A 72089-nucleotide genomic window follows, 5' to 3' on the forward strand; every position below is an offset into this window, starting at 1 on the left:
GGAAATATGTGAATATTTGTGCATAAAATAATCGAAGATGAACAGCAAAGGCAGTAAGGATAATAGAAAACTCTTGCTTATCGCATATCCGGTTATGGTTCTTTGGTCTTTTGTATCAGCGATTAATGAAAATGAAAGGCGAGTGGGCAAAGTAGTTCATTAGAAAGTTTAAATTGTAGTCTGTGGAGGTCGTATTCGCTGCTTAAAAGTTTGTGTTTATACAGACCACTAAAATGAATCCAACGAAGCCGCTGGGGGATCTCTCATCCGAAGCTGTAGATAATTTTTCATCGTTTTCGTCGTTTTTTTGCGTAGCGGGTCCCAAACCCAGCTCACTTCCTCACCTGCGTGAACTTATACACATGACATCATTCTCCGAGAGAAATGTTCTGCGGAAGACTTTGTGCATAGGTCACGGCGAATACCGCATTCGATGGAACGATGAGCTGTATGAGGTATACGACGACATTAAAATTGATCAGCGACTTAAAAGACAGAGGCTACGCTGGGTAGGCCATGTCGTCCGAATGGACGGAAACGCTCCAGCTCTGAAAGATTTCGACGCAGTACCCGCCGGGGGAAGCAAAGGAAGAGGAAGACCTCCACTCCGCTGGAAAAACCAGGTGGATAAGGACCTGGCTTCGCTTGGAATCTCCAATTGGCGCCAAACAGCGAAATAGAAGAACGACTAAGAAGAAGTATGAAGCCACTGAGCCTTCATGATATGCGACACCTCTTTTCTACTTATAGCGGTTATGAAGTCTTCTTTGTCCAAAGTTAAATTCAGTTCTAAATTCTATCCCGTTGATTGTTCTTGTATTGAGGATTCTGATGTCGAACTCAATGGTTGACTTCGTATTTAAAGAGTAATCCATCTGAAGATTCCCTACTTTTTTAAAGGAAAAACACAGAAACTTCACATTTAATGTAGAGATCATTAGAAAAAAACATTATTTGGCATTTATTTTTTGAAGATTATCCCTTTTAAATATTGGCCGCAGTTCCGTCTCAACTGGTCCATCCGCTAAGTCCAATTTTCGATTACTCGTTCGGGCATTTCGACTGGTAACTGGCGAATGACATGCATGATATTTTGCTTCAAGGCCTGAAGCGAAGCGGGATTGTCCACAAAGACTGTAGACTTTCCATATCCCCACAGGGAAAAGTTTAGCAGTGTGATATCACACGATCTAGGTACGTCCAGTCGTTCCATACGTCAGTCCAAGTTGCTGCGAACAGCACCAAATCAACTCTCCAGGATCTTCGTGTACACACTCAACTGCGGTTGCTATATTTTCTTCACCGCGTGCTGAATGTGATCTATTTGGTCGAATATTATCCTACAATGAAGGCTGGATATCAATATGGGTGATGGTGTTGCGATTAGTACGCTCAGTACGCTCAGTTTGCCATTACGTAGACCATTTTCGTTACCCATAGTCATACTCCAGCATAAAAATTCACATTTTCCGACTAGACGACGACAAAAACGGCTCATTAATTTGCTGTTATTTTTTGTAGATTGTGAGCTCGTGAAGTACTCACTTTTACTGAGCTTCCACATTCTCAAATATTTATAATCATCCGATGCCCAAGATGTTTCTTCGATATCCATCTTGATACCGCAGGGTCACACCTACCTTCATTACCCCAAAATGGAGTCATACAAAATTATTTCCTTGAATTTTTATGTTTCCTTCGGTAACAACCTCATCTAGACGTTCACTAGTTTCATCGTCTGGACGCGCACTTCCCTGGTATTAAGATCCAAGCTTAGGTGGTTAGAAAGAGTAGTAGAGAACTCGACGTTTCACTCCAAAATATTTTTACTAAATCATTTACCTTCATTTTGGAGGAAGAAATGTTCAGTACTTCCCAAGTTATACTCGTATTAAATGTCAGCGCAGATTCCGGCGACTGAGACTACGGCGGTCTCATTTGAACAATTATAACACTGGGTCTTTGTAGTACCACAAATCACTAGCTATTTATCAATAGAGTGTGATTTAAGTCTGTTGAATTTCGAAAGTACATTATTCAATATATTCTAATGTCAGTCGAGGAGAATGTATCGATATGTTTTCAACTGTCTTTTAACTTCAAACTGCTAAAACATGTATGACTTATAAGAAGCGTTATCTTAATATCTCAAAGAACAGTTTTTGCTGAAAACGGAATTAAATACGACCCTATTAGATATAGATAATATGATCTAAATTGCTATCGACGTTATCTTATCGCATCTTGATATTATTATGATCATATTATCTATTCTCTTTGTATTTTGTGTCGCAGTTTTCGCCCCATAAATTTGCTTCTTAACGCCTTTGCGCATCCTTGGCGCTAATAAAATACGACATAGTAGTAACAACGCTTCCATCGAGTGAAAGCACAGCCGACGTCGAGCAGCAGTTAGATGACAGCTTAATAGCTGTAGACACTAATAAAACTGTGCTTTGTAACTCTATTCGCTGGTTATTTATTGATTAAGAGTGTTATTTGTATTATATATTTTCTTGGTATAAAAATATATATAAATTAGTAAACAAATTAGTAAGATTTTCGGTAATCTTTCTACTCATGTCAAACACAAAATGTCTGCTATAAATGACTAGTCATTAATAAAGTAGCGAATTCGAGAATTTCTGAACTATAATAAAGCATACTCTTGTCACTTTTAAGCTCGAAATGTTTGTAACAAATACGTCGTTATAGTCTTCTTTAGATTTGCATTAACAGTCTTCAGCAATGTTTCATCTTCTCACGAGTTATGTCTCATTGATAGCCTGCTTAGCCACAATGATTAAAAATTAATTCTTATCAAATAGTCTTGTTCGGTTTCTTGACTTAGTCTTTCATTAATATGAACTTTAGATTCCTTGATGGTTTTTCTTCCATTACTCCAGCTGCCATTCATCATTTTCTTTTAACGTTTGAGCTTGATAGTTATCTTTTCTATCCTGTCTTTAACAGGAAGATATTGCCAAGGTTATTTGTCATATCAAGCCTTCTTTCAAAATTGATGTTGATGGGCTGCCGCCTGTACTTATAACTAATTTTCCTGTCTCTTGTCGTTTATTCTCTCAAGCTTCTCTTCAATAAATCTCTGCATTCTCATCATTTATTTTATTTTTATTTCAGACAGGAAACTGACATTCATTAGTAGTATTGTAGTCTCCAAGTACAGGCCTATTTCTAAGCTCTCTACCATTTCCAAAATTTCTGGGTGCTCTGTTAAAAATAAGTTAGTTTTTGCAGTTAAATCACCTATTAACGTCGATCAGCATGGGTTTGTCGCTGGTCACTCTACTGTGTCAAATTTAGCTGTTTGTAGTGATTACGGCATGTCCACCTTCTCCATGGGATTCAAGTAGGTTGTGTTCATGCAGATTTTTCGAAAGCCTTTTATAAAGTTTTCCACAATACGTATATTCTTATTAAAAAGTTTAGGTTTTTACTATGTATTCTTGCAGTGGATCAAGCCATATTCGTCATTGTGTTATTATTGTCGATGAGGTATCATCGGATTCTTTCATTGCATCATCGGAACTGCTAAAAGGAAGCGTTTTAGGTCCTCTTCTCTTTATGCTGCTTATCAGTGACATATCCTAGTGTCTCTCTTTCGATTTATTATATATTATTGACCCCTTATTTCTTTAAATTCCTCATCAATACGGTTATTTTCAAAAGTGATTGCTCTAGAATCGATTTGTGGATAACTGGAATAACCTCAGTTTGATATATCTTGCAGAATTTAATGAAATTTTTAGTTTTAGTTGCACTATTTTAACCTAATAGAAGTTAGAAATTTTTCTTGATTCTTGATTTTTGATTCAACAGTACAACTTTTAGCAAATATTGTTGAACGTGGACAAATTCGAATCTGTACTTGCGCCATATGCCCGACTATTGTGGAAGAAATCCATCAATGATTTTAGACCCTGCTTTCAATAATTTGTCAAATGGTTCCCTATCCTTCTAATGTGAATAGGATGTCAGCGAATGGATCTCATGAATTTATCGGATTATTTATAGTATCCTTAGCGGATTTTTCGCAAAAATTAGAAAATATTTTTCTATACCCTGCACAGGCCATATTATACAAAATTATACGTAATTAGCACGACAAGCTGAGCCAATATTATCCGCCTGTCTGTCCGCCTAGCCTCATAGCTTTTGACATATCGATCTGTAATTTTTTACACGGCCTCTTCTCTGCAAGTTAGGCTAGGTTAGATCGTTGATCCAGAAATAACCGTCCTTTGTGAAGCCATAGAAAAATTAAACTCCTGCTTTCGATCTTATAAGTTAGCAAAGCTAGTAGCACAAATTTGCACTGGCGTTTAATTTCTATTCCCACCAGTTCGGTGGAATGTATACGCTCCAATCGTTTAAGCCTTGGCCTCTCAAACGCGGGACAATCAAGAAGAAAGTGTTGAAATCTTTCCACCTTTTCCTTACAATTACGGCAGCTTGTGTCCGGTAAAACTGCCAACCTTATAGCTTGAACGCCGATAGGGCAATGATCTGTTAGAATCCCCACAACTATGCAGAGGATAGCCTTACTAAGAACAAAGTGCTCACTAGAGATCCATTCCTTTGATAGTGGTATCGAAGTAAGCGTAACGGGCCCGGATTTTTAGCCGGCCAAAGACTGTCAACTTTGTACCACGCCTCGAAATTACTTTAAGAATATTTTCTTCCGCTACAACAACAACAGTTTACTAGATCTATCTTGGGCCAAAAGGATCTTCCCACAGCGCATGAACGGGTGGTAACCTAGCGCTGTCCAAACTCAAGCCAACTATCTAGTGGAAGCACACACGAGGAAATTTTACCACCGACTCGTTCTCATTCTACTGACAACGGTGACTAGGGTACCTTTCCTTGCTAGCTCAACAGCTTTACAGTTACTTACGATTCCGTTGTGGACTGGCAACCATACTAGTCGTATCACAAAGTGACGCGATGCCATTTGTTACGAGGTTAGGCATTCCTTATCCAGCCGTGAAACCACGTTTAGTGAGTTCAAATCAAGTATCGCCGCTCTGCTCTCAGAGATTATAATCACTTCTGTAAGCTACACTTAGAGCAGTAAATCTACCGCTACCTCAAGGACAGTAACCTTGGCTTGAAAACCACTGCAATAATTAGGGACTCTGAAACATTTCTCCAAAATGCTGCTCATTTGTTAGAACCGTCGATATCGGACTATTGTAGCATATATTTTAGCTGCTATACAAACTGTCGGAAGAAAACAAAGTTCGCATATGGAATATTTTATATTTATGAGGGGTATTATAGCTTCTATGCAACCGAAGTTAACTTTTTTTCTTGTTATGTCATAATTCATATATTTTTTTTAATCTCTAACAATCAGCTCAGCACTAAGCCCAAACGATTCTGGCTACTCTGATGTGTCTATGTAAACTAACATGTAACCAGGCCTACCTTTGACTATAAATTTGTATATAAATGCATGTATGTATGTATGTTTTATATATGTGTAAACATTTGCTCCAAAATCCCAGTAAGTGGCACATATTTTAAAGCGATTGGATTATCACCGCCTATGTTATGTATGCAATGCTATATTATGTATCCTATGTGCGCATGTGTTTGCCTTTTGACTTGTTTTTGCGCGACTCGACTCAATCCAATTGTTGACATTATCCTTTTAGCGCGGTAAGCGCGATTAATAGAGCATACATTTATAGAGAATGCTTTTGAAGCCACAAAACACACACCCACACGAACAAACAGCTACGTCGGCCATAAATAACGAATATTATTTGCATGTGTATGTGTGTGTGAGTGTCAGCGAGTATTTATCAACACATATGTGTATTTGCACAGTGTGCACGAGTATTTATGTACCAATCAAACCTAAAAGTCATGTCATTATTGGTTTTGCGTATAGAATCCAAACACCTCACACCTCAACACCTTCACCGCAGCCGCACTAACACACACACACACACAAGAAAAACAGGCACTTTATACGCGCGCTGATCTGGCGCAGCCAACGTGGGTGTCGGGATTCGGTGGCTCACCACTAATACAAATGCAAATATTCGAGTTGTTTGTATGTATGTGCGTGTACATAAATAAAGACATGCCAAAAAAGGAGTATGTGTGCGAGCAACAAAATATTGCAAATATTGAATATTGCCTGCAAAAGCCACCATTCAGCCACCACAACAAATACAAACAGAATGAAGATAGGTGTGTATGTGCATACAACAATAATAGCAAAGCCAAGTGTAAATGGCACAGTTCGTTAGGCGCAATATATTTGCACACATCGCGCGCAAAAGTCAACGCAGTAAATCAAACGAGCTGTGCTTGTGCTTTTATTTGAAATGAAGAAACTGTGCTGAATATCCAGCTGAATGGCGCTGTAACGCGCTGAATTGCACCACCGAGAAGAACCATCAATTCTATTTATAGCATTTGAGATAAATATATACCTAAATAACTATCTCTGCCCGATTTTGCTTGCAAATGAGTGGCTTTTAGAAAGCGCTGATGCTCAAAATAACAAGAGTTATACTATTCATTGGGGGTGTTTTTTCTACGTGGCGGGTCCCAAGCCCAGCGCACAACCCTATGTAGGGGATAGCTATAATCGCATAAGCGGTGTCTACGCCAATTAAGAAAAACCATGTATACTTGTATGGAGAATGGACCCATATATAGAAGTTCACGCAAGTGAGGAAAGTTCTCTGAGCGCCATTCACTTGGGAGTAGCCAGAAACGATGCTTCTACATATGGCTCGAGTAGCTCATGACTTTCGGTCTTAGACCAAGTATCCTCGCTGTTGCCAAAAAACATTCGTTTCGAGGCGAACTAAAGTGAGAAGGCGAATCAGCCCTCCCTTGGGTTGTGCGCTGCGTTTTGGGACCTGCCACGTAAAAAACACCCCGAAAAAAAGGACACAACAGCCGCGGATGAGAGCCCCCTTCTGCTAACGACCACTGCATACGTATTAAGGATTACAATTTATTGGGATGCACCTGGAAAGTCCCGTACGTTAATTGGGAAGGTACCGCTACCCAGCTGGTTGATATCCTCGTAAGAGTAAAAGATACAATATTCTAAAAGAGAGTAAAATTGCTGGCGTACGCCGATGACATCGATATCATTGGCTTCAACAACCGCGCCGTTACTTCTGCTTTCTCCAGGTTGGTCAAAGAAGCAAAGCATATGGGATTGGTAGTGAAAGAGGGCAAGATGAAATATCTTCTGTCATCAAACAAACAATCGTCCAACTCGCGACTTGGGTCCCACATCACTGTTGACAGTCATAACTTCGAACTTGTAGACAATTTCGTCTATCTTGGAACCAGCATTAACAACAACAGTAATATCAGCCTCGAAATCCAACGCAGAGAAACTTTGCTGATTGAAAAGTAAAGTCCTCTCTTGACTAACAAGAACCAAATTCTACAAGTCACTCATCATCCTCGTCCTGCTATATGCGCAGAGGTATGAACGATGACAGAATCTGATGAGTCGGCATTACGAGTTTTTGCGAGAAAGGTTCTGCGAAAGATTTATGGTCATTTGTGCATTGGCAACGGTGAATACCGCAGTCGATGGAACGATGAGCTTTACGAGATATACGGCGACTGGCATAATTCAGCAAATTAAGAGACAGCGGCTACGCTCGGTGCTGGCCTGGTAATGTCGTCCGAATAAATGAAAACACTCCAGCTCTTCGGGTAGCAAAGGAAGAGGAATCTCCAATTGGCGGCAAACATTGAATAAAAAGGACGACTGGCGCGCCGTTTTAAAATCGCTATAACAGCGCAAGCGGTGTCTACGCCAGTAAAGAAGAAGAAGATTACAAGTTAAGGCTCTTGGTCTTGTTATGAATGATCAGGAGGCAACACACAGACTGAATAATTGTCTCCAAATCTATAATCTAAAGCTGGATATCAAAAGTAGAATAACTCTTGTCGCCAGATGTTACTTAAGGATCGGTAGACACACCAGATCCCTGTCTCGACGAATTAAAAGTACATTCTATAAGTCTCTTCTCACACGTCCTATTATACGAAGCAGAAACGTGGTCGATAACATACCGAGATGAGAAAGCACTTGGCGCATTCGAGAGAACTGTTCTTCATTTTTTTTTCACTCATTTTTGAACAGCTGCAACTTTTTTTCAACTTTCCGAATTTAATTTTTTTTTGGTTCAATCAAGCTTAAAATCTCACTATTCCAACACTATATGGTATGACACACCGTGATTGGTAGCACTGGAGATATACGACTGCAACGACATCTATGTATTGACAAAATACGAAAAGACTTTTTCGACTACCCAACATAAAAACTTTTTCCTAAGCATCTAACTTACGGTAAAATCGTTCAGTTGATATCTCTTGAAAGAATCGAAAACAAAAATTTCTCAAGAATGTACCAAAAGTTGAAGATCTTAAATTGATATCTGTTGATAAAAATATTAGTTATAAAACGAAAAGGCTAGGAACTGGTAGACAGTTTTTTTCCATTGAAAGCAAATAATTTGTTAAATTTCTATAAAAAATTATATTTATATTATATATGATTTATTGAATGAATTAGAAATATAAACAAAACATGCTTAAGTTGATTTAAGCGACTTACATCGGTGAATCACTGTACAAATACAAAATAAAAACTTTCCACTTCCTGCCATGAATTCAGCAGTTATTTAAAACTGAAAAGCGATTACATATAAAATTACTATTTGCACCCTCAACTACTGCAGAAGACTTCATAAAAATTCTTAACATCATCAAATCTAACATTTCTATTTACTTTTTTCCGCTTGTCATCACCCTCACCCTTCAAGTGGTATTTCCCCAAACTCATTTGTTTGCTTATCATTATTCAGGTCTGAGTCTTTGGATTTCCTTATTTGTTTTATGTATTTTTTTTTGTTGCTACGTTAGAGTTTATATGATGAATGGTAGATCAAGGGAAACATATTTACCATTAGACAAAACTAGATCCATCGTTTACTGCTGCTAAGCAACAAAATTATCGCCAAGTAACATAACCTAAAAGCGGCAAATGGAAGTATGTGCTATTGCGGGTTGTTGCAGAGCTATAAATTTATACATATATACATATGTACAATACAGATAAGGCGATATTTTTAGTTGTAATGTTTTAAGCTACCTAAATATAAGGCAAAAACTAAGACTACAAGGCTCAACTCAGTTCCACATTGCAATTAATTTCGTGAAGAGATTCTAGTTCATAGAATTCATATAAATTCATTGCTCTCAAATATATAAAAAAAATATATATATAAATATTTCTAGTATCCGATGGGTTAAAAGAGAAAAAATAAAATTATAAAGATATAAAAAATCTAAAAATTCCAAGCTGTCAAATAGTAAATGCTTTCCAAAATTCAATATATGTCAGGTTATCGCCACAGCTTTTATACAGTTATGTGGAAGAGTTGAAAGTCGTGTGTGTAGAGTTGAAAGTCCTTCATTATAATTTTACAGAATACACGACAAAATTCCAATAATGTTTTTCTTTACTCATCTTTATTTTGATATTTCTTTTCTATGATTTTTTCGGAGATTATAACCTTAAGCAGTAATCCATGTCAAGTTTCGTGAAGATATCACGTCAAATGCGAAAGTTTGCCATACAAGCCCTTGAATCCGGTCATTCGGTTTGTATGACAGATATATGCTATAGTAAGCCGATCTGAACAATTTCTTCTGAGATTACATTGTTGCCCTAGAAAATAACTTGTGCCAACTTTTGTCAACATTGTGAAATGTGAAAGTTTTCCATACAAGAACTTTATTCCGATCGTTCAGTTTGTAGCTGCCATACATGTTATAGTGGTCCGATATCGGCAGTTCCGACAAATGAGCAGCTTCTTGAAGAGAAAATGACGTTTTCAAAAACTTAGGGAATAATTCGTATATATACAGACGGACGAACAGACAGACGGACGGACAGACAGATGGACATGGCTAAATCGACTCAGCTTAACATAGTGATCATTTATATATGTACATATATACTTTATAGGGTCTCCGACGCTTCCTTCTGGGTGTTACAAACTTCGTGACAAACTTAATATACCCTGTTCAGGGTATAAAAAAACAAATGTGGGAAAAATGTTGTCTTCACTTAACCCTACTTTCCTGGAATACAAAAATTTGTTTAACCAATTCAAGTAACATTCTTTCCGTGTTTACATTAATGAAATATTTTTGTACTTGGTCCCTTTTTTCTTATTTCTCTTTTTACATTACTTTCCTCGATCGATGACATTGACATATTTCAGCGAATCAAGAGGTAGCGGCTGCGGTGGATGTGAGAGAACACTGCAGCTTTGAAGTTTTTCCAGTCAGTGCTCACCGGTGGAACCAAAGGAAAAGGTGGAACCACTCGGTGGAGAAGGACCTGACTGCATTTGGTATCTCGAATTGGCGCCAAATAGCGAAAAGAAGAAACGACTGGCGCGCTGTTTTTAACAGTAAAGAAGTAGAAGAAGTTCAGTAACGTTTGGCACTTCATCACGTCACGTATTGACTTCGGTACAACTTGAAAATTGTGCAAGATTATTACGGCAAGCTCATTTTCATCGAAAAATCACCTTTTCAGATGCGGCCTATTTCTGGCTTAACGGCTACGTCAACAGACAAAATTAACACTATGTCGGTGAGTCAAGTCCTCGTGCGATTCGAGAAACACAATTGCATACCCAAAAAATTACCGTTTGGTGAGGATTACAATGTGGCGGCATCGTCGGGTATTATTTCTTTCGGAATGAGATAGGAAATGACGTTACCATCAAAAGCGAGCGTTATAACACGATGTTGACCGACTCTTTGCCCCGGAATTTGATGAAATCGACAAGAAGATGATGCACGGTCTATATCTCACGCCTAAACATGGACACATTGCATGCAAAGTTTGTTGAAATGGACCACTCAAATGACCGTGCATATCTCTAGAATATTTTCCCTGGAGATATGTGAAAGCGAAGTTCTTCATCATATTGCTGGTTGGGTAAAGAAGCTATATGTATTTGGCACAACGGTTGGTAAATTCAGCCTTCATGATGAAACATCCGCAAATGGTTTGAGGCTGATCGACTTCGCTGGTGCCGGTAATATAGTTATATGTAATATTAGATTTCAGCATAGAAAAAATCATCAACCAACCTGGCTGTCTCCGGATCTAAAAAGATACCGAGAGCTTAAGAGGGAATTGTGAGTCGTTTGGAGACAAAAAAGGAGAGAGGCCGAAATGCTTAAGTACGAAGAGCTTGACAAGCTAGTCGACAGGAATAATGCTCGAAAATTCTACGAAAAGATGCGGCGACTTACAGAAGGTTTTAAGACCGCAGCATACTCTTGTAGAATCGCTAGAGGTGGTCTAGTGACTCATGGCCAGAGCATACCAAAATTATGGAGGGAACACTGCCTGCTAAATGGCAGTGGAAGCATAACACCAGGAGATGGTAAACCCGATTCGCCAGTTGATGACGATGGAGCGAACGCTCCATTGGATTAGTGTATATTTATAAAACCAGCTTAGAAGTCCTGTAAAATTATATAAAAAGGAACTTAAAAATGTTTATGAGAAACGTTCCGTTTAACGTGACGAATTACTGAACCAGTTCTAAACCGTTTCAAGTGAAAAGTTAGATATAAAAAATATACCTGCGTTGAGGCATGTCAAAAAGAAAGATGGTCTTGATGATGGTCCACTTTTGTGAATATAATTGTTCAGAAAACTTGTTCAAAATCTTTGTTTACGTAAGCTCCAAATCGATTATGGTTTCTTCAACGCTACAAACATATATTAACTGTATATGATTCGCCAAGCTTTCGAGAGTGGTAAATCGAATAAGTTGTTCAAATAAGCTCCCTAAGTTAGCAAGCAGAGAAATGGCGTATCGAAGACAGCTAAAATTCTTTGCCAGATAATGTAAAAATTAAAAAATATTTGTCAAAAATTTAAGCATATTGCAACTCACCGTTTTAAAAGTTCAGCCGCCAGCTATTCACCACATCTTCATCAATACTTCGCCGTTGTTTGACTAGTTGAAATTTTCGATTGTAATTTGTCGTATAGTCGGTCGACACTATTTCGATTATGTTTTTAACAATTTACGCTCTCTTTCTGCACACAACAATTATGGTTTATTCGTTACTTCCTTTTGTTATTGAACAGATATATTTTTAGTTTCAAACCAACACGCACAAACACATTGATAACATTAGGAAGGCACCAAATGCAAACGCGTGGACATTTACGTGTATTATAAAAATGTAACGGTATTCACGAATAAATCTGAATAAATCTCGGGGTTTCAGCTACGATCACTTGAAACGTTCGGTATTACAAATTTTTGCGACTTTTGGATTTTTACAATGTTTAAGCATTGATAAAGGTTAAAAGTGCATTCACTGACTTTTTGCTAATGTTGTTTTTATTTTAAATTTTGCTTTATTTTTTTTCTATTATTTAAATTTTTTATGCGTCATTTCGTTGTGGTTTAGTTTTAGAATTTTTAACATTGGTGATTCGTTCGGATACGCAGGGTTGCTTTTTATTGTTTTGTATATATTTTAACACTGTTTTATTTATGACCGGAATTGCTAAATAGTTTTAATTTGTTCTTTGTATTATTTATTTGTCGTATTTTTATTTTATATTTTCAAATTTGTATCTAATTTTTTATTGTTTTAGTGATCACTATAGTGTTTTCTAATTTTTTCAATGCTTCGGCATCTAAAATTATGCTACACTGTAAGAAAGAAAGCCCAAATGTGATTTAGTTAGATTTTGAGCTCGAGAAAATGTTTTGTAAAACACAACCGAAGTAGAGCGGAAGTTTTGATGACATCCCCAAAGTGGAACCATATTACTTAAGCATTTTGATCTAGAATTGTGTGAGATTATCATATAATAATGGTTCAATCACCGATCTTACAAGAAAACCAAGTCAAGATCAGCTGCATATTGGCACAAAATCCTGATATATTGTTATTAAGAGATACAAATCCTGTACAAATTTCTATGAAACCCTTAGAGGACGAACGTTCTGGGCCCTGTAGTGTAATCTAGACACAAGTAGATACATTTTCCGTACTTAATAGATTTTAGAATTAATTTCAATCACAAGTCGCATTGTATACCTCATTCATTTAGTATCCCACCGTCTAGAGCTCTTTTTTTACAGCAGGTGTTTGGTGGGGACCTGGATTTCCACTTAACCCAAATATTCAGTAGCCAAGAGTGCTTTAGAAGCTACCTTTACACATATATCGTCATGACTTAAGTCCATATTGTCCGACGTTTATAGATTAGGTTTAAAGTCCCGCACTCCGGCTTTCGATGCTTCCTCCTATTATATAAGGAATAATAGTACCATAATACTGCAGATGACATAAGGACATATGATCCAGACATTAAACTAATCATGCTAGACAACACTTGTCCGAACACTTGAACTGTGAAGAAGTTTTCACTCAGATTCCATTAGGGTTCCAGCCAATGATCTGACAGGAAACCGTAATATCAAACATTAAACGTTTTCATGGATCATTGGGCAGCATAGGTTTTATCATCGGCATCATCTAAAGATAGGTCAAACAAAAAGCAGATTCGAAAAGCACCATAACGAAGGCTGTGTTAGATGACTTGGTAAATAATATTCATAGAAAATATGTTGGGTGTGTTAGTGTCAAATCTAGGTTAGTGGAAGTTTACGCTGCTAATATATATAGTATCTAATACCCCGAGAATCACTCTGACCACTCGGGCAACTCTTGTTATAGTTTGAGCAAATTCGAACTCTCTGGTTTTCGGATTCTTCAAAGTTTGGCAATAGTCGCTATAAATTTTTTCCGCATTTGCATAAAGCAAAATTTATATTTTTATGATTTAAGACACAAAAAATCGTTTACTTGAGTTTCAGAACCAAATTTTTTTGTATTGGTTTGGGAGAATCTAAAACTTTTTCCTGAATTCAATTCTATTGGATGCCAATTTAGCTAAAAATGAGTTGGACAAAATACGAATGAAGGATATTTGACGGAGGACGAGTGCTCTATGCGAAAAAAAAGTTAGCATGCAAGCTTCTGGGTAAACTTTCTTTTAGAAATAATTACAATAATTATTATACTTAAGCATATTTCTTAGGATTGGAGACGCTACATAAACCAGTAATTGAATTATTGCACAAAATATCGATTTTGAAGACAAACATAGCTCAGTTGAGAATTACACATTATATGCGAATGAAATATGCATCCCAAAAGTAGGCAATGGAATGAGCTGGAGTCGAATTGCTAAACTCGTAGGCATGTTACGATTGTCACTGTATACAAAGTGTCTATGGTTTCAAAAAGTATTAATAGAGGTCTCTTTTAAAGCTTGAATACATACAAATAAGTAACTAGGTAATAGAGACCTCTTGTAAAGCTTAAAGATTTACATATAGTAAAAGTAATAATGTAAATTTTCTGACTGTAGTATGAAGTAAATCGGCTGAACTTAGCAAAATTGATACGACTTTAGGTAAAATTACCGTTTAACGGTTAAGTTAATTTAAATTTAGTTAATTTATAACGAGCTAATTAGTTAATTTACCAAATTTCAGTCAATTAATTCGAAATAAATACTAGGACTTCAAAAACTGCCGATTTTCGTACAAAAACAACTTCAATATCTTAATTTGTCAGAATTCCTCAATCACTAATTTCTGTGCCCTTAGCCAACTCGTCAAGAAATTGCTGGTAAATAACTGCAAAACGATATCCATGTAAGACTTGTTTGTTTTGTTGTTGTTTATAGTGAAAGGATTCTCCTATTTCATGTTTTCCTGTTGATGCCTCAGCGAGAAGAGGAGGTAGCGACCATTTAAAAAAGATCAAAAAAACAGCGAATATTTTACCTTAGCCAGGACATTTTTAAATGTCAAAGACACACGCACACACACATGCGCATAACAACAAAAACACATTAAACGTGCACTTTTAAACACAAAACAGCTCAACATATCCGAAGAAAAGAAAGCGAAAAAAACACATAAAAGTAATCAACTCGGCTGTGGTAGACAAATGCGATTTTCTGCGCTCGACGCTGACTATGGGGCGGACGAAGGCTATGCGAGGGGCGGACAAGCGGACGAACGCGCGCCGTGACGTGTGGTGAATGGGCAATTTCGCATTGAAAGCCATGAAAAGCTAAGTTGTACACGCCAAATTGCTGAGGAGCGCACCAGCGCGAAGAAGGACACGGCGAAGGCGAAGGAGCGACGAGTAACTGTTAAATGTAGCGCAGCAACGGCCATAGTAGCAGCAGCGCAGCAGTAGTGGCAGAGCAGAGGCCAAACGTCAAAAGCATGTTAGAGAGCAGACGAGGCAGCAAGCGTGGTGGGCAACAGGGGGGGAGGGTTGACGGTAATCTCAAATTGCACGAGACGAAGTTTACAACTCATTGAATTCACATTACATACAATGTAAGACGGCAAGCGAAATGGAATGGCAAGCTGGCAGACGCTTGTCCAGAAGTAGCGAGTAGACATACTTTGAGTTAGACGCGTGTGTTTGTGTGTGTATGAGTTTTGATTTTTTCCCCCATTTTTTTAGTAATGGCGAGATTTAGCGAAGGACACAATTCCGCTGCTCGCCAGCAAGCGCCAACCAAAGGCCACCTGACTGCCAATAACACGCTTACGACAATTTGTCTGCCAGGTTGGCTAACAAACAGGCAGGACGGGTCGGTGGGCTGGCAGACACACTAAACTCGCACACACGCACACACACAAGACACTCGCGGTACACACTTGCTGGCTGTCATTGTGACGCGTGTCCGGACACTGCACGATTGCTTTATTGACACACTGACTAAAAGATTGACTAATTGTGTAGAACGGGAGGACTAAATGGCTGACTGGTTGGCTGCTGGATTCGCACTCGAATTGAAATGTCATTTATAACTTTAGGATTTGTATGTATAAGGGCACTTTTTTGACAAATCCTTGCTCGTCGCTACTGTTTTTAATCGAAATATTTCCAAACCACCGCTGCACTGCCACAAAACCACGGAGCCGTGCTACAGTCTCCAGTTTTGCCACAAATTATAGCTGCTTTTTGAGATTTGCTTCGACAAATTTTCCAGCCGCAGCAAAACAGTGTCAGTGCAGGCACCTTGAATCCGTTTTATTGGCTTTTCGCACGCACCAACTTCCACGCCAGCCAGCCGATGTGCTTTGCCACGCCACTGCCGTTCAATGTTGGCTAACTTTGTAAATATTATTGCACGCAGCGCTAGAGCAAACACATTTTGCACGGAATTTGCACACGTTTTCGCACACTTTGCACTTTTTGTAAATTTTGCAAAAATTTTTTCCATTTTTTCATTGCTTACACATATTTTTTTTAGATTTTTTCTTTTTTGCACACTGCACTGCACACACTTTTCTTCAGCCTGCTGCCTGCGGAACCGCCCTAAACAGTCGGAGAAAAACTGAAAATGAAAATTTTGGTGAATTTTCCACGAGCGCACGAGCCTTTCGTTCCAACAAATGCAAAATAACGGTACAAAAATACGGTGAATGCCGAAGCGCACAGCCAGCGTCAAGGCGCACTACACACACTCACATACACAAGCCAACAATAACGGTAAAAACGAAAGCAGCACGAGGCAGTGCAACGATGATTACGCTGAGAGTTGACGGCCAAGCGGACACAAACAGTTAAAAGTCGGGCGAAAAAGACACAACGACAACGTCGCACGACACACAATTTATGCGCAGCGTACATACATACATATGTACAGCAACAATTCACCACAAACCCCACACAACACCGACAAACGTAATGGAGACTGTAGCGCTAACACTACAACACAACTGCCGTTAGTCAAAAGCAGCGCGCCCGACCACCCACAGCGAACTTCACCTCGAACAGCATTGACAGTAGCCGTGGCAGCTTCACGGCAAAATACCGTTATTTTCTTTTGCAAAAACAATGCCTGTGCATGCGCACGAACGAGAGCCGAGCCAGCGGTGAAACGTAGCGGGGGCTACAACACACAACGCCACAATGCTCGCACACGCTGAAACTATCACAATCAATAAGTCTACACAGCCGAGCAGCGTAACGGCGACGAAGACAAAGAAAGTGGCGAGAATGACGACTGCAAACACAGCAAGGATTCTGAGGCGGCGAAACGCGCAGAGTAAGCGTGTGAGTAGAAAAAGGAGAAGAAGAAGAGCGGTGGCGCAGGCACAATTGTAGCGCCAGCAGCCAATGTTGCAAGCTTCGCCGCCACCACTGTAGCAATATCGTTAGCGCCATACGCCCAAGTTGGCTGCTCCAGCTCCGGTCTGCTGACAGTATCCAATCCTTTGGGTATGACGGACGAGCTCGCAAGCTCGCCTCAAACGAGTAGCGAGCGTATGCGACGCATTCGCGACGAGTACTTACGCGCGCATCGCTGTGTTGTATTTGGTGGTGAAATGCTGTGGTGAGTTTTACCAAGTGTAATATTTATGCATGCGCTGCTTGCTGCCCGCAAGTCTGAACTTCAATGTCTCCCTTTGTTTTTGCTTTTCCTATTGCTGAATGAGTTTGTATGTATGTATGTATATATATATATATATATATATGCATGTGTGCTTGTTTTCTTTTATTGTTATTATCTGGCGCTGTTGTCAGCTATTTCACTACAAAATTACTGTCACAAGATGTCCAAATGCAGCACAATTTCAAAACACTTCTCACTCATTTAATCAAGCACTTCGATTTTGCAGCGGAATTTTGGCAATTTCTGCAATTGCGACCACGCCTCCAAATTTATTACCTTACACTCGATACACTTGTCATACAGCTGCCAGCGAGCCACAATCTAATTTTGTTCTTTTTTACATTGCTTTCTTGCCACACACTTTGTTCTTCGCTCGTTTTCTCGCGAGCTTCTCGTGTTGTTTTTGTTGCTTTTTCCTTTAATTTTTAACTTCGTTTTGAGTCCGTTATTTTACCTACACAAATCTTTTCGTCATTCGTATTTTTGGCTCGACTTCTGCTACTGCTTTACGTTTGCGTTTTTTTTTTCTTTTTCTGTTTCTGTTTCTTTTTACCCCCAAAGCGCTTTTCGTTCTACTTCAGCTTCTTGGTTCAGCTGCTACTTCGCACGGCTCCAACTCGGCACGGCACGTCTGGCTGCGTCGTCGTCACAACGGTTAATGTCAGGTGTTTGCGCTCGTTGCATAGCCCTGCCAATTGTCCAACTGTCAGCGCTTGTTGGGGCTGCTAATCGCACGAATGGCGCGTGGCATCCACTTTCACCACTCACGCTCTTCGCCAATCGCCATTTCTCTCGCTCACACTTTCTCTCTAACGCTCTGCTGTAACGTAGATTGTGCCGCTCGTTGTGTTACGCTATTCGGTGTAAGCAGCAATTTGCTTTGTAGACATTTGTCCGAAGTTACCGTTATTTTCGGAACAGTGCTACCAACTTCAGTAGGGTTAAAGGATATTTGTATTGTAGACTCGACATGCACAAATGTCATTCACGTTGACTTGTGGTGAAAACGGGAAAAAGTGTTGCTTCTTCGACGACATTTTGGTCGAGTGTTTAAAAAAGTCTTAAATTTCAGCCATACTATAAAATATTTCTAATAAAAATAACGCATAATTTAGGTATGGTATGGGCACAGGGAAGTAAAATCATTTTTCCAAGTTGTATCATATCTTTACCTATCTTCCGGAATTATTTAGAAGAGGAAATATTAAGGTATGAAAGCTATGAAATCATATAGTTTATTCTGTTCTAAATAACGATTTTTAGGGCAACAGTGCCCAGAGAATGATTATCTTAAGCACTTCGTATTACCTCTTCATCCATAAAAGGCAGTTTCGGCTAATATGAAACAATCAGGTCAATCACCAAACATTTATGCAATCCTGTCCATCAGACGCAGACGAATGAATTATTTCCAAATCACAACACATATCTTTACATCAAACTGGGGCAAGTCCTTGGAAAAATAATGCGAGAATGAAAATGATGATTCTAATACATCTAATATTTGTATATGACAAGAACCAAATTGGTCGCTTCTTGAAAAATTATCGCATGAAATCAGATAGTATACAATTGCGAATTAAATCTTCAAGAATGTCTTCTCAAGAACTCTGTGATCTGACTCTGCGTACCGAAATATATTCGAAAAAAATATCTCCAACCTAACCTCGCCTTTACCTATTCTTTCCTTCAAAACATTTTCACAGACAACTTTTTGTAGATGCGGCTTAGAGTTAAATATTATCCAATGTCGAACAAAGCTATCCTGTAGTCGTCGAAAAAGCACCTATAACCATCCTAACCCAGAAATAAATATGATATTCGAAACATGTTCATAATACCACGTTTTCCAATAGGGCTGATTTGATTTCTAAGTGTCGTTTTGGCACTTTTTAACATGCCAAGATCAGTAATTTTTTTCATTGTATTCAGTAGTTCCTACAATTTCCTTATGAAAAGTTATACGCAAGAATAACATTTACAAATTTTTCAATTTTATTATCAAAATAATCGTTCGGCAATGGCAACTTTTCGTGCTTTTGCCATTGTCGTAATAATCGTGCACCTGTGTTCGCTATTCGTCGAATTGTTGAAATTTTCGAGCGCACACTTTCTTTACATATGTAATGTTCAAGAGCCAAGAAGACAAAGAATCGCTCGCAGTTATGAAAATATTGCTGCTGTTCAGGCAAGTACTGCTGAAGATCGCAATTTGTCGATTCCAAGACGTTCTCAAGAAATGGGACTGTCTCAAACCACAACCTGGCAGATTTTGAAGAAGAATTTGGGCTTGCATTCGTATAAAATTGTTCTCACACAAGAACCGAAACCGTTGGAGTGGTGTAAACGTCGTGAATTTGCTGATTCTGCCTTAGAACAACTTGAAACGATAACGATTATCTTCTCCGATGAGGCCAACTTTCATCTTAATGATGCGCTAAATAAACAAAACTGTCGATTCTGGTGTGAAGAAAATCCCCAAATTATTCATTAACAACCATTGCATTCACCTAAATTCACAGTTTACTATGGTTTTTAGTCTGGTGGAATCATAGGTTCATACTTCTTTCGAAATGAAGCTGGCGACACCGTTACAGTCCATGGAGAGCGGTATAGATCGATGGAAACCAACTTTTAATGGTCGCAATTGGAAAAAGTTGATCTTGAAGCTGGTATCGTACTAGATGCAATTTAGTGACTCAAACTGACTCTGGTTGAAATGAAGGTTAGTTATTTGGCGTGGAAACAAGCCATCACATGCTACACATAGTTTGTTCAATTCATTACTCTCGTGGCAATTCGAAGACAGCTAATATTAGATATAATAAAACGACAATCATTATTGTTCCTAAAGATGGCTTCATTATTCTGAACAAGTGTGATCAGTTTACGCTTTATGATGATAGAAAAACAAGATTTCATACTAAAAAGCTTGACGCAATTTTGTTGGTCTCATTTCTTCTGAAGATAAGCTAATCTGAAGTGATGGTTACTGATGGAAGAAAGTAGGCTACTTATGAGAAAATCAAGGGGAAACGATAGAGTTCAAATTGTGGTGAGCCGACGCAAACAGTAGCCAAATCTGAATTAACTGTCTAGAAGGATTTGCTTTGAGTTTGCTGGAATTTGCAGGACATCTGAAGAAAGCAATTGCCCAAAATCGATCAGCTTGGCCAATAAGAAAATCAAGCCAAAACCAGCGCGCCTCGCCTGAAACTCCTTAAGCTTCATTGTGTGGTTCTTATTCATTCATCTTATAATCCAGACCTGTTTAGAGCGAATTATTTTGCTGATAACAAATTCACTTAAAGTAAAGCTTTTAAAAATCGATTGACTTTTATGAGAGTGGCACTATGAAATTACTTTCGAAATGGCAATATTTTATCGAACATAATTAATAACAATAACATAGTTGACCTAAATCGGATCAGTCTAACTTTGCTAAATAAAACATTTAATTAATTTTAAATAAAATCGACATCTTCTTACAAGACCTTATATGAAAGTGTGGGAAAGTATTGTATATTGAATTTCAAAGTGTCATGGCCTGTAAGATCACTGTTCTTATTAAGAAATATAAATTCATAATCAAGGTAATTTTAATTGAGTAAATACAAAAATCTTCCGGCTATGTCCAGCGTCAAGTAACACTATCATTACTCAAAACATAATCGGCGCGTTCAATCTTTCTCACAGCTCGGAAAAGAAACAAAATCGAACGAAATCTTTCCAGTCATCTTAACAAAGGTACCCAACATAATTTCATCCAAAAGAGTCGACAAAGAACTGAAAACAGCAGGGAAACAACAAGAGCGCAAAAAAGAACCGAAAAACGCAAACTAAGCGCGGATAATGTGGCGTATAATGTGTGAACAAAACACGCCTAACACTTAAGAACCCACAAGCGAGCACAGCAGAGTGTGCGATCACTCGCCGCAGGCGATAATTTAACATTACCCGCCCTAATTACGGTGCTACATGCGCCGTACAAACACATACACCGAGAAATTACAAGTAAATAGTAAGAAAAGCATCTTGAGTTGTTGCGTCAGAGCATTGTGGTGCACCTTTTGTGCAGCGCCTACTTGCAACACTTGAAATTGAGTCTTTAATGAACTTTCAATTGGCACTTAAATGTAACAATAGCAAGCAGCAAGAAAAGATTGATAAAGATTGTCGAAAGGAAAATTATGCGGCCACTTATCAGCGGCTTGCAGTGCAGGAACTCGGCGCCGCAATGCCGCACAGACGCGCAGATAAGCAAAGAAAGCGAGTAGCAAATGCGAGTACGTTAAATATTTAGCTAAGGAGGTTTGCTGCGGAAGTGGTGCCTAGGCAAATTAACCCCTTAAGCAGCGGGTTACACGCATCTTATGGCGTTGATTCGGTTTCGTTTTTGTTTGTGTGTCGTTTTTGGGCTTCGAGTGGGTTCTTTGCTTTATTTCAATACAAAAACGGAACAAAAAGCTTTTCTTTTCGATTCAAAGTTGGTTTGACACTTTGTTGCACAAATTATAGGTATTATGCATGCATTTACATAAAAGCACTTAAATATACATACATCTCGGCATAAGTACGGAGGCGCATAAGCATTCAACTGTCTAACTGTGCGCTTTAATAAGCTCATATGCAAAATTAGAGGGAATCGCTTTCATGCGTTTTACGGAATGACTTTGAGCGCAGAAGGAGAAGGAGGTTAATAATGTGGTGTACAGTTACGAGATTTAAAATATGGTATTTCTGATTTTTAATCTAGTGATTGTATTATATATAATAAAGGGTGATTCATTTCGAGAATCCCTACTTAAACGAAAAACACAAAACTTCAAACTAAATGCGGAATATTTATTATCATTTGAAAGGACATTCTTTGGCACTTTTTTTTGGAAAATTATCTCTTTCAAATGTTACTGCGGCTAGGTCTCAGGATGGTTTATCCCTTGAGTCCAACTTTTGACTCCAAGTTCGAGCATTTCGACTGGTAACAAGCGAATGACACGCGTGATGTTTTGCTCCAAGGTTTGAATCGAAGCGGGATTGTACGCCTAGACTTTAGACTTAACATAACTTCACAAGAAGTGTGTGGGAAATTGCGACGCCATTTAGAGACCAAATGTCGCCGAGATCACGAGCTTCAATTTCAGTCATCAAATAGTCGGTTAACATGACGAGGTAACGATCGCCATTTTTGAAGATATATAGACCAATGATTCCACCGGCCTACAAACCACACCAAACCCTTGCTTTTCTGGATGAAATGGCAGCTCTTGGATCTTTTCTCCATTGAGCCAGAAATGGGCCTCATCGCTGAACAAAATTTGACGCGGAAACCTCGAATCTTCTTGAAACTTCTCAAGAGCTCATAGAGCGAAGCGATGTCGCTTAAGAAGGTCGAGTAGCTTCAGTTCTTGTACAAACTGTATTTTTTACGCTTTCAATTTAAGATCTCGACGTACATAAAATGCGTCAAGTCGTTCCATACATACGTCATTCCGAGTTGCTGCGAAAGGCGTCGAATCGACTCTCCACGGTCTTCGTGTACACCCTCAGTTACGGGTGCTGTATTTTCCTCACTGCGTGCTGGACGTGTGTTCCATGATGGGAATGCATCCATCGAATATTATCGAGCATTGAATATTGGATCTCAAAATGGGTGATAGTGTTCCGAATAGTACGCTCAGTAAGCAGATTATGTTGACCATAAGTTAAGCGAAGCGCACGAAACACATTCTTTACAGGAGGTGAATTTTCGTAATAAAGTTGAACGATTTGTAGACCTTGTTCAACCGTAAGTCTTTCCATTATGAAATGTCAAACAATACTGAACAAAAACGCGTGATCTGCCAAAAAAGGGCTATTGAAAAAAATACCTCTGTTTGGATCACCCGAAGCATGTCAGTTTCAGACTCGCACCAAAAGAATTGAATACGCCGTCATATTCCGGCATGATTGTGACAGACTTTTTGGCCAAAAACGAGACGACAGACATCCCGTAGCCACCGCATTGACTTCGGAAAAACGTCATGAATTCATTGAATCAATATGTAAAAGTCGCCAGACAAACTGTTCACGCCGTAAGCAAACAGCTACCAAGTACCCACCAATTGACTTATGGAGATTAATCCTCTTGCGTTCTGACACTAGATGTATGGACCTCGAGCGAGTTTAGCGAGCGTTGGTCGACAATCAGCACATTTGCAAAACATAGGAGGAGATACAGCTATTTAGCAAAAATCGTCTCATCGGAATGATAGGTTGTCCCGACTGTCGATTAGCACTCACGCGCTTAGCCGCAATATTTTGGAGGACACAACTTGTCAAAGTTGCTTGGAGGAAGATGAAGTGGAAAGTCATTTTCTAGATACTTTCTCCTCCACTGTCCTGTTTTTGCCAGACTAAGGTTAAAAGTTCTTGGTTATCACACATTCTTCAATAAAAGTATGGCTGACTCAAGATACTTTGTCGATATGTGTCATTCTTTTTCATCCATATTTTTCAGTTCTGGGCATCACAACGGACAAGAGTCTTCAGCTGTTCAATTCTTGAGGCATTCTTGAGGCAACCTAATCCATAGTCACTTCTATTAAACTACCACTTGACCTCAGTGTTCCTAGATTTTATATCCGGGTCCATAAGATTATACAACAACTGTTTTTCATGGACAATAACTGTAAATAGCTACACCATGTTCAAACAGAATTTTAATTTAACATTTAAGGTAATTTCATTAAACTAAATTTTACTTGTTTTAGAATAACTAGACTTAACTCCCTTTGATTTTTTCAATAATTCGGAACATGTTTTCACGGAATATGTTTCTACTTTCATTGAAAATTGTCGTCAGTTGCTTGGAGAGTTTCAATGTCTTATTCATAAAACCACGTCAACTAGTATTTTGATACGAGCTTAACATTGGCATGTTTCATACCGAAAACATCTACAAAAATGGTTGATTCGACCATATGAGATATTGAGATGCTCTGCAATCTCTCTGATGCCAACACGAAAACTTTGAAGCACTGTTTCCTTAACTTTTTCGATGTTATCGTCAGTAACAGCAGAGGATGAACTTCACGACCTTCACTAAATGATTTTATGCCGCTCAAATACCTGTGTTTGAGATAATCTATATTCTCTAAAACTCTTCTTTAAACAATTTCAATGAGTCCGTAGTCGTGATTCCGTTGTAAGCGAAAAATTATAAGAGAATTCGTTGTTCAATTTTTAGACTAACTTTTCGCGTCGAAAACAAACGACTACTAAATTCACATATTAACTGACACATGGAGTTCAAACTTCACAACAACACAAAAAAGACTTAGTCTACCTAGGAAATATTTTTGATCGATTTGATCGCTTAGCTTAAATGCACCAATCCTGGTTAAATTTGATCATATGATGTGATCTTGAAAATCATCCAAATGTCCAAACTGAGTGAATTTACATGCAGCTTTCTCCTCAAATTAGCTTTCCTAGCAAGTTTGAATGTTCATTCGCTTCTTGAAGCGAGCCTGACCAGGACGTTGAATGGAGGGCCTTATAGATTGGTTTCATAAAAGTCTGTGGGCCGTTGTCTTAATGTCTAATTAGCGGCCATTTACAACAAAAATAAAGGTATTGTGTAAGAGATTAACATTAGAGGGGCAATTTTTTGTCACGTTATTAAAGTAAGGGCGCTTATTCAAGAGAGTCCTTCTATGTCAGTTAAGTTCTGGTTAAAAAAATATTCTCTACCAAAAAAATTAGCCTTATTTAAGTTAACCAGCACTTAAAAAGTTTCTTTACCGAGAGAAGGAGTCTTGGTTAAGCTAACCACAACTTAACAGATAAATGGCTGCTAACCAGATATTGAAAAAAATGGTCCTAATTGTCAGAACTATAGTGTTCATTTCTATATCCTCTATAATTTCGGAACAAAATTTCTGCCATCGGGTTCCACACCCTTTACGAATCTATAAAACCTCCAAATTTTCCACAAACATTCTTTAAAAAAATGTATTAGACTGTGCTATTAAGGCATAGACGGAAGATCAGTTGAGAATTTTTACGTGATGATGCAGCTGAAACTTGTAAAAACTGGCGCTCATATATTTTTCTCCAACAAACATGCAATAATTTTGTGCGGAACCATTTTTCGCCATATAGGGTAGGAACTTTTTCCGAATTTCTAGTTTTTTTGGCTTCCACTGTGCAAATTGCGACACCAAAATTGGCACTTCAGGCAGCCACTTGAGCGTTTACTCAAGCGTATGCGCCGATTTGAGCACAAAACTGCTTTGCCTGCAAGCAGCACAAAGGGAACTTTGACTGCTGCACTGTTGCGCACACACACTTATACACATATGAATAGTGTTAACTATTTGCTTACATACAGACACATATCGATGATGCCCGCACAGTTGGCGATAAAGGTTGCTTATTTCGAACCTTTTTTGTGGCAGACGCGTAGCCAGTTGTCGTCCCTTTTGGGTTGGCATTTTTCGATGCGCATGCGCACTGCACATTTGATGCTTCCAGCGACCGGCTGCAATGCAATCGCCGCACATACTCGCACACTCGGATGCGGGTGCCGTTTTGAGGCGTGTGCGTTTACACACTAACGGAATGCACTGACAGGCATGCATTATCATTTTTGTATATGTGTATGTGTATGGATGGATGTAGGAACGCAGGTTAAAGGTGCAAATGTCTGCATTATCTCAACTCGACCGCTGCGCCTTCGCATATGCTTAACCTTTATGCGTAATGCTATGCCCCGCATGTACTATGTGTGTGTGTGCGCCGACCCCACGGTGTGGCATTGGCGACAAAAAGCCGTTGATGGAGTAGGGCCGCATAAAAAGAATAAAAAGAAGCGGCATTCAAATGCACATCTTTCGCTATCAAATTTCGCCTTTCTAATTTGCCTTTTAGCTTCTTCCACTTTTAATTGTGCTGCATTTCTTTTTATAGCAAAAAAAAGAGTATAGAAGAAGAAGAGAAGGCGGTTAAAAATTTCGTTCTTTGGCTTCTCGGTTGGTTATTTGCCTGATTCGATTGGTAATTTAATAGCGCAGATGCATACAATAGAATCACACATGCATGTGTGTGTGTGTGTGTGTATTGGTTGTTGCATAACATAAGAGCATGCCATCAGCCGGCTCAATCGCGCCCGCACCCTCGGTGACATCAACAAAATGATGCTCCCCAGCACCATTGCGCGACGTCAGTGTCCATATCAATTTCTGATAACGCCTTTCAACAGTCACAACAACAACAACAGCAATAATAATCATAATAACGGCAAACAGGGAATAGCTACATAGCAAAAATAGCAATAAAAGCAAATACAATGGAAATAACAAAAAGGAAAAAACAACAACAACAACAACAACTGAAACAACAAAAATACCAGAATGACAACAAAAAATAATAATATGTAATCAACAGCAAAATTTTACAACAACAATAGCAACAACAAAACCAACAACCAGAATAACAACAACAAAACCAGCAAATATATAATTAACAGCAAAGTTTGCAACAAAACCAGCAACAAATATAACAACAACAACAACAAGCAATATCAATGACAGCAAAAGAGAAAGCAATACAAACAACAAAGACAAAAGCAACAACAATAAGAACTACAGTACTAGAGGCAACAAATAATATTCAAAACAACAACAACAGCAACAATCAAGAAGACGAAACAGCAACAACAAAAACAATAGCAACAACAACACAAGAATCTTTCTGGCTTTGCGGTTGATGTGTCTCAATACAAATATTTCAAACAAAAACAATAGCAAAAGCAAAAACAAAATTCAACTACAATAATGCATGCTCTATTTGCCAATATATACACACACACATACCTACATATGTATGTATGTCTAACTGTATTGTCATAAAAGTACGCCAGTTGCACATTACGATGCTGCCACAGACAGATTTATGCAGCGAAGGGATTCACCAACATTCAGCCATTGAACGGTGAATCTGCTTGCGCGCGTTTGTGTATGTGTGTCTGCTCACTGCTCATATGTTCGTATTTTTGCCTGCATTGTATTTGTGCATATTTACGATTTCATTTGGTTTGGGGGTGGCTTTTGCCCAAGCCATTGTGCGGCTGCAGGCAGCATTGCTGTGCGTCAGCTAGCCATCACTGATGGTCGCTGCTGCTGCTGCTTCAGCTGATGTTGACGTTTACATTCTCAGACACACTGTTGCTGGCATCAACAATATCTTTGTCATTTGTTTGAGTCGTTGGTGACATATGTGCCGTCGTCGCCGCTGCTGTCCGCCCGTCTGTCCAGATATGTCACTCCTTCGATATCCGTTTGTGGCACTTTCACTCTCACCCTTCGCAGCTTGCCCATTTACACCCTTCAACGGAGTGCATAACTTTCATTTCGGTGTTAGTTTTTCCACTTTTTTGAACTTGCACGGAAATCCTGCGATTCATGCTGACACACAATTATACCTTATGCATGTGTGCACTGCCTATAAGCAGTTGTATGGTAGTATTACCACGCCTAAGAAATAAAAAGCTGTTTGCGACAGTTTTTCGTTTCGACAGACTCACGAAGAAATCGAATAAATGTGGTTTAATTGCACCGATTTGAAAAAAAAATGCAGAGAAAGTGGTAAAAGGGGGTAATAGAATCCACTTACATACGGGTTGGTTTCCAGTCGACGCCAGTATCTAACAATTTCTTACCTTCGAAGGTATTTCGATGTCATTCGAAGGTGGGTTAAAGCTGGTATAACCATTCGTATGTACTTATGTCAGGAAATATGCAAACTCCAAACATGTATAATATCACAATATGTGAGAGATTTTTCTGGTGGCATTATGCCATACTCTCTTTCATACAGTTGCAAAGAAACTGTAAAGTGATTAATATCTTATAGACTAGAGTTTTCAATCAGCATTTAATAAGAAAGATAGAGAATAGATTCCGACAGTCTAGCAGATTATGCGATGAAACAAAACAGATTAGTAATCTTTTTTACATTTCTGTAAGGTATTACTCACACTTTTTGTGGTACTAGAGCAGAATTCTCAAAAAAAAGCCAACAAGTTTTATCAAAGTCTCTCTCAACCGCACAGGTAAAAATTAACTAACAGAACTATACATATGCTCCTCTCCGAATGTCTCTAAGTTAGGATTCTCTTCAAAGGTTAACACGTTCGCTGCCAGAGTATCACCAGTAATCACGACAAAATACTACACCAGGTGCCAATGTAACACCGTTAATACACGCCTAGCCCAGAGCGCAGCATGTAGTTTTTTGCTTGGTTTTTTTGGATCACCGATGATACACTGGCAGTCAACATGTTAAAAAAAAAGCTCGGCAAAGTGTAAAAAGAGGTTCATTGACCTCAAACGTAAACAAAGTTGCTGACTTGCATGAACGTAGACAAAAGTTTTGGGATTGGTTCAATGTAAAGAGAAGAGTCATTGATCTGGGCAAAATTTAAATAAATGCGTTACTAATCTCATAAACCAAATAAAGTGGTAAATGATCCTCTAAAATGTTACCAAAATTCTTATTTGAATTTTGAATTGGGTAGATATAATTAAATATTTTGGTCAATGGTGATCCTCAATATAAATTTCTGACATTACAAAGCTACATACTACTAAAACATTTCAAAAGTTTTGCTCCTCCATTTGACTTATTATATTATAAATAGCTCAATTATAATAAGATACTATGGAAAAAGATAATTAGTTCATCCATTCGGTTCTAATATGAGTTATGATCCAAAAAATTGAAACTATTGTTGGTGATATTAAAAAAATTAGACACCATCCAGTTGAGATTGGATTTCGACAGTAGATTGAGAGTTATACTAGTCAGCATCAGAAGCATGCACTTTTGAACCAATCCAAGCATACCAATGCTTAAACCAATTTTCCTTAAACTTGTTATAAACTTGGACAGAGCTGGCCTTCAGCGAATGGCTTCAATGGACTCATGGCGTGTTCCCCTAACCAAATTTTTCAGTTTCGAAAACAATTGCAAAGAGCCAAACCTGACAAATACAGTGGCTAAGCGATAACTAGTTTCCTGTTTGGTCAAAAAGTCTGTCACAATCATGCTAAGATGAGACGGAGCCTTCTTTTTCTTCCTTATTGGCGTCGCCCTGCGGGTACTGCGTCGAATACTACTAGAACTGGAGTGTTTTCATCCATTCGGATGATATGACTTAGCCAGGGTAGCCGCTGTCTCTTAATTCGCTTAACTATGTCAATGTTCCGCCGACTCATCAGATCTTGGCATCGTCCATAAATTTAGTGTTTGCTCGTTTGCTCTCAATTGCCTACTCAGTCCAAAGTAACACCTGCTGACAAGTGTTATTCTGCGCTGGATTTCGAGGGTGACATTGTTGTTGGGATAGAAGAAGTAATCTGTGACTTCGAAGTTATAACTGTCAACAGTGATGTGGGAGCCATGTCGCGACTGCGACGACTGTTTGTTTGATGACAGAAGATATTTCGCCTTGTCTAATCTTGACAAAGCGGATGTTGAGGCCAATGATACCAATATCATCGGCGTACGCCAGCAGCTGTACACTCATATAGAAGATTGTATCTGCTCGATTAAGTTCTGCAGCTCGAATTAGCTGAAAAAGCTGATACATGCTTCTTACTAGTTCTTCGCCTTCTTATTAGAAAAGCTTGGCCGGCAATCCATCAGTCTCCGTCGCTTTGTTGTTCTTCAGACGGGTAATTGTTATACGAGATTCTTCACGTTCCGCTCCATCGTCATCGATTGGGGAGTCCATAGAAATATTATTGGAATATCATTGGACTTTCGTAGCACTTTGTATCCACATCCTCAGGAATAGCACGAATCACACTGACAAGTCAGTAATCAGGATACAAACAATTAACTAAATATTGCTTATTGTTCAATATGGACCATATTAGGGAGTAATTCCAGCCGCTGTACCCAATTTTCGACGGTTTTCAAGCATAAATCGGACGACACTGCTGTAATTTCACGTGTGATATTCGTACGAAGTTCATCAATCGTCGCTGGCTGGTTGGCATAGATCATAGTCTAAAGGCGTCAAATCCCACGACCGAGGCGGCCAATTGACTGGGCCATTTCGTGTGATAACACCTTCACCAAACTTGGTTTTCAAGAAATCGATTGTGACATTCGCTGTGTGGCTTGTGGCGCCGTCCTGTTGGAACCACATATTGTCCAAGTCCATGTCATCCAATTCGAGCCAAAAATATTCGGTTTTCACTGAGTGGTAGCGATTCCATTCCACAGTAAGGTGTTGATCTTGATCTTCTCGGAAAAAGTACGGTCCAATGACGCCGCCAGCCCATAAACCGAACCCAACCGTAATTTTTTCGGAATGCAATGGTGACTCATGGAGTACGTGTGGATTGCTACCTGACCAAGATCGCTTATTTTACTTATTCACGAAGACATTCAGCCAGAAATGAGCCTCATCGCAGAAGATGACTTATCGATGAAAATTCGGATCATTTTCAAATTGTTGCTCAGCCCAATTCACGAACATACGACGATTCTGTTGGACAAACGGCTTCAGTTTTTACGTCAATTAAATCTTGTAAGAATGTAGGCCAAGATCATTTCGCAAAATTCACCACAACAACGTCACAGAGATGCCCAGCGGTTTGGAACGACTTGTGACAAAAGGACTTGGGTTTTCCTCAAGTGATGCGCTAGTGGCAGCAATATTGGGAACATTTTGTGCTGTGGCTGTAGATTCAAATTTTTCCACCAGACGCTCAATTGTTGATCTAACAGGACGATTTCGACGACCATAAGTTGGACGTTGTGCTCTTAAAGTTGAGGCCACAAACTCCGAATTTCGGTAGAAAATTTTTACATATTCGACTCGCTATTGGATAAGATATCTTTCCAAAACAAAATGGCAGACCTTACAGAAGAGAAATGTTAGAGGAGCGGGAAAAAAACTTTGGCTTCATTTATCGATCTACTTTTACAGCGTTCCTTTTGGAAACCCCGTTATATGCCTCTTTAGAAACCTCTTTCGAAGCTCTAAGATGATGTCGCCCGTCGCATTATTAGCCTCAACATACGAATTACATTAGGCTAGTCAACCAACCAAGAGTTCAGCAAACTTTCAATAGCAAGCCGCATAACTTTCTGAGCACTTCTACGCTACAACTACACCACTGTGCAGCCTCTCGTTTCAAGGACATTAGCGCTGCGCGACTGTCTGTTACGATTACCAGTGCTGATGCTTCGTCCCTGGCGGCAGTTGCGACGATTGCAACTGATTCACACTCCTGTACGCGCTTTTGTTGCCATATTTGTTTGGTTGGTTTTTGTTTTTTTTTTTTAAGTCTTTTCTGGTTATTGCCGCCGCTATTATTGTTGCGCTGTGTCTGTCCATGGCAATGTGAACGTATACGATACAGCATTTTTTATGGGTTTCCGTTTTAATTTTCGTGCTGCTGCATTAAGTTTCCACAACCACCCGTTCGGTATGGCATGCCGTGCAACATTCGCCCCACACCCCTTGCCACGCTGCATGTTTAGCCGGCATCAGCATTTGTGCGGCAGACAGCATGAGTTGGTCCACTACCACCACCACCAACATCAATAGCACTACCCCTGATTATGGCCAAGCAGTGCCGCAGCGCTTAGTTATTCGTAGATTCGTTGCGCGCACGCATTCCAGCCGACAGGATCATAATAGCGGCAGTTGTTCATTTGCGGCAAGCACTCATCAGACGTACCTTACACTGGTGCGTCCCCGCGCACGTGTGGGTGCGTGTATGCTGCAAGTGTGTGTTTATGCGTTCAGCATTCAGCTGCATCTGTCCACTTCCGCTTAACCGCTTTGCCGAAAGCAAACGCATACCTTAGCTCTTTGCCGCGCGGCGAGGGTGTCCCACTCCCTTCGGCCAACCAGCCACCGCACTATCATCGATCCGCGTCAGTCAATGTCCTTTGCGCGGCGGCGCTTTTACGCTGTGCGTTGCTGGACTCACACGCGCTCACATATTTGTATTTTCATTTTTTAATTGCGCTCGCAGCTCGACATCGCCACGGCAACAGCGTGAAAAGTGAAAAGCGTTGCGGATGGTTGGAAAAAATTGGAAAACTGTGAAAATTATACACGGAAAATGCCGCTCATTAAGTGCAATTTAAGACAGCCGAAAATAAAAAAAAAACAACACTTTCGTGTTGAGCGCTCGCATCGGCTAACACTCGCCCGCACACACATACACACAACCACACACATGCGCGCGTTTACAAGCCCATTTGCAGCTATCTCTAAGTATCTTCGCATGCAGCATTTGAAGTACTGACATATTGTTTCTTTGTCAATATACATACAGATGTATATATGTACATACATATATAAAAGACATGTCCATCAATCGCTTGTATGCTTCATTTCATCCCCGCAACCTTGGCGCTAACTCCTTACGCGCTCGAGGAACTCAGTTGTTCCGGCCTTTTAAGTGCGCATTTGATGCAATTAAAAGACGATTATTTACACAACAACATGCGTTTTTACGACCATCGACATCGCGCACATATGTGTGTTTGTGTACAACTGTCTGCGGTTTGGCATTTTACAATTCATTTATGTTTACCCACTTTTAAGAAATTAGACACCACGTTGATGTATTGCCGCCGCACCGCGATGCGTAAGAACGTAAATATTTTGGCTATTAGTTAAGTGTGCATTACTGGTTAAGTACTCTATCAACGGACCATAACGCTGCCACACACACGAAAGGTACGCGTTTATGTACCGTTAGCCTTCATGCTCATAGCCTTGTCATAATTTCATGTGTGGGCGGCGGTATTAAGCTCTAATAACGGTGCTGTAACAGATGTCTTTATGAACAGAGGATGTCGGCATTTGTACTATATGAATATCCTTAGCCCATTTTGTAATTTCTTTATTTTGGAGTTACATAAAGATATTTAATAAATTGTTAAATAAATTTACTTAAACTTCCCATATCTTCCACAAATTCTTTGAACTCATTAATACGTAGCTTGCCTTTTACATATATTTCGGGACTTGCAACCTAGCAACTCCCAACTTTATAGCAAGGATTGGCATTTTTGATATTATATCTTCTTCTTTACTGGCGTAGACACGTCTTACGCGGTTATAGTCAAGTTAACAACAGCGCGCCAGTCGTTTCCTCTTCTTGCGATGTGGCGCCAACTCGAGATACCAAGTGCAGCCAGGTTCGTCTCCACCTTATCTCTCTAACAGAGTGGAGGTCTTTCTTTCTCTGCTTCCAGCGGCGGGTATTGCATCGAATACTCTCAGAGCTGAAGTGTTTTCAACCATTCGGACGACATGACCAAGCCAGCGTAGCCGCTGACTCTGGATTCACTGAACTATGTCAATGTCGTCGCAAAGGACCATAAATCTCTCGGAGAACCTTTCTCTCGAAAACTCGTAACATCGACTCATTAGACGTCGTCGAGTTTGGTCTTCGTTCGTCGAGAGAGGGCTTTACTTCTCAATTACCTATTCAGTCCGAAGTAGCACCTGTTGACAAGAGTTATTCTGCATTGGATTTTGAGTCTGGCATTGTTGGTGGTGTTAATACTGGTTCCTAGATAGAAGAAATTATCTACTACTTCGAAGTTGTGACTGTCAACAGTGACGTAACCTCCTGATGGACTCCCTACTGGGACAGCTGGAGCCACTCTGGAGCATATGCGGACAATTGGGGCATTGGTGTGGGTGTGGACATATCAATGGATAAAACGATGGCAATGCTGAAAAGCAAACTGTCCACCAATCGTCCGGGTAAATAGGGTCAGCATCAGGTATGTGACGAAGGTCAAATAGCTGGGGCTGACCAAGAGTGAGAGATTGAGTTTCACTTCACATTTGGCAATTGTGAAGGAGCGACTGCAGGCAACCGTTGGCAAAATACGACGCATTTTGAGGAGTGATTGGGGTCTCGGACGTCGTGCTGTTCGTACCATATATCGTAGCTTATTTGTGGCCTGCCACGGGGAAACAGCCACGACAGTCTTGGGGCGTCAAAAGCTCCTCTCAAAACAGCGTTTTATTGTGCTTGCTTGCGTGCCTGTATGTCGCACCGTCTCAACGGATGCTATGCAGGTGCTGTTAGGAGCTCTCCGCTTAATCTAATTTTCATACAGCGAGCTATTGCGTTCAGGTTAAGGAGGGGTTTGAGTGTGTCATTGTTCCAGATTGATTGGATTTCTGACAATGATACAGAAGACAGGAAGCAAGAGGCTTCTAGATGAAATGGCACATCCAGGATGTCAGGTTAGTGGATGAAAACCCCGACTTCAGATTCTGTCTGAGCTCGGGCTTCCTACATACAGGGCATAGCCCTTTGAATGCTTTCTTACATAGGAGGAATCTATCAGAAACACCCGAATGCGTGTGTGGAGCATGAGGATTGGGTACATGTCATTGCAGAATGCCCAATGTATTCAGATATCAGGAGCTTTAAGGGAATGGGGATCAGTTATATAAATGGACGGTTAGGTGTTACCGGTGTGATCTTCCCTAGCTGGAATTCCGAGCTGTTAGGGACGTTTGAAAGGTTTGCGTGATTGTGTGGTTGTAGTGGGCATCTGCCTGACTCCATGAATATCAGCATTTCTGCAGTGCCAAGGAGCATTTACAAAGATCCTTAGCACCTTGTTTTGGAAACGTTATATAATATTAATATTGCCGATTGCATTTTGCAGGTTTTGCGCAGCTTTTGCAGCTGATTTTTCGACGCTTAGTATTGCGGTATCATCAAAAAAAGTGGCAGTCATACTGTATATATATGTAATATATAAAAGTGGACCTAAGTACTTCCCTGAAGAACTACTGCTTCAATTTCTTTTAGTTTGGAGAATTCATTTCCTTGTTTTGCACAGTAAAATCTCACGGTAATATACGATTCTAGAAGAGCACAATACTCAATCAGAAGACATGATTTTAGTTTTTACATAATGTCTTTGTGCCACACCTTCTCGAACGCGTGCACAACGTCAGGGAATACAGCTGAGCATACGTTTTCTTACTTCAGAGATTTTTCTACTTCGGATATTATTCTATGAATTTATTCTATTGTTAAATGCTTGTTTCTGAAGCCGAACTGATGCGATGGGATTAACTGCTTTTCGTCGATTATAGATTTTAATATTTGATAAATTAATTTTTCAAAAAGTTTTGAAATTTGTGAAAGTAGTGGTTTATATGACGAGACAATATGAGGATCCTTTCTTGGCTTAGGAACCATAACAATTTCAGCAACTTTTCAAAGGCTTCGAAAATGTGTCAGACGGATTGCTGTATAGGTGAGCTTCACTAAACATTTGTATGGTAACTGCTTTAACACTTCAGCTGCAATTAGATCGAATCCAGCTGCTTTCATAATTTCACTTTTAAGTTCACAGATGTGATTGCTGGGATTGTTGATTACTACTGAGGAACGCGATTGCACTAATCTCATTTGGACGAAAGACTTCAGCTAGGTGTTTTGCAAATACATACATTAGCTTTATCATTATCTCTTCTACCCCATGTCCGTCCGTCCGTCTGTCTGTCTGTCTGTATATATACGAATTAGTCCCTCAGTTTTTAAGATATCGTTTTGAAATTTTGCAAACGTCATTTTCTCTTCAAGAAGCTGCTCATTTTTTGGAACTGTCCATATCGGACCACTATAACAAATAGCTGCCATACAAACTGAACGATCGGAATCAAGTTCTTGTATGGAAAGCTTTCACATTTAATAATTTATCGTCACAAAACTGGACACAGATTATTTTCTAGGGCAACAATGTAATCTCCGAAGAAATTGTTCGGATCAGTTTACTATAGCATATAGCTGCCATACAAACTGAACGATCGGAATCAAGTTCTTGTATGGAAAACTTTCACATTTGACAAGATATATTCACGAAATGCAAAAAATCGCCCGCCTTAATAAATTTGTGTGGGTGCATATTGAAAAGTTCTTTATATTCATCAAAGAGGGTTTTGTATCCTCGTGCTATCGACGTTATCGGCGTAGAAGAATGTACCTGCTCTATTCAGCTCTGCAGCTCGAAATGTTTTCTCCAGCAGTAGGTTGAAGAAGTCACACAATAAGGAAACGCGTTATCTGATACTTCGTTTGGTATCGAACGGCTCGGAGAGGTCCTTCCTGATCTTGACGGAGCTTTTGGTATTGCTCAACGTAAAACTACACAGCCATATTAGTTTTGCGAGAATAGCAAATTCAAACAATTAGGCATAAAGGCATTTCCTTTTCGCGCTGTCAAAAACAGCTTTAAAATCGACGAAGAGATGTGTCTGTAAAAAGGATTTGCAATAATCTTATGAACCAATAGTTGCCAACTACCGAAAACTCGCAAGAATGGGGGATATCTATAACCACTGAAATTTAACCTATAACAGATCCAGCAGATAATCTGCTAGAAAATTGTTGATAGCACTTATTCTAGTATTGAAGATTATTTGCATTTTACTCGCCCTGTTCTCTAACTTAGGTTAAGAATGCTGTCATGCTATATGTTCGATACGGGATGTACAGGGCTTATTTATGTTCAGAATATTACCTTCAAGGGATATTCGTAGTTTGTAACGATTTCAAAAACATGATATTAAGTTGGAGGCAGTGTACCTCAAACTATCTACAACTACACCTATAACAACGGTGCAACGGAGAAGTTTCAGTAGCAAAAATCGCTATTCGTCCAGTGTTTCTTAATAAAAAATACATTTCTTTCGATTTTTATAAACTTTATTTTCATTTAATACTTATCGTACACATTTCATGTCGGTTTGAGCAAGTTTCATATTAATTACAAGAAAATGTGTAGAAAAATACTTAACTAGTTACACTTTGCGCAATTTCGTATAAAAATAAATATCTTATGTTTTCCCAAATACTCTTCGGCTATTACAGCTAATATTTAATATCACAATCTTATTAGAAAAACTTAACTATTATGTAGAGATTTAAAATTCTATGTTATACAACTTATTATTATGTAGGTATAAAAATATTTTTCTCTTGGTGTTTGTGTTTCTTTTAAAAAAGTTGTTTTCTAAAATTTGTTTAGAAAAGTTTTTTATAAACTTTTTTGTTTTTGTTTAGTTGAGAGTCATTTAATGTTGATATAGTTTGTTTTAGCAACTTAGAAGTTTTTTTGAATTCAAAACTATTTAATAATTTTGTTTTAGATATGAATTTTGAAATTTCCGCCCTAAGTCTTGTTTTAGTTATTATCATTATTGCTTTCTTATATTAATTGTAAATATTTCAGTATAAATATATTTAGTTTGCTTCCGTTACTTTTTCGTTATTTAATATTTTTTTTTAATATGTTTTCTTCGCTTATTTTCCATTTTATAACATTTTGTTGAATATCTTTTTTATTTTTTTTCGTTTTTAATTGTTAGCATTCCTTTTGTTTTAATGTCATTCTTTGCTTTGAGTTTTCGTTGCATTGTACTCTTGTTAGACACATACAACCATGTTGCTATTGTTAATATATTTCAGAAATATATTTATAAAAAATTTAAATTAATTTTTGAACAAAAATTTTTTTAGAATTTAGAATTTTTTATACATTTTGTTTATAAAAATATTTTTTTTTTGACAAAAATTATTGTATTTTTTTATAAAAATAATTTTTTATGAAAATTTACTTTTTTTTATTTATGTGCTTTTATAAAAGCAATTTTAAATATTTTTTTATCAAAACACATTTTTTATACAAATTATTTTCTTATGAAAATATTTTTTTTTTACTTATTTATTTTTATAAAAACAATTATTTTTAATAATATTTTATTTTTTTACTTATATGCTTTTATAAAAGCAAATTTTAAAAATTTTTTTATCAAAAACATTTTTTAATACAAATTATTTTTTTATGAAAATATTATTTTTTAATTATTATTTTAGAAAAACATTTTTAATAATATTTTTATTAAAAATTTTTTATTTTTATTAAAATATTTTTTATATTTTTTACATTTATTTTTTATATAAAAATTATTTTTATGAAAATTTTATTTTTTACTTATTTGTTTTTATAAAACAAATTTTTATAATATTTTATTAAAAAAATATATTTTTTTTTATTATTTTTTATGGAAATGTTATTTTTTTTATATATTTGCTTTTATGAAACAAATTTTATATGTAAAAACATAACTTTTTTATAATAACCTAAATTTGTTTACCAAAATTATTATTTTAATGAAAAATATTAATTTTTAAATTCTTAAAAAAATACTTTTTTATATAAAAATTATGTTTTCTGTGAATTTTTTTCTTAAATTATTTGCTTTACTGAAGAAAACAAATTTTAACCATAAGATTTTTTTTCATAAAATTATTATTTTTATATAAAAAATACTTTTTTCCGGCCATTATTAATTTTTTAAATTATTTGCTTTTATAAAAATAAAGTTTAATAAAACTGTATTTTTAATTTAATTATTTTTATATTTACAACTAACTTTTTATAGTTGAATCTAATTCTTTGTCTTAAAGTTCGGTTTTAAGGAACAATAACGTTGTGATATTTCGTTATTTGTTTGAATTTCGTTACTTTTACAATTTTCAAATTTTTCATAAATAATTTTAAGTATACAACCGCTTAGTTTTATATAATATACATTTAGAAATTAGTTAGTATTGTACTTCGTAGTTTGTATTTAGTTTTGGTAGTGATTTGCTGGTCTTCATAGTTTACAACAACACAAAAAGTTAATTGTTGTTGCTTTTTGTATAACTAAATCCCTAAAAATTATATGAAAAGTAACCTAACCTAACCTAAAAGTCCTACAAAAGAACTAAACCTTCACTTACGTATTAAGTTGACTAGAGTTCACACTCATTTCTTTGGTACTCCTCGGAGAGAGAGAGAGACATTTTTTTAACTTCAAACTAAACTAATTTTTTACTGCACTATTTCGCCTGACTTTCCACGAACTGGTGTTAAATTATAAACTAAGCAGCAAATTAGATTATGAGATCTGTATGGAGCTGACTCTACAAAATCCTGAGAGATATTTGTAAAAAATGTTTTAACTAAACTAACTAGCTCTTTGCGTTTCCATGACTAGAATTGCTCGTCGCATTTGCGCCTACTACAAAAATTAACCTAAAAACTAAGCTAAGCATAAGGTAAGCCTAACCGAAGAAGCCTAACCGAAGAAGCCTAATGATTGAGAAAACATAAAATGGCGTTTGGCGAATTTCGTTTGCGATGCGCGAAAATGCCAAGCCAACGCTTTAAAACTAATCTTTGGTATACTTAGCTGCAGAGCCAAACGAAGCAAAACAAAACAAAACAAGAAAACAAAACACGAAAAAAATCCTAAGCATTTAAGCATTTTGAAACGAATGGCGTAGAACTTAAACATAACTTTCATAAATGAAAACATACAAATCAACCCTTAATGGCTGCCCTAAAAGTATTTACAAACCGCCACCCAAACACCCCAACCCCAGCCCACTCACGTACACACTGCTAACACTCGTCGTTGCATGTTCGGCCACCCTCGCCATCGTCGGCTCATTACCAAGAAACAACACCGCACTACACTATTTGCGCTAGAGCCACCTTACACACGCACACTTGCACTACACACTATGCGCACGAACAGGGACACTAATCAACCAAAAGACCGACCGACTGAGCGATGAACGGCGGGCAACGACCCCTCGATCTAGCAATCAGCGTAACCCGGCAATCAGTGCGCTAGTGTGGTGTGCTGAATCACCGAGGCACAGTTCCGTAAGTTTGTCAACGCGGCAGCTGCTATATTCTCTTCCTCCGTCAAGCCGGTCTCGACAATTTGCAGGCGGCCATAACCCGCCGTCGAGCTAGAGCTGCTTGTGGTGGACCGCACGTCCTCTTCATCGTCCACATATTCGATGTAGCTACCATTGGTTGTGGCATAACTGATCACCTCTTCTTCGACGATAGCGCCATTATATGAATGCAAGCTCGAAGCTGACGAAGATGCCGTCGAGCCGGCATAAGATGGATAGGAACTGCCCATAACTGCAGTGGATGCAGTGGAGAGACCACCATCGGCTACGAGCGCTGGTGTCTCCTGCAACTGGCCACCGACACTTGTCGTGCTCGTCGTGCGTTTCTTATTGTGTGTCTGTTGGTGTTTACGTAGATAGGCGGCACGCTTGAAACGCTTACCACAGATATCGCAGGGATAAGGCAAGTCCGCGGATTGTTCGTTGAGTGCCGCTGTGCTGCTGATTTGTGAGGCGTTATTTGTAGTGTTACGGTTCTCTTTACGCGAAACACCGCCATTATTTGTATCGGTTTTCTTCGGTTTATGCCAACGACGATGCGAAGCCAAGTTTGCGGGACAGTTAAACTGTTTGCCACACTCCGGGCAACGATACTCGAGCAGCACAATGCAGGCGCAACGATGACGTGCCAAACCGAATGCGTCATCGAACTTGATGCGACACAACTTGCAGATGTAATCGCCAATTACATTTTTAATGGCCGCCAATTCGGCTTTGGTCTCCTCGGTGATCTCAACTATATTGTATTTGGGATCAATATCGCCATTGCTGTACTGCACTGTGCCATCGGTGATGTCCTCTAGTGGACGTATAATGGTGCCCGATACAGGCGAACTCGTCTCTTCGTCGAACTTTAGTTTACGCGTCGCTTTATTTTTGGTGCTTTTAGTCGCAGGCGGTTGAGCTTTAACGGTCTTCGGTGCTGTATCGGTGGCTTTAATGGGTTTCGTGGGCGTGCAGTCGCGCTTGGTAGTCGGATGTGTGACAGTTTTTGCCAGTTTAGCGAGATTCTCGCGTGCCTGCAAGGTTTTTTGCGGCTCCAACACTGTAAACACTTGCTCCGTAGCCTCCTCGTCAAGCATAACTGCGTGCTTGCGTTTGGTGGGCGTTAGCGGTGGTGTTATGGGTTTGGCGATTTGTGTTATGGTGACAACAGCCTCCTCCGTTTGTGGTGCGCTATCTTGCACGATATAAACTTCATTAGTAATGGGTACTAATGAGACCTCGCTGCTTTCACTAAACACCTGCGATGCCACCGCCTCCTCACTGGGCTCCGTGTAGACCTCGGTGAATGTGGCGGCCATAGGTACATCGTTAGCTAACTCTGCGCTGTTGTTATTGTTAGTAGGTACAGGTGAGTTCGGTTTCACCGAGAGATCTAACGGTGTTTCACACTTAGCTTTAAGATTCAGGTAACGACTGCGATACTTTGGCGGCAACGAGGCGACCGTCGTGAGCAGACCCAGCCCGTGCGGCATCTGTCGGCTGGCCATTTGTACGATGCTGTGTTGTGCGCCAGCCGTGGTCGTAGTCGTAAACGTAGCCATTGCACTTGTTGGTATATATATATATTGAAGTAGTTTTTGTTTTTCTTTTTTTCTTTTTGCACTTGAATGTCTTCTTAACTTAACTATGTTTTAACACAACAACAATAAATAGTAATAAAAGCGATTTAACAACCATTTAAGCAATGTTGAACGATGTGTGGGTGAGTATGAGTTATCGATGCGTTGCAAACAATCAAAGAAATTATATATTGTAGTTATGTATGTAGTCAAAAACAAATTAAACCGAACAAAACAAACAGAATTTAACTGAACTGAGTGTATCTGTTGCGATGTTGCTGTGCGCCTTTTGTTTCCTCCTGTCTGGGCCGACGTCTATACTGCGAATGACTAACAACACATCCTGGCGCGGCTATTTATGCAACGTCACCGGCAACAGCGCTGTCGCCGCAGCAGTCAACGCGCGCGTTTGCTAGCATTAACGCTAACGCCGCCCCAGTCAAAAGGATATCGCACCGTAACGCAGCGCCACTGAAAGCGAAATTGAAATCGTACTCGAGCGCATTGTTGTCAATCTGCTATTGTTGTTGGGTTGTGCCATGTCGTGGCTATATACTTCGCGCGTATTGGAAATTTCATCCCCCGAAGTCGTTGTCCTTTTAGCCCCTTGCTTGCGTGCACACACAACACACCGATGTGCGCGCGGCAGCGTCAGCCAACCAACGACACGTTGGCAGCGAACGTCGGCAGCCTTAGCGGCAGCGTGGCGCGACGCTTCACAGGAAAGCCGGAATCTTTTGTTAGCAATCACACACATTAGTTACCCTTTTTTCCGCAACACACACGCGCACACACACTAATGCGGAGGCATCAACCCTAGCGCATAGCGCCACTACTGCACCGGCATGGCCACATTGCTGACGAAGCTTAACGCCGTTGATTGTGCTTTGCAGCAGCTCCTCAGCGCTAGCGCCGGCATCAGTGAAAGTCCTTTGCTTGGCAGGCCACTTGGTTATGTTGCATTTTCGTTGTTTAGCTTCTAAGCGCTGCCGCGCCCTGGCTGGCGTTGCAGCTTTTTCTTGGTGGGGTAGGTAAGCGCTGTCTCTAATGCAACGCTGTGTTTGTGTGTGGGCACAAAAAATGTGCCACATAGGCGCTGCCAGTGCTTGGTGGCTACTAATAGAGCCGACGCGGTTTGATGCACCACCACCACCACTGCCAGCGCGTTGTTGCCTCGTCTACAAAAGCTAGCGCTTGCATGGTTTGTCTTTTGGGCAAACAAATTCTACGGATTTATGTGTTATTACAAGTATTTTCGATTTCTTTTGTCTTCACTTTGCTTGCATTGTGCGCGCTTAGTATGCGCTGTTACTGCTTTGCATTGTTTGGTGGCACAGTGCATTACGGTTGGCACGTGCATGCGTAGCAACGGTCGCCGGTAACGTCGTCAAGTTGCCACCCTATTCGCTGATTTTCGGTTGTTTTCCCACAAGCGCGACCTGTAGTGCAACGCATAGAAAGCGAATGCTCAGCATAATGTCAGCCCATGTGCGACTTTAAGCTGTCTTCTGTGTGCGCTTCCCACGAACGAATTCCCTACAGAACAGTCCTATGTGTACGATGCGTCTTTGCGCGGCTACACCGGTAGCATACGCGTATACGGAAGCTCGCCGAGCGTGCGTAGTCAAGTGGGGGTTGCTACGCTACGTCTTCGCAACGCTACATCGGTAGATGCCTGCCAACCGACAGCCGCAACCACCTCCAACACCAACGCACACATGCAAATCTTCATACACACTTAAGTGTTTGCTGTTGCGCTTACCACCACACTGCACCCACCCACCGCGCGCGCCTCCATTGTGGGTATATCAGTGTGCTGTGCTTTAGCCTTTTAATACGTCGTAGATAATTCCAGCAAATTCCAAATACCTACTCGCCGCTTTCAATAAACAAACAGCATATTCGCAACAATTTCCAACCCTGCCGCGCTATGGCAAGCGCCCACACTTTGGCATTAATAAATACATGCTCTCGCGCATGCAACATGCTGCCCTCCCACCCAAGCCTTTCACGTGTCCTTCGCGCTGTCTTCGTTCGCCATTCGGGTTCTGTTTAATGCGTTGTAATTTACTTAGAGCATCCCATTGCCACAAGTTTGTGTGTGAATTCCGCCCAAAGATATTCTTAACATAAATTGCACGCCTCTCTGCCTTTTGCGTCGCCGGCGACTTCGGTATGTCACGCCGTTACGACAGTCGCCTTGTGGCTACAACCTGGTGCTTATCGCCGAATATGGCACTTGTGCTAACCCCTAAGTGCATCCTTTTATGGTAATCTCGAGTGCCGCTGCCATCTCCTCGAACCGCGCGCCCTGCCTTCCTATGCGCTTGCTTGCATGCCTTGCTTAGCCCACCGACGCGCAGTTGTCGCCGTTTGTCCTTCACCATGCGCCACTTGGCTTTCACCTACTCGCTTTGTGTCGGCGTCTGTGTCGGTGTCTGTGTCTGCGCGCACAAGTGCAGGCGCAAGTGCATCATGTGTTTGTTTGCGCGCGTGTGGACTTTGAGCATCAACGACAAAAAATAATTAACGTTCGAAATGTTGCATTACGCACCGTTTATGTGACATAATGCATTTCCATGTCTCAAAATGCTTTTAACAAGTCTTCCTTTCCTCCCAACCGGCATTGCTTTGCAACCCCTAGACGCCTCCGACGCCTTTAGCGCGCAACCCATTTCCTAGCGCGCGCGACACACATAAAGATATTAGGCGTTAAACACACCCTCAGGATGCAACACAATTAAATTCTTCACTTGTACGCCCTGAAGCTTTTTGAAAATGAAAGTCGCTCAATTTTGCTCGCATTTATTTCGAAATACCAGCTTTTATTGTATTTATTTGCATTAATTACATTTAATTTCACAGTTTTGCTCGTTATGTTAAAAAAATTCGCCAAATTTCAAGGTAACAGCAATTGAGACTCGAGTCTGCCCTTCAGACTTTTATGAGATGGCCTACCCAACGTTGGATTGAGTGTCTGTGAAATAAAAACGGAATATTAATTAATGACAATTTCAATAATGGATTTAATACTTATGCAGAATATTAAGATTTAATATATTAATGGGTTGAAAGAGTACGAGGGTTGACAGACGCCGACCTGCTTCAAATTTCAGATATTTATAAACTCTCCTCATAACTTCAAGACATAAGAAACAATTTTCGTCGACGAGTACATAAGTAATCCATCTGAGTAATTGATATATAAACATTGCTTGCTTTTGCTAGACACTAATAAAAAAATGTAGTTTAAAAAAGATTCTATTCAGTTCCCAGTCGATCAATCTGAGATTCTACGAAGTTGTGACGCAGACTTTCTAATCTAAACTCCATCACTGCGACAGAAGAGAAGGTAGTAGGAACTCTAACTATTTGGAGTAAATGCTGAATGAAGGAGTAATTATTTCACTTTTGTCTTTTGTATATCACTGTGAATGGAATATACACCATATCCCTTATAGCATTGATAGATAGATAGAATTGAAGTTTGCACCGCAATCTAAAACCTATTGTGTTCCACTCTGTCACAACTACTCATATAGGCCTAGTACATTGATGAATTCCAGTATAGTAGTCCTGCGACTATTAAGGAGATGTGATCCCTATTCGGATACATGGATTCAAGGTCTTTGGTACTGCATCTGCAGACTGGTGTGTAGTCTAGCCTTAGATGCTCGAGAGCTTCCACATCCATGTTGTTAAGCCAGTAGTTCGTACAAGAGGCTAGACCTATATTAAATAAGTGCTTCTAGAACTTGCAGTGACCAGTGTAAAATGCGGCAGTAGCCAGAACTGGTCCCTCCCTCCCGATGATTATACTCTGAAGAAGGTTGTAAACACCCATTAACAACTTTTCCACATGCCAATGCCTTTCTATATGCAGTCTTAACTCCTTGCCGAAAGCTCCTTTATGGTAGAGGAAGAGAGTGTCAGCTGCAGAGCAGGTTAGCTCGGCAATACTCCTGTGACCTAGCAGCCAAGTAAGGTACACTTGAGTGCAACCTGATGCGCTATTCAGAGGCTCTATTAACCACTGCGCCAATAGCGATTTGTTTCGTAAGGTGAGATCACCCTAAGCGCCGCTTGCCTATCGCTGAGTTTGGCAATACTTTTACTGCGATAGTTGCGTCGGACATTTATCTCTACACTCTGACTTATAATAAAGACTTCTGCTTGGAAAATGTTCGAAAAGCGTCCCATAGGCATCGACAGTTTGGTGAGTGATCCTGCACCGACTCATTCCGAATTTTTCGAGGCGTCAGTGTGCAATTTAATAGTGTTACCCCTTAGCAGTAGGTCAAGCGCGGAGTTATTCCATTCAGCCTAACTGACGACAGTAACTTTTCACTAGTTTGTGAGTTTAAACCTTTTGGTAATGGTGTCATGGGGCAGAATAGCCAGTTCTGTTTCATCACTTAAGGATTCATTTCTTGTAATGAGATTATCTACGCTTTAGTAAACCCTTCTTCTGTCATTAAAAGCAGTGTATGTTTAGCTGTTTGATTGATTGCAAGGTGGAAGTACGGCCTGAATTTCAATTGCACACCGTGAGTGTTTTTGTATACTTTGACCATTCCACCGTAGAATGGAAACCAAAGAAGCTCCTAAAGTGGCAGGGAACTTCTTTCAATAAACCTCAGGTAACATGATCTAAAATATTCGGACGTTTCGAACATAGATTATTGAAGATCGGGAAAAAGATCTGATGCCATATTCACTCGTCGCACCTTTTAGGTAGATTAGCAATTGTTTAAAAAAAACTATCGATTAGTTTGGATATTGCGTTCAACAGTTATAGACGTGTAAACATGAAGTTCACTAACGCCGAAATTCGTGCTATTTTAAAGTTTTCCTTCTTTAAAGGCAAATCCGCTAAAGAAATGTTCCGTGAGATTAATGGTGTTTTGGGGCATGGTACCATATCACTTCGAATTTCGGAGGAATGGTTTCGACGATTCAGAGCGGGTGAAAACGACACCATGGATAAGCCAGCCGGCGGAAGACCTGTGACGACGAATACCGATCAAATCAAGCAAAATATCGAGTTAGAGGGGCATTTGGCATCTCGTGACATCGCCCAGAAAAAGGAAGTTACCACCAAACCATTTTAAATCATCTGCAGAAGGCTGGATACACAAAAAAGCTTGATGTTTGGGTGCCGCATGATTTGACGCAAAAAAACCTTTTGGACCGAATCAACGCCTACGATATGCTGCTGAAACGGAACGAACTCAACCCACTTTTGAAGCGGATGGTGACTGCCGACGAAAAATGGATCCCATACGATAATATCAAGCGAAAACGGTTGTGGTCGAAGGCCGGTGAATCGTCCCAAATAGTGGCCAAGCCGGTATTGACGGCCAGGAAGGTTTTGCTGTGTGCTTGGTGGGATTGGAAGGGAATCATCCACTATGAGCTGCTCCCATGTGGCCAAACGCTTAATTTTACCATCTACTGCGAACAATTGGACCGCTTGAAGCAGGTGATCGACCAGAAGCGTCTAGAATTGGCCAACAGGAAGGGTGTAGTGTTCCACCAGGACAACGCCAGACCACACACTTAGTTGGGAGGTTTTATCGCATCACCATATACCCCGGACATAGCACCAAGTGATTACCACCTATTGCCCTTGTTGGTGTAAAGTTGAACTCAAAAGAGGCTTGTAAAAAGTGGCTGTCCGAGTTCTTCGAAAATAAGGAAGGAGGCTTCAACGAGGGGGGTATTATGAAGTTGAAGTCTAGATGAAAACAGATTATCGAACGAAATGGCGCATGAACTAAATCCGATAACAGTAACACTTTTTATAAAGCATTGAATAAAGAGCAAAAAAGATATTTGTCAACCTAATATATTATACTTAGATTCGTTTATACAAATAGACACACAAACATGGGAAGTACCTATTGAACCTTCTAACAAAAATAGGTTCATACCTTAAGACTGACTGAAGATCATACTGGTCTTCACTGACCAAGAACTTTAAAGCCTCACAATCAATAGTGTCGAGCTACTTCATAAGACTGAAGAACTTGCAAGGCGGAGCTCTACCATCCTCTAGCGATTCACTACCGGATGGTTGAACTTCACGTAAGCCCAGAACAACTGCTACCAGATGAAAAATAGTTATAGGGTTTTTAATCGGTTATTGACAATATTAAAGATTTTATCTGATACCAATGGTAGAAGTTGGTTTTAATATGGTGAAGCGGAATTCTCTCAATACTTTTGCAAGATGTAGTTTAATGAGTGTCATCCGGGTTCTTTGTTTGTCGTATCAATTAAGGTAGAAAACTGTTGGATATATCGTTCATGGATATTTGGGTATGAAGAGTATCTGAATAGGGAAATTCAAATGTCATCGCCATTCCCGGGAAATAAATCCATTTTGAAGCAAAATAGCACAAGCTCAAAAGTTAAAGGAAAATTTGAAGATAACTAAGAATATAATCGGAAGGGTAAGCGAGAACACATTATTTTTTCATAAAATTGGAGGTTTTATCTAGCATAGATAGAATGATCCGTTTTAGGTCCAATATGCACCGTTTTGCTCGATAAGTTATTGCTATTTTGAAGGCAATTTAATAAAGCCACTCTCATAGAAACCATCGTCGGTATTGGCAAACAATGGATTTTTATAAACTTTTCTAGAGGCGAATTTTTAACCACTAAAAACGTGCGCCAAGGACAGTAAGCGGTAGTAACCACTTGGTACAAGGTCCAGAATATAAGGTGGATGCATGAGAATGCAATGAAACTCCTTGAGCTTTTGGCGAGTTTCTGTGCAACGCTTAGCTTTTCGGTTACATGACTGTTGGACTGGACGATTTGCGTATTTAACAACTGGCCCTCCAGAGCGTGTATAATTATCGGAATGAAATCGACGAAACCGAAACGAAACAGTATCAGGATCGCGATGTTTGTCTCCAAGGCCTGAATCGAAGCGAGATTGTCCGCATAGACTTTAGACTTTACATAACCTCACAGGAAAAAGTCTAACGGTGTGATATTACACGATCTTGGTGACCAATCGACATGAAATTATCTGCTCACCGCAGTGTTCTCTCAATAAATCCATTGATTTATGCGATTTGTGGGAAGTGGCGCCGTCTTGTTGAAACCAAATGTAGCCAAGATCACGAGCTTCAATCTCAGGCATCAAATAGTCAATTATCGAGCGTGATTACAATCGCCATTGAAATATTTTCGAAGAAATATGGACCAATGAATCCACCGACCCACAAACCACACCAAACCGTTGTTTTTTCTGAATAGAACGGCAGCTCTTGAAGCTCTTCAGGTTGTTATTTGTCATGCGGCAATTTTGCTTGCTTACATACCCATTGAGCCAAAAGTGGGCCTGATCGTTGAACAAAACTGCTTTTGGAACTTTTCAAGAACCCATAGAGCGAAGCGATGTCGCTTAGGATGATAGAGTGGTTTCAGTTCTTGCAAAAACTGTATTTTTTACGCTTTCAACTTAAGATCTCGACGTAAAATCCGTCAAGTCGTTCCATTTGTTAGTCTGACGGCGAGTATACACTGTCTTCGTTTACACTTTCAGCTACGGCTGCTATATTTTCTCAATTACCTGCTGGACGTTGTCTATGCGATCGAATATTATCCCATAAAGTATGCTGGTTCAAAATGGATGATGGAGTTGCGAATAGTACGCTCTGTATGCTAATTACAGGGTCCGGCACTCACCTGTTTATAAATTAGCTGAATGACAGTTCGGAGTATTGTTCACAAGTGTACAAAAGCGTTTTGCCAAAAGTGAAAGCAGCGATGGAATTCAAACGTAATTGTGTGATTGCTTTATATTTAGCTGGAAAATCACAGCCAGCAATTGTTCGTGAGCTTAAACACCTTAAATTGAATAAAATTTTTGTTTATCGCACCATCACTCGTTACAATGATACTGGTAGCATCGCAAAACGCCATGGAAGTGGTCATCAAAAGACTGCAACTTCACGTGAGATGGTTCGGACAGTGAAGAAGCGACTTGAGCGAAATCCACGACGAAGTGCCAATCAAAAGGCTAAAGAACTGGAAATATCCGACCGGAGTATCCGACACATATTGAAAAATGAGCTCAAGGTCAAGCCTTACAAATTCCAAAAGGCCCATGATCTCATACCGAAGCAGCAACAAGTAAGACCTGAGAAAGCGAAGCAGTTGCTTCGCTTGACCGAAAGCGGTCAAAATCCGAACATTGCGTTTTCTGACGAAAAAATTTTTCCAATTGAGCAATTTGTAAACTCTCAAAACGATAGGGTTTACTTGACCGACCGTTCATACGAAAATCTAAGTCATAGGTTGGCCACCAGGAGGCAGAACCCGCCACAAATAATGGTTTGGGCCGCTGTCACCGCAGATGGGCGCTCTCCAATTGTTTTCATCGAGCCTGGCGTCAAAGTAAATGCGACATATTATCGGGAAAGTGTTCTGGAGGCTGCTTTGAAGCCGTCGGCAAACAAACATTTCGGTCGCAAACCATGGACGTTTCAACAAGACTCAGCACCGTCTCACAAAGCGCAAGTGAACCAAGAAAAGCTGAAAAACAACGTTCATTACGACCACACAACGGTTCTCGAATTCACCAGATGCGAATCCAATGGATTATTTTCTCTGGGTCATATTGGAGAGTAAGGTCCGAAGAAAATAATACACCAGTCTCGAGATGCTGAAGAAAGCCATTGTCCGTGTGTGGGCCAAAATACCGGCAAGTCACATTCGGACAGCTTGCGATTCGTTTTTTGACCGTCTCAAGACCATAGTTAAGGCAAAAGGTGGTCATATCGAGCAAAAGTAAATTGGTCCTGAATTTATGATTATTTTCACACATTTTGTACTTTAAAATAAACAAAAATAATTTTCCAAACCGAATTTATGGCTTTTTTAATTGTTTGCACTTTGAGTGCGGATCCTGTACTTTTATGTTGACCATATCTGTAAGTTGAGCGAAGCGTGGGGGACACATTCCTTACAGAACATGAATTTTCGTCATAAAGTTGAACGATTTATAAACGTTGTTCAAGCGTAAGTCTTTCCCTGACGAAATGTCAATGAATATAAATAACATGACGGCTTGACAAGACTAACGTGTGATCTATCAAACTAGGGCTATTGAAAAAAGTACCTCTACTTCGATCGCACGATTTGCAAATGTTGTTCCGGAGTAAGTCTATTCATTGTGACATACAGGTACCAAACCAAGCTGGGTACAAATCACGTGACAGTTGTTAAAAATAGGAACTCTGAAAAAGTATTGACTTTCGAAAACCATATGTCTACATAAAACCACCTCTATTTTTTACCTTATATGAGTATTATTTAATGAAATTCCCAATAAGAGTTGCTCTAAATTACTGCAGTATTTCTTAAAGCAGCTCTCATTCGAATTTTATTACTTACACGTTTGTACTTCGTTAGTGCAACAAAATGTTGCAACTTAGCCATATAAGATTTTCTGAGGTCAATCAAATGAAATTAGCGTGTTACGGAGGTAATTTTCATGCTTTGATTAAAATTGAGTGCTCCCGCTGGACACACGCTAACGGTAACCGGAATACTACATACAAACCACACATGATAAATGAATTGTGCAAACTTCGAATTATATTACAACTACCTAGCGAAAAATTGCTTAGCTAATGCTTGAAATGGCAGATTGTCGCTGCTCAAGGCATCTGCCCGAGCAAAATTGGGTGCTACGCCTAACAGTATGTGTAAATTAATTTGATCGAGTGCACAAAGTGCGATTGAAGGCGATACAAGCGGTGGCACGGTGATGCATAGAGGGCGGTGTGCTGCCGCGAAGAGCGGTGCGGAGAGGTGAGATTGGGCGTAGCAAATCCCGGGGGTGGATATTGTAATGAACTTTTCGACAAACGCCGTTACTCATTAAATAAACCAAAACTGAGTATATGTGTACTTTAGTGCTATCGATATGCATGTGAGTGTATGTGAGTGGCACGTATGAAGCAGAACACGAAAGGGGACGGTAATGTCAAGTAATTTTTATTACGCTCAACTTAATAACCCGCTTTCGTCCAGCCGCCTGCAAGTCAGCGCTCAAACAACACTTGTATGTACATGTGAGTAACGTACAGCCACAGCCACATTAATAGCAACGCCAAGCAGCCGACAGGCAATGAGTTGAGAAATCTTTAACATGATCTTTGCACACGAATTTTGTGAAAATGATTTCACAAATATTTCACTCACCCCGCGACACGACCTCTGTGCTATTGTTTTTGTTGTTGCTGTTATTTTCCAATTGGAATAGCACTTTTGTATGTTTACGAAAAACAAAGTGCGGATAAAAGTGGAGGAGAAACGATTTTTTTGTATTTGATTTTTGTTGTTATTGTCTTTGTAAACCCCTGCTGCACATGCCACAGCCGCAAAACAGCCGACCGACCAAACCAAGCAACCAACCAACCACCCTTAATGCATTGTTCTAAAGCCAGGCGGCTTTGTGCGCCCTGAACGAATTCGCAACCACTGCGCTCCCCTACATTTCACATTTTTACACACTCACGCTCGTTCATATTACATGCAACAAAATAATATACTTGCCACAACGCCAGACAAACAGGCATGCAGGCAGGCAGGATCAGCCTGCGAGCGGCTGCACCGGCAACCATCAATCAGGGCCAGAAATCGCAACGCTCGAGCAGTGCACTGAGCCGCTGGCATGCGGCCGGGCGCGACAAACCGGCCCGACGACAAAACCCAACGAACCCAACGAAGCGCACCCCGAACGCACGGCGCTGTGTGCACCCTCCACCGATTTCGTGTCGAGCAATGCACCTGGCAGAATTACATTGTTATTGTGATTTTTTTTTGCTTTGGTTGGTCGTATGGCAACGAAGGCCACCGAAGCCGCACCGCGTCGCGCACGCTACACATGCCATTATGCAGAAAGGTTTTCGAAAATTGCCTGCGGCTGTCGCTATTTCTGGCGTACTGCAACGCTGTGGCGCTGCACCGAACCACCACCACCATTGCAGGAGTTACAACAACAGCAGTAACAACAGCTACGAGTTCCAGGCAGCAAAAAGCAATCACCACCATCAACGGCAACGGTAACGGTATCGGCAACAATTGTGACAACAGCGACACCAATCCGCCTAGTGAGGCAGTTTAGACAGTTAGCTACGCATTGGCATTGGCACAAAGCGGCATGTGGCATGCGGCAGCGGTGTACGGTGTGCGAAAGGTGGCAACAAGCATATATCGAGCACGGTGAATGCGTTCGCTAGTGGCATTAGCGGCTGGCTGGTCGCGTGCCCGAAGTGCTCCGCGACACCCGACTGAATGAGATTGAATGTTTTTTGTTGTTGTTATTGTACTTTTATTTTATATTTGTATTTTTTTTTTGCTTTGCCTCTCCTTCGAACTTTTTATTACAAGTTGGCAAGTCGAAGTGTTTTTATGTTTGTATGTATGCATGCTTGTATGTACTTATATATTTACGTATTCATGTCTGTCTGCATGTGTCTCAATGTATATATTTTATTTATGCTTGTAGAATATTTTTATTTCCTTTTGTTATCCTGTCGCTGGGCAGTCAAGCGCATCACAGATACTTTAGCATTCTTATGTAGATCACACACACACACTTACGCACATACACCCGAGCAATATGAAAGCAATAAATTTAGCATTTATATGCATACATGACTGCTACATATTCGTACATATGAAATGCATTTAATAATATTCTTATCAAATAACGGGAGTTGCTTTCACTTTTGCTCTGCCTGCCACACAATGCGCACGGTACATATGCGCCTAAGAGGAAAGGTAGATCACAGTGCTTGCTACCCAACAGCAGTCAAGCAGGCGACAAATTTCGGAGGGAGAGTTCGTCTGAGGGCCGACCACCCTACCGAGCACTCGTCGTTTTTGCTTTGTGCCGATTTTATGAGGCGTTTCAAGATTCGATAATTTCCACGCTTGGCGGCACGGCAAATGTGATTAGAGTATGATTTGTGGCGTTCGATACGATTGGCTATGCATCTTTGATTTTTTCACTGTTTTTTTATTTATTTTATTTTTTGTTTTTCAATGGTAAAAGTAAGATTCTGGTGCCTAGGCTAATATGCTTTACTTTAATGCGTACACGTTTTGGTTTACGTTTAATGCAGAACAATGTACAATGCTAAAAAATTGTAGATTGTGGATTTTGTTTTTAGTGTACTTCGCACTGTTCCGCTCGATGAGAGTGAGTAACTCGGGAAATTTTATAATCTCAAACAATCTTTCATTGTAACTAAGTTGTGCATTATTCAAGACAGATGTATCCTTATAATACCCTGAACAGGGTATCATAACTTTGCCACACCCAGAAGGATTAAATTTCTAATCATTTCTAATCAAACTTCAAATTATCTTTTTTTATATTTATAATGAACTTCAATGAACCAAATATATACCGACACTTTTTGCCATTTTTCCGCTAGAGACATTATTCCATCAATGTAAAACTTTTCTGGTTTCTCAGCGAAAAACTGCGACAAGTAATTTTCACAGGCTTCTCTTGAAGCCAACTTTACTCCATTAAGGGAGTTCTGCATTAACCGAATTAAATGGTAGTCAGGGCAATGTGGAGGATGCATCAAAACTTCCCAGGCAAGCTCTCCCAGTTTTTGCCGAGTCATCAAAGATGTGTGTGTTAAAGCGTTGTCCTGAGGGAAGACGAAGCCCTTTCTGTTGATAAGTTCTAGCCGTTTTTTCGATTGCATTCTTCAATCTCTTTGCTTGTGGACAGTAAATGTAGGATCAATCATTCGACCAGGCTGGAGTGGCTCATTATAGACGATTCTTTTCCAATCCCACCAAACACTCAGCATAACCTTTCGAGGCGTCAATCCTGGCTTTGCGACCTTTTGTTTATTTTGTTCAGCACGCTTGAACCATGATCTTTTTCGCACATTATTGTCGCAATTGATCCACTTTTCGTCTCCTGTTATCATTCGCTTCAGAAATGATTCGATTTCATTTCGTTTCAGCGAAGAATCGCAGATGTTAATTTGGTTCATTAAATTTTTTACAGACAATTCATGCGGTACCCAAACATCGAGCTTTTTTTTGTAGCCAACCTTTTTTAAATGATTCGAAACCGTTTGATGATGAAAGGTAAGTTCCTTAGCGATGCTATGGCTGCTTATGGGACGTTCCTGGTCAATCTTTTCCATAATTTCATCGCCTTTTTCAAGAATAGGTTGAGCGAGGTGCATCTTTCACATCCAAATTTCCAGAACGGAAATGAGCGAACCATTGTTGAGCTACACGAACTGATACAGCATCGTCTCCGTAAACTTCAAAAATTTGATTTGGTGACTTGAGTGGTATTCTTAGCTTCTTTATACAATAATTTGAAAATATAGCGAATTTATTCATTATTTTCACACATTTTTGAATAGTTGTAACCTTTTTTTTGTTAAATGAAGCTTAAAATCTCACCTTTTCAATACTACATACAGATATACAACTGCAACGACATCTATTGACAAATTACGAAAAGACATTTCGACAATATAAATATATATATATATGTGACCTGGTCTACGAAAAGGGAGCTAACGTACGAAAACTAGTTTTCTGGGAAAAGCTGTTAAAAATAATCGTCAGTTTCACGTTATCTCATTAATTTTTCTCCTTTTTTTTGACACCTAAGCCCCCTTTCCGTAGACCAGGTCACATATAGATATCTAAATAATCGGCTTGACGATCTAAGTCGATTTAGCACTGTCTATCTGTATATAGGCAGACTGGTCCCTCAGTTTTCCAGTTATCGATAGGAAATTTTGCATATGTTCTTCTCTCGCCTAGAATGTGTTCAGGAATCGATAATCCTAAGCTGTCATATAAACTGAACGATCAAAATCAAGTTCTCTGACATTATCTAAAAACGCGGGGCAATCTTCGAAAAAATTTAAATCGTGCCCCTTGAGCACATAGCTATGATGCAAACTAATCGATCAAAATCAAGATATTTTTTTGTATTATTTTATGCTATATAATGCACTTCTCAGGTGGCTTCGGTGCAGACGAAGTTAACGTTTTTACCATTTTTCAGTTTACCTCTGTCACTCGGTGAGTCGTCGAAACCGTCAAAACATTTATAAGGAAAGATTACAAGAAGTATTTTAAAGTTTCCTTCGCCGGAGAACTTCGTCATCAAAACTTAAATAGACAGTTATCGAACCCTACCTTAAAAAATACAAAAAAAAAGTTCACATTGTTTTAAAGAAAATCGCATTTTTTTCAACCATTGAATGCAATATGCTCCTCTATTTTGAATATAGTAGTGGTGTTTTGCTTTAAAATTTACTTCTGTCTCGGCGATTATCTCTTAATTGGGACTCAATTTCTACACACAAAGTGTTCTCTTGAGCTCTGGAAATAGGCAATTGCCGCTGGGGAACAGCCTAGAGAGTTCGGTGGATACCTAAGAAAATTGAAGCTCAGTTAAAACAATTTTGTCATCATTAGAATTTTTTTTGCAGCTTCGGTCGGAACAAAGTATAGTGAAAAAGGACAGGCTATAGGTGGGTGAGGCAAAACTTCCCAGCTTTTTTTTCCATATTTTTTGAAGCATGAGTCCGACACTATACTGATGGAAAAATATTGCATCGGGTCTAGATTCAATTTCAGAGCGTTATTCGGTAGCTTCTACATTAATGATTTCGCTCAGTTTTTGAAACACATAACACGCCTTTATTATCCCACTACCATTGATTTGGCGTGTTGAATAAGTTTCACATATGATTAAGATTGTCATCATGAATCCACTTTCATCACTAGTTATAATCCAATCTATAATCTACGGCAAGCAAAAATCCAAAGATTCTCTTAGATCCTCTTTTCTGGCCGCAATATTCAACGCGTATATCCAGTTCCTCATCTTCCATATGCAGTTCCACACTTCTAGGCCGGCCATGACGTTTTCCAGGAAAAAATCAGCACTTTTAAATCGTACAAACCACTTTGGCACGATCGCTCTGTTAGACCATATTCTTCACAAACTTCCACCAAAATACTAGATTACACATTTACAGATGAGGCTCAAAGCATTAAAAACAAACTTCAAGTAATCTTAAAAAATGAGATTTTTTGATCTGTCTTATTTTTTTTAACCCATCCTATGAATTGTTTATTCTAAACCATAACTATTTCTATTATCTTATAGCCTTGACAGACGGCAGCGTTAATCCGGATTAACTTCGCACTTAATCAGATCCAAATTTGTAGGTGACAGACGGCAGCTATGCGAGTTTGAAACTCTCATAAACAGCTCATTGTCCTTTTTATAATATTTTCAATGAAAATTGATAGAAGATAAACATTACGGTTGTTAGCCGACCAAAAAACCAAACCATTTTTTATTACAAAAGCATATCAACACATTATTTTTAAAACTGCATCATAACATAGACGTTTTATTGATATTATATTGAGAATTTGATAAACAGCTGCCAGGGTTGCTTGTATTTCATTCACAATAGATGAAAATTGGCCATTTTTAACAATGTTGCCAACGAAAATCTCACAAACTCCCTAAAATTTTGAGAGTTATTTTTGGATTCAGCAACGGAGTTAGCTGTGGTAACTCCTGAATTAATCCCGAAAAATGCAATTAATCTGGTTTAACGCTGCCGTCTGTCAATGCTATTATCCTATCATTCGCATATTGCATTAACTTCACAAGATCTTTATGAGGTAAAGGGTTTACCGACTTTAAATCAAGAATGCATCGCTCACTCGTTAATTGAGCGACCTGATTAGAGTCCATTCAGAAATATACAAGGATTTGGACTCGCATACCACAGACCTTTTTATTTTAATTATGTTGATGAAGAAGTTAAGTACGTCCAAATATATTACAAGGCCTAATTTACTCAGAAAAATACTGTCGTTCGACAGTATTTTCACGAATTAGTCCATCAGTTTATGAGATATTGGTCTGAAATTTATCGCACGTTTTTTCATCTCAAGAAGATGCTCATTTGCCGGAACTGCCGATATCAAACTACTTTAGTATATAGCTGCCATACTAACTTGACGATCGGAATTAAATCCTTGTAAGAAAAACTTTTTTATTTGACAAGATATCTACACGTAATTTGGCATTATTCTCCAAAGTAGCGGTACAACCTCCGAAGAAATTATTGACTTCGGACTACTATAGTATAAAGCTGTCATATAAACTGGCCGATCAAAATCAAGTTCTTGTATAGAATCTTTTTCTAATAAATCTCTGCTACGATTGCTTAGTTAACGAGAAAGAACTCGCTGAAATCCATTTTGATCGATATCTTTGAAATATCACCAATGGTAGCAAAATTATTTCGAAACATTCGATCATGTCTGGGCCTTAGGCTAGCGATACTAAGTGCATAAGTGTGTCGCTGACATATTTTGATTACCAAATTAATTAAGACCAGGGGTGTAGATCGGATAAGCAACAAAGTAGCGCAGCACATTGTGCCGCAAAGATATTTGTATGAATATAAAGTGGATTCGAATACCCTTACTCCGGTGGCCATTAGGCCCAGCTGCCCACTTTTTGCTTAATTACCATACAAAATTATTTTATCACAAATCATGAATAAATTCCATAAAAATGTGAGGTCCTCTACATATACTAGTTATACCACCACATACACATATGAGCGACACAGATGGACGTACATATAAAAATTTGATTTTACACATTTTATTTTTATTGTTGTTGTAGCTGATTGTAACACACCTTTGCTGGCTGGCGATAGTTAAGGTCTGCGGGCACACATGCGCAGTCAGCCGTCAGCTTTATCACGGGTGCGGTGCTAAGCTGTAATGTCGCTAATAAATTTCATTATCACACACACATACACAAACAACAAGTACAACAAATGATAGCCGTAAAGCGCAAGCGCAAGGGCGGCAAAATAGGGTTGAAATATTATTTTCATTGTAATTGTGCATGACAAGCGCAATGGGTACTAGGCTAGAAGGCAGGAAATAGGAGCAGCAGCAGGAACAAGCAGAAATACAGGAACTACACGGCGCAACACACAACGCAACACAACAAACGCGATAACACGCTCGATCGATCGTCTCTGCGGCAGGACTTTTTGTGAACGCGTGCAGCTGCATTTGCACAGCCGCGGCCGCGAAGACAAACAAGACAAAGCAAATAAGAGCACACATACAGGCGCAAGCGCCACGGTGAACCACTCTACGCCTAGAATGGCTTGCATCCGTGTTGTATGGGGGTAGCGCGCGGCACATGCGGCGGTATTTTGATTTCGCTGCCGCACGTTGCGCGCGCCTGGAGTTCAATGAACAGCGCGAATGTGCGGCGAAGGCACGGGGCGTTGGCTGAGCGCGCGCGCATTGTGATATACATTTCGATATCAAAACAAATGATGAAAAATTTTAGGCGTTATTTGCGCAAATACATAGCAGTTTTTTGCTTGTATGTGCACTTATATATGTATACGCGCGTGTGGTTTTATATGCACGCGTTTTTATGTATTTAAAGGCGGCAATAGCAAGCGCGCTTGTTTGTCAGCGCAATTCTTCATTAATAATTCTATAAAGTGCACATATGTACATGTAGCGACAAAATAACTGCTTTGCGCTGCTAACGACACTCACACATACACATACAAACATATGAATATTTGTTCACTACTCAGCGCGCGTTGCATGTGCGGATTTATGCACGTGCGCCTGTATTTAAGCATAATTATATGCCTTGCGTTTCCCTTATTTTCAAGCAAATTTGGCGCATTTGTTGTTGTTGTTGAAATTTTCAATTTTCCGCTTCGCTGCTTGCACCTTCACCACCGCGCGCACTATTTTAAGTTTTCTATATATATTTATTTCTATTTTTTACTTAAATTTTTAATGTGCCTTTGTGCCACACACGAAAAAATCCCGTTTGACGTGTATGCATGCACCTTTGCTGCAGTTGTTGCATGCATTTTAGACACACTTGCTGCCGCCTAGCAACGTCACAACTTAAAACAATAACACATATTAATTACGAAACAACAATAAAATTGGCCAAATGCACTCGTACAATGTTGCCACTTCCGTTGCAAGTTCATTGCGGCTGCTCTCCACTATCCTGCGTATTCGTATGCGGTTGCAAGGATATGCCTTGCCACATGCAACACTCATTTCATGCTGTTTTGCCACCGCGCCACCCACTACTGTCACATTTTGTTGATATGTATGTGCGCGTTTTTGCTTTAAACTGCAAATGTGGCATGCCACCGCTACGCCAAGTGACTCACTAGCAATTACTTATTCACCAGCTTGTAGCTTAGCCAATCAGCCAAAGTTCGCGACAACGACCGCAACTAAAATAACATGCCAATTTCCTGCCGCCATGATTCCGTACAAATCGCCTTTGATTTCTTGAGGCACGCGCTACGCGGCACGACACAACGCACACCCGACACCGTCTGCGAAACGTTTGAGGATCGCCGTCAAGGTGTGCACCGCCTTTGCCCTAGCCGGTCGGTCGTTCGTCTTGAGCTTGGCATGCTACAGGTCCCTCTCTGCGGTGTGCGACAACTCACTTACCCTAAGCGCTCACTCATTCCTTCACAGCCGGCGCACACTTTCTTGCGTTTTACTTACATGACTTCCACTTCTCCTTCCATAAAATGTGTCATTCGTGCAACCCCTGAGGCTGTCTTGAGACTGTTTATGGCACTCTTGCGTGTACTACAAACATTGCATGTATGTATGTGTGTGTGCTGAGCAACAGTCGCTTAAGATTGGTACGCTCCCTTCCACTCATTCTTGAGCAGCGTCGGCCATAAAAAGTCGTTCTCAAAATGTAACGAGCGACTTACAAACCCTCTTCATGTTGTTGTCTGCTGTCTTTGTTGTGTTTTGTATACATACAAGTATATTTGTCTCCTGTGTGCTTGTGGTGGTTTTGAGTGGTTTGGGGAAATATGACTTATTCGAAATTCCTTCGGTTTTGCGCGCCAGCAACACGTTTAAGACATTGTTGAGGATATGGGTTTGAGAGTTTTGGCTTTTCAAGTGTGTATATGTACATATATGTACGAATGTATGGATATGTGTGTTTTTGTCCACATTCTTATAGGAATCTCATAGCGAAGCCAATGCAATGCGACAATGGAATGCCTTTGAATGTCCAGTTCCTTATTTACCCAGATTCTTCCATAAAAGGTGAGTGAACATCATACACACTTGCATATATGCACACTCATATTTGTATAGGCAAATACCCGCATTCATAATGAAATACCCACCTGTAAAAAAAAAGGAGAATACCTCATTTCAGGAATTTGTCATGCAAGTGTTTTTTTATTGTGAGTCGGCCGCTATAGGTCACATCACTTTAATATTCGAATTAGGAATTGATGATATTTCATAAAGGCTTAAAAATGTGGTATTTCTATAAATCAATCAATTTATATATAAACACGAAGTATTAACCCGAGACCTATTAAGTCTTGAAAGGAAAAACCTACATCTCAACCGCGTCTGCTTCCAAGAAAAAAATATTTGAATTTCTGGAAGAAGCAAAATTTACAAAGAAGCAGAGAAGTACTTGCTTAAACTGGATGAGTGACAACTTTTTCTTCTTCGAATTCGTTGTGACCTTATGCCTGACAATCGTTAATACAAGCACACATTAAAAATTAGAGGGCTCATGTAACGGATTTTTCAATAAGAGCGCTACAAAAGTTTCAAATAAAACAAAAACGGTTGGGGACATCAATGAAATTCTTTATTCCTATGAAAGTACATTCGATGCCATTATGTATGCAAATCGATTTCGTTTGCATGGCCACTATGGGCACGTTTGCGGAAGTCCAGAGGCTGAACCCAATTTTCGACGGTTTTCAAGCATAAATCAGCCGATACTGTTGCAATTTCACGTGCGATATTCGTACGAAGTTCATCAATCGTCGCTGGTTTGTTGACATAGACCATAGACTTGATGTAGCCTCACAGGAAATAGTCTAACGGCGTTAAATCGCACGATCATGGCGGCCAATTGACTGGGCCGTTCATCAAACTTGGTGTTCAATAAATCGATTATGACATTCGCTGTGTGGCTTGTGGGTCCTCCTTTTGAAACCACATATTCTTCAAGTCTATATCATCCAGTTCGGGCCAAAAATATTCGGTTATTATTGAGCGATAGCGATTTCCATTCACACTAACATGCCGGTCTTGATTATCAATGGAGAAGTGCGGCCCAATGACGCCGCCGGCCAATAAACCGCACCAAACCTTAATTTTTTCGGGATGCAATGGTGAGTCGTGGAGTACGTGTGGATTGCTGTCTAACCAACATGCATATTTTTCTTATTGACGAAGCCATTCTGCCAAAAATGAGGCTTATCGCTTCAGATGATTTTTCAATGAAAATCCGGATCATTTTCTAGTAGTTGTTTCGTCAATTCACGAACATACGAGGATTGCGGTGGTCAAGCGGCTTCAGTTCTTGCGTCAATTTGATCTTGTAAGGATGTAAGCCAAAATCATTTCGCAAAATTCGCCACAACGACGTTACAGAGATGTCCAAAGCTTAAGAACGACGTGTGAGAGATTAATTTGGGTCTACTTCAATTGATGCGCTAGCGGAAGCGATATTTTCGGCACTAAGGGCACTTCTTTGTCTCATTGGATCGAGAACATTTTGTACTGTGCCTTTAGCTTCAAATTTTTCCACTAGACGCTCAATTGTTAATCTGACAAGATGAATATAACAAACATAAATTGGACGTAGCGCTCTTAAAGTTGAGGCACTGACTCCGAATTTCGGCAGTACATTTTAATAATTTCGACCCGTCATTGGATCGTATATCTTTCCATGAAGAAATGGCAAACCTTGCTGAAGAGAAATGTCAAAAGAGCGGAAAAAATATAGCGTCGTATGCTGTCTCTATCGGTCTACTTTTGTACCGTCGTTTTGAAAAAACCCGTTAAATATAGTCTGAATATCGTAAAAAGCTTTCCACTCATCATTATCCAGACGCGACAATTCATAATGAAAAGACTTACTCCAAAAAACCATTTTCAAATTGTGCAAATTTATTACCAAAATAACGGTTCAGTACGTCAAAGCATCCAACACTGCGTCCAATATTCGGTTGACATAATCGCACAGGTAGGTAGGTAATTCGAGACCCATGGATTAGCTTAGCATCACGATGCCCCTAACGGATAACGCGCATCATCGGAGATGACTTAAAGTGCGCACCGAAGTCTCTATTGTTGCTGTGAAGCAAAATGCCAGAGACAACCGAAAGGAGTTTATCCGCTATCGCATCACTTTTGGTATAATAGGAATGTAGATAAATAAAATTATCACATTTTAGGTTATGATAATCCACAAGCCATTGTTGAAACATCCTGCAAAAGTCACTGTTTGGTGTGCTTTAACAACAGAGGGAATCAGTAACTCATATTTCTTAAAAATGAGGCCGCACATAATGTTAAAATGAATGAAGAACGCTATTGAGCCATAAATAATAACTTTTTTCTGCCTGAATTGGAGGATGTTGATGTGGAGGACCTTTGGTTTAAACAATACGGCATTATAACTAAACAACGAATTTGTTGAAGGAAACTTTTAAGGAGGGCAATATATCGCATCGTGGGCCTTTGGCGTCACCGGTAAGATCATGCAATTTAACACTCCTCCTGAACTCCTTTTAGTGAAATTGTATGAATTAGCTTGTTTTCATAGTCAAGCAAAAGACGATTGACGCCATGGTAGAGAATATTCGGGGCGTCATTGCTGACATATGACCCCAATTGCTGCAAAGAGTGGTCGAAACTTGGGCCTCTCGATTTAAATTTTTTTATATTGGTATTTTTAAACTTACAGGCAGCCAAAAAAAAAATAGTCGCCTTTGCCGGAAATATTCTATGGATTATTCTAAACAACTTTTCATAAGGGAATATGAATCTAAACCCAAATTGCTATCGTTTAGCTTTTTAATTAAAGGCTATAAAAGATATTGTAAAACTAAAAATCTGAATAATCAGTTATACTTCAGATATGTGATATAGTTATTTAATCTGTCCAATTCCAAAAAATTAACAATAGAATGCCAAAAGACATTTATACATTGAGTTTCATTCAAATATCTTAAAAAGTGTCATATAAATTTTTATAATCCCTAAAAATTACAACTTTACCTAAAAAATCGGTTGCTCGAAACCGGTTTTAGACTCACATTTTCTTATGAATAGTTATTTAGAATGATCCGTATTTCTCTCATACGCGCTTTTATAAAAAAAAACTGAGCCCGCTCTGAACAATGTACATATACAAAGTTACAGACTTAAAATCACCTAGTAGTTCTTGACTCTTTGGAAAAGTAATTGCTTCCGTAGTTCCCTTAGAGTGCGACTGCAAGAATCCTTGCCATATGAATATGTTAAGATACGAAGCAACTTCACTTACTTACCCTCTACTACTACAGTTGTGAGTAAATAATTTAGGAACTATAGAATATCGGTTGACGGTTTGTACTTCCAATCAAGTCATACTTGTATATAAATAAGACATATTACCAGTTCATATTATGCCACTATATCTCTGCTTACACATCTTGCGCCTTTTGACTTGTACCCACATCTTAAGGTGAAAACAGTGGTGAAAGGGATTAGAAAGAATTTTGTTGCTGCTGACTACAGGAATATGTAAGCTATAGGAAAGCAATAGTTTCGGTAGTGTTTGGACGAATAATATATTCACTTTAAACTTTGTACAAATGAAAAATTGTACATACATATTTACCGAAATTGATTTCAAACCGAAACCCATTGTTTTATATACAGATGTGTATTGAAAATTACTTTGAGGCTACAAAGAAACAGGATCAAACCACGTCAATTTTATCGTGCTCTACATTTTATCCATTAATAACTTTAACAAAAAAAAAAAGAGTTTTGACGTAATATTTATAAATATTTATACCACGTGGTATGCGTCTAGTCCCCTTCCTAATTAACTGCTATTTTCAAAATCGGTGATTTTTCGAAATTTTCATGGACCACTTGACGTGGTTTGACCCAACACTCAGAACTTAACATGTTTAGGAAATAATATTCTTCACTCTGATAAATGCTGAAGATCATAGATATTTTCTTTTCTTTTGATACAGAATAATTTTTGGTTCAAGGGCACTGTCATAAAATAATTTCGATGCTGAAAGTGACTCACTGTGATACCGCCAGAGAAGCGTACAGAAGATAGAGAGGCGAGAGGTAAAAAAAATAGTATTTAGTTAAACATAACAGATCAATTGAATAGTCTCCGGTCTGAAAGAATTAAATCCTTGTATTGTACTTGTAGTTAGCCCTAACCTTCAAAAAGCGCGTGTACTATAAATTTGACAGCTGTTGGATCATTAGTTTGTGAGTTATATCATTTTAAGTGAAAGACTTTTGTTGTTATGAAAAACTTGATAAAGCGGTTTTCACATGCCGAAAAAATATTGCTTTTCGAAGCAAATAAATACAATGAAGCAAAAACTTGGCTTGATGACGAGTCCCCAACATTGCCCCAGGAAAATCAACCATCAAAGATTGATATGCAAAGTTTAGACGTGGTGAAATGAGCACCGAAGACGATGAACGCAGTGGACGTCCAAAAGAGGTTGTTACCGACGAAAAAATCTAAGAAATCCCGAAAATAGTTCTGAATGACCATAAAGTGAAGTTGTTCGAGATAGCTGGCGCTCCAAAGATATCAGCAGAACGTGTACAACATATCATTCACGAATATTTGGGTATGAGAAAACTCTGTGCAATGTGAGTGCCGCGCGAGCTCTTTTTTGACAAAACACAACGAGGAGTTAACGATTCGGAGCAGGGTTTGGAGGTGTTCAAACGTAATAAACCCGAGTTTTGGCGTCGATATGTGACACTGGATGAAACATGGTTCCATCATTTCAAACAGACGTTCAATCGCTCCAAAGCGTGGAAAAATGCAACAGGTTATGGCGTCTGTATTTTAAGATGTGCATGGCACAAGTTTTATTGACAACCTTATAAAAGGAAAGACCATCAACAGCGACTATTTACATAAGTTATTGGGCCATTTTAAGAACGAAATTGCCGGAAATGGCAACATTTGAAGAACAAGAAAATGCAGTATCACCACTTCAATGCACAATGTCACAAGCCAGTGAAAACGATAACAAAAATCCATGACTTTGGCTTTGAACTGCTTTCGTATCCACCATATTTCCAGATCTGGCCTCCAAGCGACTTATTCCTGATCTCAGATCTCAAAAAAGCTCTCGCTGGGAAGAAATTTTCTTCGCCTGACAACTCAGAACGCGGCAGTTCATAGCGAATTCCACTGCATTTGCTGAGAGAATACTGTTTTGTCTCGGCATTATTATTATTTATTCAATTATTTCAAACCCTTTGCTCACCTTTTTAATACCCAATCTAGTCGTGCGCCTGTAACAGTATTGTAATGCAAATCTCGAACACACGCTCAAACAAAAGCTACCAAAAAGTACGCGAGTCAAATGAAATCGTGATTTGCATTTTAATCACTTACAAGGTTGTCAAATGGGAAATACAAAATGAACGTCACGTAAACAAAAAATAGGCTTGCGAAACCAGTTTGCTGCCTGCATATTATGCCCCCTGCAGCAGCAACCCTGCGCATTACACAAGCTACACTGACATGTGGTAAGTTAAAACTCAGAGAACATATGTACGAATTGGAAAGCATCATCGACGCTATCAAGCTGTTGTAAAATTGGTAAATGAAATATGTGAAAATATTTCAAATGAAAATCACAAACCTTCGGCAAATGAGTGTTTGCCTGCATAACGAGTTTGTGCGCGCAGCGCTTAAGAACAAAGCAGGCAAGCGCGCCTGTGAGTATGCTAACACATGTGCAGATCTATGATTGTCAGCGCGCGCGCACACATAAGCAACGCAGCTTTCTAATAACAAAAGCGCGTAACGAAAAGATATGCAAATTGTGTAGAGATTAAGCGCAAACCCTTCGCGCACACGAATTCCAGTTGGAAACGAGCGAAGTGTGCCCAACCCTTAACAACAGACATTACGCATGCTTAACGAACCGGTTACGCAGACACGTTCCGAAAAAAAAAACGCCAAGACTTGTAACGAAATGCAATTACGTGCCGACCTAATGAGCGCTTGGAAAGCGCCGCTTTTTTCCAGCTTTTTTGTTGTGCTGTTGAAGAAAACTCGTTGTAATGAACTTGCGAACACGCCGGCGCGTCGACGCGCTATAAATATGTACGACAGCAATGCGGACACCTTTGAAATTCAAATTTATTGGTGTGCTGATATATGAACGCGTGTGTTTGTGTGCGCGCGCTTAACTCTTTCGGCTGAAAATAAACAAAAATTAAAACATTTATTTGCTTTAATTACCAAGCGACACGCCGCGGCATGACGCGCGCCAGCAAAGGTGGAAATTTCAATGCGGACTGCTTATTGTGTCGAATTTTCCTACCTTTTTTCAACACCGCAGTGCTAGTAGCAACGTCAGCTGTGTAGCCTGGCAGGCATATCTGACGCGCGCGCATAGTTAAGAGCTCGTAAATCCTGCAGTCAACATGAAGGCGCTACGCGTGCCATGCCACCACTGCGGATTCTGCATACAACATTGGAACAGCAGCGTACAAACGAACGACCCACAGTTTTTCCTTCAAACTGATGAGGAGCGCTTCGCATAGCGCCGCTACTTCATTTTCACATTTCATGTCCATAAATAACAAAAAGTGCACGAAAAATGCGCTGAAAATTAAGTAGAGTACAATACACTAACGCGCACCCTTGATACATACACATACATACACATGAACATACGCGCATGCATGAGCGTTTGGAATCTCCCCAGGTAATTTTCACGTGTGCGTCACGTTTTATGTGATTTTCCGGTTCACTCATAATCTTTGGCGCTACAGCTGTGTGCGTGTGTATGTTTGGCGCTTGGCGCTTGGCGACGCGTGCCACCACTGCTCGTACAGCGCGACACCGCAATGCGACCGGCCGCAGCAAAATGCAAACGCGGACGCTTCGCAACAATGATAAATTGGCGAACGTCAATGCGAACGCAATGCGCCGCGCCGCGCTGCTGTGATCGAAGGCGAAAAATGTGTGTTTGAACCACGCGCCACATGATAAATTGCCACATGCCACTCGCAGCACACAAAGCCATGCAACGCCACTACTGCCAATGCCACACAGCCACTATTACGAACGGGTGCACGGGCGCACGAACGGAGGGCACACTCTTAAGTGTTTGTTCTTTTTATTGCATGCAGTAGTTGCACGATTGCTCTGTTGCCATTCTGCCTTTCTTTTTGCAGTTCCTCTTCGCTTTAATATGAAGGTATGTGCTTGCGTTTCTCAAGTCGCTGTGGATTAAGAGTTAACGTTGCGCACTGCAGAGTTCAACTTTGTAATTGGATATCGGTACAGGCGTTCAACATGCGAACGTCAACTGGTGCGTCCGTGTATACAACGCTCCCTTCATACCGGCTGCATACTTAAGTGATAATCGAAAAGATGGATTTTGCACACGCATCCGCGGGAGAAGAATCATGAAAAATTGCTTCGTTCAGTGGGTGATTTTCCATGTGCAGACTCCTCGTCCGTTTTTGCTACGCGGCAAGCAATTCAAATGACGGATTTGCCAGGAAACTCAATGGCAAGACTTTAAAGGAGTTAAGGGGAGTTTTGGGTGTGCGAAAAAGGGTGTGTTTCATACCTCAGTAAGTTGGCATGACTTCTTATGTCAAACAGTTTTAAATTTGCTTGTAATTATATGTAATCAATCAATCAGAAATTTGATTATATAAAAAGTGATTTTATGTTGCGCCAACTAAGGGTTAGTTATAAATAAATGAAAATTTCTTCCAAAAGCACTTTTTTTGATATTTTCAAGCTTATAAAATAATCTTATGACATATGTATGTATGTATTTGTATAATATGGGTGTATCTGAAATTCACGATAAAATTTTCATATTTTGTACATACATAAGTATATACCTATATAAAGCTGATCCATTTCGAGATTCCCAACTTTTTTAAAGAAAAAAACTCAGAAACTTCAGACTTAATAGGGAATGTTTATTATCATTCAAAAGACATTATTTGGCATTTATTTTTTGAAGATTATCTCTTTCAAACGTTGGCCGCGACTACGTCTCAGATGGTCCAACCGTTGCATCGAAATTTCGATTATCTGTTCAAGCATTTCGAATAAAAACTAACGAATGACACGCGTGATATTTTACTCCAAGGCCTGAACCGAAGCCGGATTGTCCAAATAAACTTTAGTTTTTACATATCCCCATAGGAAAAAGTCTAACGATGTGATATCACGCGTTCTTGGTGACCACTCGACCAGACCAAAACGTGAAACAATTTGCTCACCGAAGTGTTCTCTCAATAAATCCATTGATTGATGCGATCTGTGGGAAGTGGTGCTTGTTGAAACCAAACATCGCCGAGATCACGAGCTTCAATTTCAGGCATCAAATAGTCGGTTATCATATCCCGATAACGGTCGCCATTGACGGTTACGTTCTCAACGGCATCATTTTTAAAGAAATATGGACCGATAATACCACCGGCCCACAAACTACACTAAACCCTTATTTTTTCTGGATGAAATAACAGCTCTTGAATCTCGCATCGCTCACTTCTGCGATAAGCTACATTTGGAGACTGCCAAATGTGGGTTTGGAATTGCACGACCAAGCATATCCAAAAGATCGAATCGAGCAAGAATGCGGAGAGATCGAAGGTCGTCTTCAACGATCTTTCGAGCGTCTTTGAAGGCCTTAAACCACTCGTTGGCTTGTGTTTTTGATAAAACTGAATCATCGTAAGCCTTTTCCAACATTCGGAACGATTCCGCCCACAAAATTCGGTTAGAAATACAAAATTTGAGACAAATTCTTTTTTTGAGCTTTTTATCCATTGTAAAATTCGCATCACACTACCGAGATGTATTGCTATAAGCAGCTGCTGTAAACAAACTGGTTGACAAATCGAGTTCATATTTGGCAAAGTAATTAAGGACAGTCTACCAACTTAGCAAAATACAATTTTTCGAAATATCATTTACCCGAGGAATATAATTACAATTCCCGGGTGGTTTTTTGTCCCAATGTAAAAAACAAAAAAAAAACATTTCATATTATAAAGTTAAAAACATTCTATTATTCACACGATTATAATAAGGTACAAAAAGGTATACAAAATTGACAGCTGCTAATTGATCTCATAGCTATTTTACTTAGAATAAAATAAACGACTTTGCAACTAATCCTCATCCTTGAAAATGTTATTGGACAATTCGTGCTGCCATTTCTTCATCAGCACCGACATGTTGGCTTTCGCAGGCAAAGTGTGCGCCACATTGCCCACACCAAAGGGACGCAATTCATAGAGAAAATATTCCAAAACATAGAACTCCTTCGGCTTAATGTAATGAAACGAAATGGCGCTGCGCGAACAACACTGCAAATTCTGAAATTCAAATGCGAAAAGAGAGCAAAATAAAGTCGAAAAAAAATCTCATTAAAAAGAAAGGATTAAAGCGCTTCCTTCAAATGTTGTTATAAACACACACACACCGAGAGACAAATTAAGCAGTTGAAGTTTATATAAAGCTTGGCAGCGCAAATAAAAGCAATTTGGCAAATCTAACAAAATTAAACGAGCAATAAAAATAACAAGCGAGTAAGTAATTAATCTCCATTCGACAGCCGACAGTCGACAGTTGCAATTTCTTGCTCCACTACTCGTGCCAACACGGCCACCCAACAGCTGCACTACACCTAACCTCACTCTAAACTATACCAGCACACTTTCGCATTCGCACTCACACACGCGTCTCTCTCTCTCCTCAGCATTCTCTGTGTGTATGTTTCGTGCGTCCAACTGACCTTATCACGTTTGTAGAACAGGTATAATGGATACCATTCCGACGTATCGACAGGTATCAGATGTATCGGCGCCAATGGATGGAAGCGTTCGGCGCCCTCATCGTCGCGCGCATCGCCCGCCACAACGCCAGCATTCTGCAAACAAATACCCATCTCTTTGTCCTCGGAGAGTTGATTTTGCGAGCACGCCGTGCTGTTGGCGGCAGCGACCTCGGCAAAGCGACGCAACGCGGCACGGCTGAGCACGTAACCGGCACCACCAGACATGTAACCCTAATTTCGCCAACCAAAAAAAAGAAACGTACAAAAACAATAAAAATCAACAACAACAACAACAACAAGGCATTACAAAAATATAGTACAGATGAAAATGAAATAAAGGAATCAGTATAAAAGCAAATGCCAAATTTGTGCAAATATGTGAATATTGCGCGCGACAGCAAATATTGCGCGAGCATACATTTGCTTGACATAAACACACACAGTCTTCCAAATATATACACACACATCTATACAAAATATAACGATGTATGTGTAGCGCTAGTGTCAGTACGCGCGCTTGACTCACGCGTGCCTTGAGAGTGTGGGTAGGGCCGCTGGGTGGTGGCTGGCAATCCGTTGCACGAGCAGTTAATGTTGTATGCGTTTAACGGTGATTTTTGGGAATGTCTGCAGGTACCGCTATGCTCGCAATTTTGGTTATGTTAGACAAATAAGTAAATATGTGTGTGTGTGGTTTGGTGTGTGATTGTGTTGCTTGGTTGTGTGATGGCGTTTGCCAAGCAAATATTTGCCATTGGGTCACACGCGGTACACAGAACAATTTAAACAACACACGAATCCTTTACGCTCCTTTATTTGTGGTGCATATGAGACGCCTGGGCAACGTATGGTAAATACACATTACAATTCATATTTTCAAATTTTGTGAAATTTAGAAGCAACTTCTAGCAAGTTAGTGGCTTCTCAGTTTGAACGTTTATTTAATTAAATATTGAAGATTCCAAGAGTGGCCAGGTACTTCTTCACCTGGTCTTTCCAACGGGGTAGAGGTCTTTCTCCTCCTCTGCTTCTCCCGGCGGATACTACGTTGAACACTCTCAGAGCAGGACGGGGATGATGAGTGACTTGTCGAATTTGGTCTTTGTTCGTCGAATCCTCT

The 72089-nt window shown here is 39.7% G+C and overlaps 2 protein-coding genes and 1 long non-coding RNA gene across 4 annotated transcripts in view; all 3 read right to left on the reverse strand.

Moving 5' to 3' along the window:
• Positions 1-40148: 40148 nt before the first annotated feature.
• On the reverse strand, positions 40149-41939 carry LOC120779053 (zinc finger and SCAN domain-containing protein 23). Its single transcript, XM_040111188.1, has one exon. It carries the CDS (start codon positions 41937-41939, stop codon positions 40311-40313), a length of 1629 nt encoding a protein of 542 aa, XP_039967122.1. The 3' UTR covers positions 40149-40310.
• Positions 41940-44847: 2908 nt separating this feature from the next.
• On the reverse strand, positions 44848-60414 carry LOC120776791. The gene is made up of 3 exons (XR_005705463.1): positions 60257-60414; positions 58723-58814; positions 44848-44934 (listed from the first exon to the last, which is right to left on the reverse strand). It is a non-coding gene; the product is annotated as an uncharacterized LOC120776791 (long non-coding RNA).
• A 9787-nt stretch (positions 60415-70201) lies between these two features.
• Positions 70202-72089, reverse strand: part of LOC120776789 (glycoprotein-N-acetylgalactosamine 3-beta-galactosyltransferase 1-like) — a 4837-nt gene continuing 2949 nt past the window's right edge. For both annotated transcript variants that reach the window (XM_040107776.1, XM_040107775.1), the window contains exons 4-5: positions 70928-71200; positions 70202-70508 (exon numbers count right to left, since the gene is read on the reverse strand). In XM_040107776.1, the coding sequence (XP_039963710.1) occupies positions 70302-70508; positions 70928-71200 (480 nt within the window). In that variant the 3' untranslated portion in view covers positions 70202-70301. The remainder of the gene's footprint in view (positions 70509-70927; positions 71201-72089) is intronic.

Source organism: Bactrocera tryoni, chromosome 5 (assembly GCF_016617805.1).
Source record: "Bactrocera tryoni isolate S06 chromosome 5, CSIRO_BtryS06_freeze2, whole genome shotgun sequence".
Lineage (NCBI taxonomy): Eukaryota > Metazoa > Arthropoda > Insecta > Diptera > Tephritidae > Bactrocera > Bactrocera tryoni.

Bases quoted from the DNA above. Each gene is read 5' to 3' on its own strand.
- LOC120779053 (XM_040111188.1), bottom strand. From the start codon at position 41,939: ATGGCTACGTTTACGACTACGACCACGGCTGGCGCACAACACAGCATC.